The 72,089-nt window shown below is 37.4% G+C and overlaps 1 protein-coding gene across 1 annotated transcript; it reads left to right on the top strand.

Annotated features, from left to right (window-relative positions):
* Positions 1–12,618: 12,618 nt before the first annotated feature.
* LRRC2 (leucine rich repeat containing 2) lies at positions 12,619–64,862 on the top strand. Its single transcript, XM_037374220.1, has 8 exons — positions 12,619–12,743; positions 22,299–22,509; positions 30,097–30,253; positions 42,109–42,245; positions 60,859–61,004; positions 62,201–62,356; positions 63,205–63,341; positions 64,813–64,862. Exons 1-8 carry the CDS (start codon positions 12,619–12,621, stop codon positions 64,860–64,862), a joined length of 1,119 nt encoding a protein of 372 aa, XP_037230117.1.
* The last annotated feature ends 7,227 nt before the right edge of the window (positions 64,863–72,089 follow it).

Below are 72,089 nucleotides of genomic sequence, written 5' to 3'. Positions count from 1 at the left end.
GAATGGCTGATCTATGCCTCCTTGGCTAAGGCAAGGAAAGTAACTGAAAGGTCAGTTTTCTGCTGCTGAGACACATCTGAGTATTTCAAAATTTAAAGAGCACAAGACCTCTTACCTTCTATAGCCAAAGTCAACACCTGTACAGCAACTGGTGGATTGTGAAAAAGTAAGATGGAAATCACTTTTCTGTGGTACCCTTTCTTAGCATAAATTGCTATTTAAGAATTATTGCATGTTGTTGTGTTCTGAACAAAAATATAGGAACATGGTTTAGTGGTGGACTGGGCAGTGCTAGGTTAATAGTTGGGCTCAATGATCTTAAAAGTCTTTTCCAACCTAAATGATTCTATGATTCTTTGTTTTCCTAGGCAGTGTACAAGAAAACAGAAATATGGAGCATGATTTTGCTCACACAAGGGTGTACTTTCTCTGCTGCAGTGTGTTGTCTCCCTCACTGATTGCTTCATCAGCTCCTGCAACTTAAGTCTGAAATGCATCACTACTACAGGAAACCTATATAGCTATTTGGCAAAAATATGCATGTTGGTGGGCAGATGTATCAGAACATAAAAATATCTTAGGCAACTCAGATGTGATAGCAGTGATCAATTCACTTTTTATTACCAATGTTTATGAAGAATACGATGGCTGAACAGTAAGGACTTGTAATGCAAATCCTTCCGGCATGTCACCATACCTCAAAACACGCTGCACTGAAAAAGATCAAAATGAATCCTGATATTATTTCCTTCAAGCTTGAAGACAAAATTAAATGTTTAAATCCACAGTACATGGTTTTCTCTGATTTCCTCCTTCCATTGGCACCAATGTGATGTGATTGCAGTGAGGGCACTGAAAACACAGCAATGTAAAACTAGTATGTGAAGTTTGAGCCAAGCACAGCTGCTGTAATTAATGCTTATTATTACTGGCAGTGATGAATACAAACAGAGATGGTTGAAAAATGCCAGTTCTTTTTTTATCATAAAATTAAAAAAATATTTTAATTGAAAAGCTGAATTTAAAAAGAAATTACATCAAAAGCAGTTTTTGGAAAAGTTTCTGATGAAGAAGTTTATTTCTTGAAAACACCAGACTCAAAAACTTGCATTTAAAGTGCTCCCTTTCTTTCCCTGGTTAGATGCAAATCAGTTATTTTTTGACTAAGGACGATTTTCTAGTTAGGAATGAATAGGCTTATTTCATCAAAGGTGCAATCAGAAAATTTCAACCATTCATGCTGAATTGTCAGGGCTCTCAGGGCCCTGATGGGCCTTCCTGTCTCTGCCTACATCTCCCCACCACCCCCTCCACTCCGTCCTGACCCTGGGGCCTTCCCCATCTGCCCATGGATCAGGACTCCACATCAGCCCCCTGGGGCCATCTGTTCCTGCCCCAGCAATGCCAGTGCTGCAGCAGGGATGGGCTTCAGCTCCCCACAGCCCTGCCCTGCCAGGCCATGGGGCAACACTAACACTGAGCAGGAATACTGCCATCAACACTAAGCAATGGGCATAAAAACAGTGAGCCACCAACAGCAGGTAAAACCAGAATTTGTTGTAAATCAATCATTCATGGCAACTGCACAGTAAGTGTCTGCATGGTGTGTGTGTGTCTGTTTATCTCTTGCACTTGCATGGGTGTGGGGAGGAAGAGCTAGTCTGTATGAGAAGAATGCAGACTATGTTTATTGTTTTCGATTCTCCTTTCCTTTTACTGAGGAAAATACATAAGCATGAGTAACATCAGGTCTGTCACTTTCCTTGGTTCAAATGAGATGCTGCCCTAGTGCTGTTGTTTCTTGTCCTGTGTTGAGTCATGCAGTGTAGATACTTTATCCTGCCTGTGTCTCTGCTGTACGACCAGAGATCATGTTATCACTTTACAAATATAGCATATTAGTACATCTGGAAGGCTAGTCACGTTGTGGGGTTCAAACAGGTCTGGCTGGCCATGAGCTATGCTGCTGCTATAAACAACCTCAGTGTCCCAAATTGAGTAACCACAGAGCACGCTTGGGAGCTCAGAACACTCGTGTTCTTTAGTAGTAGGTAAGTGACAGTTCTGCTGATTATTGTGTTTCTTCAGATGTGTGGGGTCAAGGTGGGAAATGGCAAGGAAGGTGAGAAGTCATTATCAGATCTTCATTGTTGTTACCTGCTGTGGATTTTTAAATGCTAATGTATATGGGAACAATAGCTGAAACACAGGGTGTTAGTCTAAAGTGATGTGTTTGCTGGTTACCTTTAGAAATAGTAAGATTCACTCCATATATAGTTCCTCTAAGTAGATTACATCTGTGACAAATCCAAACTTTATAATTTAGGAAAGCTTTCAAGACTCACTCTGTGACTCAGTTGTAATAAACCCTTGCTATTACATCTCAAGGACATATGCTGGTGTGAGACCGATTTTCAATAAAAAAATGGTTGGAGAGGTTGGTCATTTATCTTTGTTGTCTGTCAAAATTTAGAGTGGAATTTAAAAAGAGTTATAGAACTTCAGTTTCTGAAGGCCACTTAGAGCTAATCTAACTGGTATAGGAAATCTAGCCTGCTAAATCTTTTGTGAATGAAGACTATCATTTAAAGTCAAATATTGCTGTTATTTTTGCTGTTGTCACTGCCATAAGTATTTATGTGCTGTCTATCACTGACATGTTACTTTCTGTAGTCTAAAAGGTACTGACCAGCTCTCTTCCTTTCAACAGTAGTTAACTGAGCACCATTTCAAGGATCAGTGATGGATGATAATGCTCATTAGCTGAAGAGGTAAATCCTACCAAAGCGTTTCATCCACTTTGCTCTGCTCAGACAGAAGGTGAAGGCAGGGAATTATTCCAAGGAGGTATGTCTAGCTGTCCATGCCATCTGTGTCTCCTATCCACAGGCTGGGAAGGTTTGGTGGGAAAGGAACAGCTGTGGTGAGTGAAGAGAGCTGATAAAATACAGCTGCTACCTCATGACCTTGTGGTGGTGTTTGGACCATTTGATGTAAACTAACTTGGCTGCTGAAATAGCTGAAAACACCATCTTATCTTATCTAAATTGTCTGCCGTATCTTCTTAAATCACAGAATCTGACTGCTTAGGAACTGGCTATGAGCATTTTACTCACGATAAAAGTAATGATCTTGTATCTAACACTGGAAATCAGACTAAGAGGCTTGACACCTTAGGCCTGATGTAGATTTTTGTTCTTTAGCAGTAGAGGAAGATGCAGGTGATGGGATTGGATTCTTATATCAATGCATGGAAAATGGATTCCTGGGAGCAAAATTTTGACCGTCTTTGGCTAGTCCCAGTTAGGACAGGGAGCATAAAATAACATTTATGATACTGTCATCCACATAGATAACTGCAGAGGCTGGACGCTGTACCTGAAATGTAATAGTAGTAGCCTCACTTCCCGAGGATGGTCCAGCTCCATTAACCTTAAGACAAATGACAATAAGTCAATGAAATGTTGTGCTAAAAAAATAGATGGCATAAAACACGTCTGAGAAACCTGAGACTGTAATTTTATGCTTAATTAAGATAATCTAATTCTATATGAAAGCCTCCATGTTTTGTTCAGTGACATGGAGTTCAGTTTTATTTGCCATGGGTCTTTGCATGAGTAATTAAGTGGGGTCTCTCTAATAAATTCCTAGCACATGCTCTAGTTTTCCCAAGGCTCTGTTGTCTACTAGCTAAGACAATAGTTTTCACCTGCTGACTACAGCTACACTCATAGATTCAACATGTTTAAAAAGATATAATGCACTGTTCAGCTTACCGTTTTTCCTTTTACAAGAAACAGACTTAAAATACATGCCCGTTTCAAATACATCAGCCCTATCTCAGTCTTATGAGAATTAGACCTCTCTTCAGCAATGTCCAATCAAAAAAAAAAAAAAAGAATGGATTTATGTCACAGACTTCAGTCCACTGTTTCATTAGCTTTATTGTCAGTGGAAGAATCACTTTGAATAATTAGTCAGCTCACTGAAGTGCTCAGGGAATACATCTGTAATAAAACCCCTTGCATATGTAACATCTATCATGCTTGATGGCAAACATATTAGTGCTACAAGAGTTGAGGAAGTATAAGGAATATTGTAATTCAGTTGCTAATTAATCCATAATTAAAGACCTAATTAATGAATAACCCTGTGAAAAATGGTCTAAAAATCAAGATGTGAAGAATGCAATGATAAAGAGGAATCTTGTTTGCGAGACTGGTTAATTTACATCTAGAATAGGAACTGATTAATGAAAACTGTCAGTAAAACATGCTGCAGTACTGGACAAAGAGAAATGCACACATAAAAATGTGTGGAAACTAAGCTCAGCTTTTGCATATGTATATTCAAGTATCTTTTTATATTTTATGATATTCATAGTTATTTCTACCTGAAGTATAAGGACTAGAGTACTTTCTCTCTTAGCTGTGGTATGTAAGCAATGTGGAAGTTATTTATTTGTGTGTAAAAGAGGCTAATGTCAAATTCTGTTCTGAAATACCTCATTTATGAAACAGCTAAAGCAGTCAACTCAAAATCAGAGCATTCATGATTAAGCTCCATGATATGCAAAGACACTAATTTCTGAAATTAACTTCAGAGAAAGCTGGACTAATTAATAGCTTGAAAGTGTCACTGTCTGTGTTTGTTTATCTCGTAGCTGGCTGGCTGTGACTGTGCTCTTGAGAGAGCAGGAGGGAACGTTTTGAATTCCCAAAACATCTGGGCTTGCGTCCAGGTGTCAGGACTGCTTTCTTCAGCCGAGGACCAGTTTTTCCCTTTCCTTTGCTATTTATTCCATGGTGTAGCTGCATTAGCTGGATGTCTGCAGACCCAGGCCTTCAGGGGTGCACCTGCTGTGATCCATCGCATTGCCCTGCCCATCGTCCCCAGGACCCAGCCATCACATGAATGCATATGTGATCTGAAGCATGATCTAACTTGGATCCCTGACCCAAAACTCTGTCAAATCTGTACATTCAGCAAATCTAGTGACAGATAAATCAGGCAAACTAGCAGGAAGGATTATTCCTTGCTGCTGTAGAGCAAGAGATTGTTACTGGCTGCAAGACTAGGTAGGGAAGAGCAACTTCCTGTTTTGCAGTCCTCTCCCACTCTCCAAGTGTCATAGGGAAGAACTACCCACCTTACAAGCTGTGCACAGTTAGCACAATATAGTTGCGTACTATGAACATTGTCACCATTTTTCTTGCTCTTTCAATCACAGTGTGTTTCTGTAATTTAATCTTTCCTTGATAACACAAAAAATGTGTTCAGTTGCTATCCAAATGTCAGGTTTCCTTTGAATTATTTAAAGACTTGTGAGATAAATGACTTGATCATTCTGAAGCACAGTGTGTGCGAACTTATTTCCTAAGAAATTATTTGCAGGATTGGTAGCAAATATGTTCAACCACATTTTCCCCTATGTAATCCTGCCAGTAATATTCATACCATTGCAGCAGATCTCCCACAGTGACCATCTGAAAGAAAAAAGACCCAAGTGAATAAGGTCTTAAACAAATTGACAAAACCAAAACATCAATAATTTGGTAACGCATGTAAAACAGCAAAGGAAAGTACATCCAGTGCTGTTATTGAGGGCAACCAGGCCCCATGTGAACTCAGGAGGGCTGTAACAGAGACTAATATTGGCTGTATCTGTAGTATCAAAACTATGTTGGACACCTTCCAGACTCAAGAGAAGACACAGGTCTTGTTCTACAGAATGCACTGTGCACAGACCAGTTGGCCAGCATTAACACTGACGCCAGCTGTGTTCAGTGGAGGCTAGACTGTAGTATAATAAAGCCAATATAATTTTGGCTTATGACTAGCTGTATTCAGCTCACTCTAGAAAGGACAGTGATAATGTTGGTAAATCTCCCCAAAAAATGTTGGGAGTATCTGTAAAAGAGTTGGTACAGTTAGTCCTGGAAGGCCACACAGCCATCGTATCTAAGATGACTTTTCCCCTGTGCTTCTCCCCTTTCCTTTCCAAAGATCTTGTTGCCCTTATTTTTGGTAGTATGCTCTTCAGTGCAGCTCTACACTGATAGATATTAAATGCTGAGATGAGTGCAGAAGGGCTTCAAACTGTTCATGCAATGAAGCTGCTGGTTTGAAGAGCACTTCTGTCTGGAAATCAGTGTTCCTTTTAGCTTATGCATCCTTAAAGAGTTTGCTTCTCCAAGATCAGGAAGACCATGGCATCTTGTGACACAAGCACATGTAACGGAGATGAAACTCCTTCAACATTAAACAAAAGTAGCTGCCAAAGGGCTGTTCCATTTTAAAACCCAGTTGCCTGAGCGTTCCTCCACATCCCAAGTTTGTTACACTTCTAACCATATTGCAAGTCACAATTTCCCCCCTTTTTGTTAAGCCTAGAGGAAAAAAAAATAGTCAAATGCCTCCTTTCAGTTCAGAGGCCAAGTGGGAACACATACAAGTGATCATGCTGTCACTGACTACTGTCAAGGATGCCTGTGGAAACATCTAGCTGGTCTGTGGCAGAGTCCTAAGCAGGGGGTGGGCATATCAGTAGCTGAAGGCAGCAAGGGCATTCAAGCATACTAGACTGATCCAGTTTTACTGGTGGCCTGGAGGAAAAGGGCTTGGGGATGTTAGTGATTCTGGTGCCCCCAACATGAAAAGGGCATGGATATGTTGGAACAAGTCTAGAGGAGGGCCACGAAGATGACCAGAGGGCTAGGCCCCTCTCCTATGAAGACAGGCTGAGAGTGTTGGGGTTTTTGAGCCTGGAGTAGAGAAGGCTCTGGGCAGACCTTATTGCAGGCTTTCAGTACCTGAAAGGGGACCTACAAGAAAGCTGGAGAGGGATTTTTTACAAGGCCCTGTAGTGACAGGACAAGGGGGAATGGCTTTAAACTGAAAAAGGATAGATTTGAGTTAGATATAAGGAACACATTCTTTACTGTGAGGGTGGTGAGGCATTGGAACAGGTTGCCCAAAGAAGTTGTGGGTGCCCCATCCCTGGAAGTGTTCAAGGCCAGATCAGATGAGACTTTGAGCAACCTGGTCTAGTGGAAGGTGTCCCTCTTCATGGCACGGGCTTTGGAACTAGATGATGTTTAAAGATCTGTTCCAACCCAAACTACTCTATGATTCTGTGGTCTGAAGTACACATATCTTTGTAGCTACAGTATGAATAACAATAAATAAGGAGTAATAAAGATTATAAACACTACAAGGCAGATATCTTCTTCATTCTGTAGTTTTGCAGCACCTTACTGAATAGATTATGATCTAGAGCTCTTGGGTACTCTTTCATTTAAAGAAGAAAGTCTGAATGAATGACATACTAGAGAACTGTCTGTGTACCTTTAGGTGAATTTATACAATACAATAAAATAAATGATAAAATAAAAATAATCTATGCAGATATTTAAGCAGATTCTTTTCCTAGCAATAACATTTGGCATTGATATTGTATCATTTAAATGGAAACATGATGAGTATCATCATTAAGATTTTGTTGTTTTGCCACCTAATCCTCCAAATGCTTAAGGGTATTGGTATCCTTATACACATAAGGGCTGTTTAATTTTAAAAGGGTTGTTTATATATACAGTTAAATGATTAAAATGTTTGCAAGATCGTAAAAGAATGACATTGTCTTCTTTTTAAGTTCAGAAGTCTCACAAAAGTGTCCATAAAGGCATTTGTTCTGTCCCATGCATGCAGGGATAGCTCATGGCAATCAGAGACCTATACCCAAACATTGATAGCAAAAGAGTGCTCTTACGTAAGGAAATGCTTCTCACCTCTGCTGGTCTAGAGATATGGTAGATTATTAAATTCACTTGGAAAGAAGTAAAGATGGGTTTCATTGTTGAGATGGGGTCTATATCAGGGCAAGGTTGAGAGTTGCTTAGAAGATGGGGTCTATATCAGGGCAAGGTTGAGAGTTGCTTAGAAGAGTGGCTTAGTAAGGTGCTTTAGTGAAAGCATTTCTAGTATGGTGAAATAGAGAAAAATTTGTAGGTCACAGTATCTGGCACTGAAAGTACAGCCTTGAAGGGAGAAATAGGAATTTGTGGTTTAGAACGTAGAGAAGGGAAGTGCTAGTTATAAGGATTCTTGTAAGTCCCTTATTGATGAAAATTGAGACAAGTTTGCTGATGATCTAACCTCTAACCTGCTGGTTGAGGAAGAGAAGATGTGCAAAGGCAATGGTGTTCAAAAGGATTCCTCTCCCCCCCCCCGCCCCCCCCCCCCCCCCCCAGATAAGTGTTATTTTTTTCTTCTTCCTCTTCTTAAGAAAAGCATAAAAAGAAGGAAGGAGTGAAGCAAAGGGAAACGTCTTTCCTCTGCCATTAGTGCAAGTTTCTCTGGTTAGAAACTCTAGTGTCACTTTGCCAAGTAATGCAAATGTTTATTACAAAAATTATTCTTCTTAAATTTTAATTTAAATATATATGTTACTTACAATATTTCCTTAAATGTAATGTGTAGCTGATTATGAAGGGAAAATACTGCAATCATTAAAAGAAGAAATGTATCCTGTATGGCCAGCTTTGTTTCTGAGATAACCATCACAAGAAAGACAAGAAATCAGTCTGACTTCCCAGTATGTTGCCCTTTAAGAATATTGATTAAGTCCTTGTAGACTACCTCTTTGGACATGTAAATGGTTAGGGATAAGATTATTTCCTTCCACAGTCTTACACAGGGAACTGTTTTCTTCACAAATGATTCTTCTGTAAGTGACATCTTTGCCTTCTCTTTATGTTCCTGAATCCCTTTTCCCCTGGAAAGCACTGTGCTTTCGTTATCATGCATTACTGAGAGCCTTGCTTTGTGATCTATATCACTGATAACTCATAAGACTGAATGAACATTATAACAATGCATCATCTAAGAAAGGTGTGTTGATGATCTGCTGCATAATTTAGATGTATATGTCATGCAAGAAAGATGACATTAGGCAGCAAACTCAGTGCAGTTATGAAGTAGAGTCTTGCAATTGCAGGTGACAGTTACTTTTATGGTCAGGACTTGTCCTTAATAAAAGGAAGGTTGCCTGTTTCTTGGGTGAGAAATAACTTGAGTATGTTTTTTGTTTTTTTGCTTACTGCTGTGTTAGTGGGTTGGGTAACTCTCGTAAGTATGACCAAAGCTTGTCCTGAATGAACATGTGTAAATATGGGGTGTGAAAGGAGCAATGCTGGATTACACAAGGATGGGGAAATTGGAGAGGAAGGGAGCTGATGTATGTGTAGATTTGAGTGAACAACCATTTGACTGCTTTGAGGAGGGGTTGGACTAGGTGACCTCCAGAAGGCCTTTTCTAACCTCACTGGTTCTGTGATTTCCGACAATCAGTAAAATGCTTCCCAGTGATTACCTGTGAAGAGTCTGAGTATGGGAGTGAACACAGAGGTAGAATACCACTTGAAGGGAAGAAGCCTAAAATGAGGCATTTCTCTACTCAAATGTAACTTTCCACCTGTGAGTAACAGAGGATAGCTTTAGGTTTTCTTGTGCAGGCCTAACCCGGTGACTGGAAGAAAGCAATTGTTGTATGTGAACTTGAACAGGTACAGCCCTATGTATTTCTAGAAATGGAAATTATTATTGGTATTTGCTGCTTCTGTCACAAATTCATGCATTTGTGAGCAGGCACCCCAAAGAACCTACACTTAGGAACAGGTAAGTTTAGTTTCTGCCAGCTTGCCAGGTTATCTTTTTTGCGCAGCTTCTTATCATCAGGAAGATGGTGGTGTCTGCACTCTGGGAAACATACATTCTGCCATCACACTTGATTCCTCATGCCCATTGTTTGGACTAGGATATGGGGAAAAGCAACAACCCTGTGAAAGCTGTTGGGTGACCTTTTCAGAGTTGGAGATAGCATCAAAGTTTCACAATTGTCCTGTTGAATACTTCTAAAGCCTTAGGCACCCCGTGAAGTGGTCAGGATTTGTGGCTTTGCTCCTTCTGAAGAGGTTAGTCCTGAGGAGTTATGATGGACAGTGCTCACCTCCCACCCATGTTCCTCCTCTGCTTGGTTTTACCATTGAAGAAAAAGCCCAATGCACTGCATTGCAGCCTAATCCAATATGTGGATAAAAGCTGTATGAACTTTTCAGTGTGAGTGTCTAATAAATCAGTGTCTCAATAAAGAACAGGTGACAACCTGAGAGACAGGAATGTGGGGAGAAAGTCAAAGAAATAGAGTACTTTCACAGTTTATTCAGACTTTGTGTTGATTAAGGCCATCTAGTTCCAACAGAGGTCAAGTGTCCAGCTGCCACTTCACTGTCTCTCAGCAATTCAGCTCCTGCAGTAGCCCTCATACCAAAGCACACTGCTATGAATTGGTCTTTTAAAATGAATTAGATCCTGCAGAGTAGAGTGACTGCTGGTCTGCAGCTACAGTGAGGGGAAAGTCCTTGACACTGGGCTTCTTGATTTGGGCAGCAGAGGAGAATGTTTTATTTTATGCGGTAAATGTTTTCCTGTAAATTATTAGTGAATATGTTTTAGAAGGATGCAGCTGATTATAGATAAACCTTTCTGCTGAGAATAAGGTCACTGTTCTCATTACCCTGCTATTAATGGGGTTTTGACTTGGCTGTTGTCAGCAATTGGTTCCAGACAGGTTGGGAACTATTTTTGCCTCACTGTTAGTGCTTGAAAAGATAAACAAGCAATGGAAACAGCTTTATGAACAGCAAAGATGGCAGTTTATATAAACATCCTAAGATACAGAAGACTATGTCATAGAAAAATACTGGTCTCTGACCAGTCTCTGTGCCAGTACTTGGACATATTTGTAAGTGTGTTTCTTACGGAGATCACAGATAAGGTGAACAGGTAGAAACCTTTTATCTTGGTGTACCTATGCATAATCCTTTTTAGTCCATGCTGTGCATTTTCTAGAGGACCTGAGGGTTTTGCTGGCTCAGAAGAAATTATTCCTTTATGTGTTATGTCTTACGAAGAGATGTACAAGTGAAAGGAGGTGAAAAAGAAAGGGGAGAGTTACAAAGTTGCAAGAGGAAAAAGGCAGAGGGGAAAATCTTCCTCCTCAGTATTGAAGCAGAAAGACAGATAATAAATAGCCCCAGCTGAAGGATGTAGAGCTTGGAAAAAATGGTCACAGTAAGGTCTGAGGAAAAAGTAATAAATGAAAGCTTGAAAATACCCAGTAAAGGAAGGGGCAGATTGCTTTCTAAATGCTCAGTAGATGGTCCGCTGTTGTTTTCTTTTTTTTTCTCTCTCTCTTTTTTTTTTCTTTAGCTTATTAGTAGTATAATAAATGTGGTATCTAATGAAATCTCAATCAAATAAAAAAAACCCGAGATTTTTGTTTTCTCTGCTTTTTATCTCGGTAGAAGCAATTATTTTTAAAAGGCTTTGAACATCCATTTTATAAGATTTGTTTGCAAGTCCATATTATGAAGAATATTGCAAACCATATTATAAAGAAGTAAGCATGACAGAAGTGATCTGTAGACAGTCTAGCTGCATTTCATGAAAACCAGTGTATTGTGATGATTGTACCCTCACCAGTGCTTCAAGCAAGAGTGTATAGTTTTATCTATTTTATCAAGATTTGTATCTGTACTTGCATTAGTGATTTAGTAGGCGATTTGTTTTCTTTGTTGGTACTGATCCATTGCTACAGTTTAGTAAGGAATATCCTGTTGCCATTCCTGCTGTACTTCACAAGATGTAATATCTGAGGTCTTCATCTCTTGGGGTTGTTAAAGGTGTTACAGTGCATTTTTTTCCTCGAGTAAAAAGAAGGTAGCATTCATATTGGGTCATACTCAAGCATCATGCCTGTTAAAGGGAATGAGAGCCTGGTCGTGGACTTCAGTAGGGGAAGGGTTCATGCAAGAAGTTTCTGTGGCTCTAATTGAATATGGAAATCTTGGTGAGTTAGGTTCCAATTCAGCTCAGTTCATAACTGCATATGATACATTGATACCAAATCTCTGAATGTTGGAAGTTAATTCTATGCATACTAGTAGATGGGGAACTCTTTACCTTATCTCTGCCTTAGGTAAGTTTTCATTGCATGTTACAGAGCTGGTCTTTTAATGCCTTTCACAGATAATCATCTACCTGTGCAAACACTGGAAATTCCTACATTCCACTGGAACAGAATAGCTGGCGTGCATAAACATCAATACATGATGACCCAAGATTAATTGCTTTTTTGTGACTTACAATGAATAAATTCTTTATGACATTTCGTTTTAATTTTAGTTACATAAATTGTTAAAAATACAAAGTCTTCGAAGTTATTTTCATCAGTGTTACTTAATGAAATTAGTATTTCTTTGCAACTGTGCCTTTATTTTGGAAAGGGAAAAGAATACAAAAAGTCACCATTTAGCTGTTGCTATAGTTTTTATGTAGAAGACAATTGTATGGTGTATTGACTACTGCCAGCACAAAACCCCAAATGAATTGGGTAAGACGGAAAGCATACTATGTTAATGTTTCTTGTGACTTCAACTTTTTTTGCACAAATAATTTTAATTTTACATCATAATTTAGTTCCTTATTTTTCTCGTTATTCCTTTCCTGAGGTGTTCATGATGTTTGTTGTTGCAGGAGAATCTTAATGTTGACAGTATGGGGCATCAGGTGATAATATTTGACTTTTCTCTCATAAGAGGACTGTGGGAAACTCGAGTTAAGAAGAACAAAGAACGTCAGAGGAAAGAGAAAGAAAGATTAGAAAAAAGCTCATTGGAGAAGTAAGCCAACTTTTATGTTGTTAATTTTAATGGTATCCATTCTTATTATCCACTAACATTGCTATATACTAAGCATTGTCAGATGATTAATTTTTTTTTTTTTGGGGTGTGTGTGTGTGTTGATTTCAATGATTTCTCACCTCCTTTCTTCAGATGATTGTGGGAAATGCAGCACAAACTAAACTTGTATTTCATTAGTCCCTGCTCTTTCCTGTGTACATTGTGATTTAATAATGGTATATTTTATTGTCTACTGTGTAGACTTAATTTGAAGAGAAAAATAACACATTTTGTACCTTTCTATTCTTGTATGCTATATAAAAGTATGGCTTTTTGTTATGAAATTCATGAAACGTGCTCATAAAATTCAGTACGTGGAAATACTTTATGTCTCAGTTGACAGGAGGAACGAAAGGAATTAAATAAATGGACACATACAATTGCTTCTTAATAGGACAAAAAGGGTAGAATAAAAGAATTATCAGAGAATTTTTTTCTTGTTCAATTATTAAAGACAGCCTTTATTATAATGCTTGCACCCACTAATCCTGTTATTATTTTTATTTAATTTATGTTTTTTTTTTAAACAATATTTTGGTTTCTTTATGGTCATTCCCATTTGGAAACATATATATGACTTATCATTTTTCCACTCTGAGAAGAGAAGAAAGCAATAAAACCCACTTTCTGCATTAAACATAAAATGTACAGGGTTAAACAGTGCCCTTGTTTAAGAGCATAATTGCATTGGACCTTCATGTGGTGGTTTGGCCATCTCAGGAGACTCACAGATATTTCACTGCCAGTGCAGCTTCACTGACAACAGAGCAGCTGGGCTAGGAGGAGACCAGAGTAATACAAAGACTGATTGCCCTTTCTGTAAGACCTTTCTCTTCAAAGCATCCATATTTGCAGTCTTGGTTCTCCTATCTAAACCCAAAGCTTGCATTAAAAACTATAATCCTAACAAAAAAAAAAAATTAAAAAATGAAGGTCACCCTTCAGGTTAAATTCTCTAGCAAGGATAAGCTTGCTTTTTGCTATGAGCTGATGGACAGAAAAAATTTGCTTTGTGAGTTACGCTTACAGATAACTCTTGGGGTACTGCTGTGACCTTCTTCATAAAAAGAATATTATGACCAGGAATCCATACCTGTAGCTTCTAGTGGCACATGCACTCATCTTGAGAACTGATGAAAGGTCGGTCCCAATGGACCTAAATGTCAACATCCCCCTGTCATGTTTGGTTTAGGTTTTGGTTTTCTGTGGTGCAGAAGATAACTTCTGAGTTTAGTAACATAAAAGCAAAGCCAAACAAAGCCTAGTGCAAGAAGTGCCAAGCATGAGGAACTTCTACATGGAAAAGGGTAACCTTATGTGCTCTGAAGTAGCTAATTTCAGCTCCCATCTTTTTTGTCAGTAGCTTATGTTAAGCCTCGTTTCTTACTGTGACTTGTGTTTTCTGTAAAAATACATTCTCCCTGCTATTTCTGCCAGTGGTTATTTGTTTGTAGCCACCCCTCCAGCTGAAAGAGTGGAGCTTGACTGCTTGTTCTGATCTTTTCCACTAATGAGGTCCAAAGTCATTCTGTTGTCTTCCTGCATCAGCTGTAGATGAGAAACTTGGGATATGACACAGAGAAGTAAAAGTTTCCAAGTGTATTTTCAGCATTCACAAAGGATTTGTTTTTTTGTTTTCTTCCTTTAGCTTGCAATTTACATACAGTACTTTATCTTGATGCACTTTATCAGGAAAGCTCATGTTCATTCTTATGATGCAGGCCTCATAGAATGGATTAATCTGTAAAATAATGGTCAAAGTCATAAAAGTATTGGTAATAAAATGTAAAATTATGTTAAAATGAAAATACTTTTTGTTTTATGAAATGTGCAGTGACCACTGATCTTCAGGACCCAATAGTCAGATTGCAAGTTATTTCTTAGATGCTTTTCAGTGCTCCCGAAAATAGTTGGGCCAAAAATAGGACAGGATTTTGCTTGTTGTTAGTATATCAAAAGTATAAATATAATTGTCATTATTATAAATAAATGCTTAATAGAAATAATGTTTCCCTGTATATATAAATACATTTCATTATTTTAGGGAGTTTCATGACTGACAAAATTCTGATATTCTACTTGGAGATTAATATTTTATCACTGTCACGTAAAGCCACTGAAATCAATGCTGGTACTTACTGTCAAGTCACAGTAAGAAAGCATTTTGGGAAGGGTTATGACCCAAAACAGTAATTCCAAGGAGACATTCAAAGAAGGCAGTTTCTTGAACTGGGGACTGCATTCTAGCATTTAATATTCTAAATATTTATTTTTGCTAGCAGCTGGAGTGAATTCCCAAGTAGGGCTGAAATTAAGAGTTTCTCTGCAAATATACTTGTGTAACAGATGAGTTTGGAATCTGACCTGCTGAGGCTGCTTTGCTTTTATTTTTTTTTTTTAAAGTCCAATTTTTCTCAAAGAGGCTACAATTCACTAATGCCCTTGAGACTGTGCAGTTCTTTACCAGTTTAGCAGTGTTGCTATGTAGAAAGCTACCTGGTACTATGTTGTGAAATGTAGCATGTATTATTTGAGGAAAAACTCCCAACTAACCTCTAGGGAACTTTGCTTGCCTTGGGGCAAAGTAATTTAGTTCATGCAGGGTCAGTAAGCAGCCACATGTGAGATATTTCTAGTTTGTGATTGAAGATTTTCTAAGAGGAAAACCTCACAAATAAACACAGAGCTTGAACTTTGTTTGCCTTAATGGTACAGTCTTTAAAGATTCTGGGAACTTACAGGTTTAGAACATGTTTAAGCAGCTGGCCAGTGAAAGCTGATTCTGGAGAACAGTCTACTTAAGAGTATTGTGAGAGGCTCATATCAGGATCTCAGACACTGGTATCACATCACTTTAAGTAGAGTTTATTCAGTCCTCTGTTTCCCCTTTGGTTTTGTGGGACTGTGGAAGTATGGCAGTTTAAGGAACCACTGCTTCTGGGAGCACATATAAACCAGCAACTGAGTATAAAATAAAAAGAAAACCACTGCTTCTGGGAGCACATATAAACCAGCAACTGAGTATAAAATAAAAAGAAACAGTACCGTGTTGTGTAGGATTAATTTCATTTTACCTCATGTCCTTAATCCCATCAGACAAGCCCATTCTAAATCTCCCATACAATATGAAACATGAAATGTTACAAAAAATGCGTACTGTTCTGTGGTTATCTCCATGTTTATGAGAGTTTATATTATGGAAAGAAGCTTGTGTTTATATCATTGCTTTATATTTCATCTTCTAGATTGTGGTAGTAGTGAATGATTTTATATTGTATCCTGAAATCCTGAATGATGTCAGGCTAACTTGATGTGGTATGTTGATTTTCCCATTTAATTTTTCCTTTCTATTAGTTACTGTTTTGGAAAGGGAATAAGAGTGAAAGTTTACAGTTAGCTTGTTTTTTTTTTTTTTTTTTTTTTTGGTTTTTTTTTTTTAAGGATTGCTACATATTTGTCTTTTGTCTGAAAAGAGGTAAGGTAAAAATTGAAGGTCAACAAATTAAACATTGAAGTGGGGAAACAGCAGAGCTATTTACCAAGATTAGCTATCTAAATCTTAGCTGTGAAATGGCACAGCCTCCCCTCTCCACCAACCAAACATGCAGCAAAGATAACAGCTTGTTCAGCCACCTCTTCCAGTGTGTCTCTTCTCCAGAAATTTCCTTTCAAGGTCTGGCTAGCTAAATATGCACGTATTTCCTGAGCTACACACTTCCTGAATGTTAAATGTCAAAAGAAAACTTTCACTCTGCAGGCAGACAGTAACTTTTTTCCCTGACAGATTATGTGTTTGTTTAATAAAATAATTTGTCTTTATCTCTCTGCTAAACTTCAGTGTTATAACTGTTTGTACCTGAACTACGATTTTGTTTGTGATGTTTACCTTTATTCTCCTACTCAATAGCCAATTCAGTATTTTTTCTAAGCAAGCCTGAAACTCAGGCTTGTGAGTCCTTCGTCCCAAACAGAAACTATAGGCAACAAGCTGGGAGTAGATCTGCAGCACTTATAACCACTTAAGTTGTTTGCCTTTGTTCTTAGGTACTTGTGCATACACACCTTGCATCTAATATAATGCACACAAATGTGTTGAAAGATAAGAGCTGCTGTTCAGCCACAATCCTTTACAATCCATGGAAAAGCCTGGTAGAGGGACTGAAATTAAATCAATCCAATTGATTTTGAAGCAGATGTCCATCAGGAATATTAGTTTGGGCTAAGCTTCAGTTTAACTGTCATGCTTTTATAAAAATTCCATAGGTTTATTTAATGATCCTGAGTGGCTAGTGATTCTGATTTAAACATCACCCAGGAGTACTAAACTGGTGTCACCATGTAGTGTGCTGGCTATTTCTTCCATCCAGATTTAGACGTAACAGTGCCATCTAATGAAACTTCCATTCTTTGTCTAGAGTAACAGCTTTTCCTCAAGACCTCCTAACTGGATGTTGAGCAGTGGGTAATTGCAGAAGGAAGAACCACTCGAAGAAACCCAGCCGCTGTTCATTTACGGAGGTGGCTCTGGAATCCTTACTAATGCAGTCTTCTTGTTTTCCAAGCTGGTTGCTCCTTTGAAGGGTGTGATCACTGAATTTATTTTACAGTAATTGTTTGCATCAGGTTGATTAGAATTGTGATTTTGTTGGAGGATCTAAAATGCCAAGCAAGGGACTCCCATATCCTTGAAGGGAAATATTTATAATAATAATAAAAAAAATTATATGTTGTTAAATCTTTTTGCTGCAGACATACTCCAATAGTGAAGTAATATTTGGGGAATGATTACCTGAAGACAACTTCAGCACTAACCAGACTGGAACTACTTGATTATTCCATTTCTGTGTGGCTCCTGTTTCATATCTATACGCTATTAGTCCTGAAAGTTTACTGAGAAACAGCCATGTATTGGAAACAGCTTGCTAGAACTAACCTTTCCTCTACTGTTTGCAGTCTGCTTTAGTGACTAACCTTTCCTCTACCATTTAGTCTGCTTTAGGTGTGCTTTTGTGTTACAGATGATGGTATGACACATAACTTTTTTTTTTGTTTTGATAAATTTAAGCAGCATGCAATCAGCTTGTTTTAAAATTAGTTGGACTATTTGCATAATTCAAGTGGAAATACTGGAGTAGTTAGCTGAGTTGGAATCTTAGCTCTCATTGTCTTGTGTCCAGAAAAAATACTTATTTTTGTTCATACTCCCACCTAAATTAGGCTTGATTTGACTAACACCCACTTTTTGAATATTGAAAATGGTGGTTGTTTCTTTAATTTGATGGCAACTGTTTGATCAAGCTCTAGAGGCAGATCAAAATATTTTATTGCTGAACAGTAATAAAAAGACATAAACTTCAGGAGAGATGTGATTTAATAACCAACTCATTTTTTTGTCATATATGAAAATGTGTTCCTGGAATACCAGGAGCCTTTAAAGTGCCAAGACCAGAAATTAAATTTCTCTGAAAGTATATTAGTGCATTTAAAGGCTGATTTTATTTGTGTGGTCTTTTTTTTTTTTTTTTCCTGTTTGCCACACTTTCAGATGCCTTTCGTGTCTTTCCTGAAGATTCACATGGTAACCTCTAGATAGGACTAATGTGGTGGTAATCCTGTTTTATTTGAGGATTATCACCAAAGGAAGACTTAAAATGGTCTTTTATGAAAATACCTTGAAGAACTACCATCATTTCAATTTTTTGACAAAGACAGAGCTGAGTGACAACCATGTAACTGAACAGATCCCTTTGGTTTGATCTCAATTGTAACCTGCAGCTTACAGCTTTATAATCTTTGCTTAACGATACATACCAGTTTAATGTAAGTTGCACCTCCAGGCCAGGAAAGCTCATATTGATTCACTTGGTTAGTCCGTACCCCAAGGGTGCAAGCAGGGGTTGTAAAATATTAGAGCCTCTGCTCTTAGGATATATAATGTTTTCATTCTGAGATGTACTGTACAAAATTATGCATGTAAGTTGCTCTGCTTTAATTCACTTTCCATCTGTTCAAAATGTGTTTGTCAGTACTTAGCCTGGTGACCATAAGCAGACATTCTTTAAAAGATTAACAGTGCATGTTGCCATCATTTAATGTATAAGTAAAGAATAAATTTGACCCAGGATTTCCACATTAGTGCATGTTATTCATGTTGAATTCCTAAACAGGCTTAATTTTTAATGCCTGTCTTTTCTCTGAGGTCAATATTTCACTGACTGATCTGGTTAACAGCAGTTTATATTAAGTGGATTTTATTTTATTTTGCTAACAATGTGTCATGACCTCCTGAGATTTGTGTTTTGTACATGTTATCAATAAAGTGGCACAGGACAGTTTATTCTTTCATCTTTAATGTAGCTTCCTTCATGCTATTTTCAAATTCCTTGTGAGAGAGAAAATTTTTAGATCTGAGACCTCTGCTGTCATCTTCCTGGGGTCTACCTGTCAGCCAGCACTGAGATGCCTTACTTCTTATTGAGAGTTAGACTTCTTGACCTCTTCTTTCTGTTTGTTAAGCTTCTAATGTTCTTAGAATTTATACTGTGAGGAACAAGTCAGTCATTTTTTGTGCATGAATGAAAAGCAATCAATTAAAAAAAAAGCATCTTTGGGGCAAGCTTTTTCAGTGCATTGAATTATGCACTGAGATCAAATGTTGATTGCTTTGTAAGAAAATGAAGGAATTCCATGGAAATGAGAGGTCAGTAATGCAAAGTTTCACAGAGGGACAGAAAAGCTCTATGTGGAGGACTGGAAGGGGAAGTGAGAAGCAGCAGTGATAAGCAAAGCTAGAATCACTCAGAATATTTTAGAAAAAAAGAATGCCAGGGTTTTGGTCCTGAGAGACATATTTCAACTTTCATGTCTGTTGATATGAAACATTCCATCATCTGAGTGATTCCACAGTGCAGCTGGAGGGGATACCCTTCAGCAGGTCTGCCTTGCGCAATCAGGTACTCAGTTGTCTCTCCCTCTGTAACCAGAAATATCAGATGCAACATGTTGAAGGATCACAAAATGGGCTAAGGACCTGTGTCTGCTATAACCTTTTTCGTGTCTTTGTTATCTCAAGTACCTTCAGAAAAGATCTTGAGATGTTATGGGTTGGTGGTGAACTCTTCCATCACTGTACTAGCAGCTGTAGTACCTCGAGTGACTCCTTGAGCTGAAGATGCTGCTAGACATGTTTTCTGTCTGTCCAACCTTTCTCTTCCTAACTCATTTATATATCACAGCTTGCTGTGGTATAAAGCAGTCTACAATTAGACACTGAGAGAAACAGGGAGATTTACTTCAAATCTGTATATTTTTTATTCTCAGTCATCCTCTGTTGACACTTTAAATATCAGAAAGTCCTCCAGATGCCTACTTATAAAGAACATACTGATCTCTCTAATGAAAACTGAAGCCAAGGATAACTTTTCTGCAGCTCTCAATAACTTCCTTAACTATTCCTTCACTGCTCCTTTCATACCTTGATAAGTTATTGCTCCTACTGTCTCTCTGAGAGGCTTTCTGCTTCTGATATTCTAGAAATCCTTTTCCTATTCATTTGTATACCTGCAGTAAGTGGCTTCACTTGTTTTTTTGTGGTTTTACATTTAATTTACCAGAATTTGTTCTGCCTTCTAATTTCTTCATTTGAACATAAATGCCATTTTATCTTTTTTATTTTTCTGTTTTTGGAAATGAGAGGAGAAAGAGATCCTTACAGTGGTTTCATTAGAATGTACTTTGAGATTGTGCCGTCTTTGTGCAGTCTGCCAGCACTTTACCCAGTGAGCTGGATGTTCAACCAACTTCACTGTTATATGCAGCTCATCTTCTGAAATATTTGTAGATGTTTTTCCTTATTTTCTCTTTATAAAGATGTTTCATGGGAGTACACTGCTGTCATTATAGAGGGAGCTTTCTGTAGGTCTCTGATGACCTACGTACAGTGTGCTGCTCCTTGAAATGACATCAGGTCCTCCTGTGGTCTCTCAAGCTAGCTGGTTTGATAAACAGTATGAAAGTGTATATTGTCTGCAGTGCATTAATGTACTATGTGTATGCTGCTAGCTGAAGTCTCTTGCTGTTGCTGTGCTCTCTGCTTTAAATTCTCCCTAACATCCCTTAAGGTTTCAGTAAGTGCCACAATTCGTGCTGGGCAGTTTACAGCTGCCTCAGTAATACCTTGCCTTTTTAGGCACGCAGTTTTGATCCCTAAAGATTTATTTTGATAGCACTGAGTCAAATACAAATTTTAATCTATGCTATCATATTCCCATAAATATATTCTGCCCTGTAGTTTCTATCTCATACCTTGCTATGAGTGCCCCAAAAATACTTATTTTCACCAAGTTTGAAAGATGTTTCCTGTACCTGAGTTTATAACAGATTTCTTGTATGTGACTTAAAACCAGGCATTCTGTTTCATGTGCCATTTTTTTAACGTCTCAGCATTTCACTCAGAATCCCTTGCTTAACTGTGAATAGGTGTACAGGTTTTGTTAATTCCTGCTTGAACTTTACAAACTTACATGTGATTCTTTATAGGACATACCACTTTTGACTCTCTCTAGGGGGCACATTGTCCTGAACTTTATGTCCTTCTTCACATGTCAGTTTTCAAGTCTTTAGCTTAAAAAATTTGGCAGAGGGTGGAGATCACATAAATGAATCTCACAAAAATATAGCATTCAAAGCATGAGATCAGATTTATGAAGCAAGGTGCTCTGCACAGTCTTATTTTGGTATAAAGAAGTCTTGCTTCAGTTGATCAACCTCTTCCTTAATTGACTAAGCTGAAATAAATCCCTCTTAAATTAAAGCATGTGTTTTTGTTGTGTTTCATTATGTCAAATTCAGCTTGCACCTGAAGTTATATGGGTAAAAATTTGTCCTGGAGGTAAGCCTCAAGTAACACTGAAATTGAATCTGAAAGTACTTGATGTGGTAACTTTGACCTTTGCCTCTACCTGGTACAATGATATTGGAAGATAATGCGTAAAAAAATAAAAAAAGATCATTATACTTGAAGAAGAAAGGGCAAGGAAAAGGGAATTTTTCTAACTTCTTACTTTCTAAAATGACTTCATTCCAACTAAAAATTTGACATATATCACCAGGTCCTTGTTTTTGTTTACGCATAGAACTTGTTCTGTGAGAATATATTTCCTACCTTATTGAAATAACGGGCATCATTCATGCTGTTTTCTGTGACAGTGTGCTTAGTCTCTACTTTTCTGTTATTCCCTGAGTGTATCTGTTTTATAATCTGTAAATGAAATCCTGCTCATCTGAAATCTGTGTGTGAGTCTAGAAAATCTAAGCATGACTCCAGGAACACTGGGTATTTTCGTTTGTTTTATTTTGGTTTTTTAAAATGGTCAATACATGAAATACATATTTTTGTTTTCTTCAGTACTTGTGCAAACAAAGGTGAAGCTTTAAGGCTTATTTGCCATATTGTTTCCTCTGATTCACATAAACCATTTTTTGACACTATTTCAGGATAAAGCAGGAATGGAATTTCATACTAGAGTGCCGGAAGAAAGGCATTCCTCAATCAAAATACCTCAAGAATGGCTTTGTAAACACTGATGAAAAGATCTTGGACAATTACGGAAAGACTCCTCAGCTCCAGAAGAGGCGTGCTTTGTCAGATGAAGCAAATAAGGAAAAAAACAAGTTTATTTTTCAGCTTTCTGGAGAGCAGTGGATGGTAATTATAATGGAAAATATTTCTATTGTTAAAGAGTTTGGGTAGCCTAGCACTGCAACTTCCAATCCCAAAGCCCTTTTTTTTTTTTTTTTTTTTTTTTTTTGCCAATGCATATGAGATTGATGCTTTTTCACAGTATTAGAAGTGACAAAAGCACTTCCTATCTTACACTGAACTAGTGGCTTAGTTTTCAAATATGCTTATTTTAAATTCTCTACTGATACATGTAAATCAGCCTTCTCAAAAATTTTGGTGTAAGCAATCATATTGCAATAAGGTAACTTTCTCTGAAATTCCCCAGTAGGTGGAAAAAGATGCAAAAAACATTCAGCTTTGTTGGCTTGTTGATGTCTTCTACTACTCAAGACATCTGTCTTCTTGCTCTAATGGTGTGCTAATATTTTTGTCAAGCTCTGTTCAAATCAAAACTAATATTACCATCAATCCACAATGGCCTTGCTGAAAAAAGCATTTTTTATGTGCAGTTGTGTTTGATGTGAAACAGCTGTTTGGAAGTAAGCTCTGAATTAGTGCTGTTTCAAAATGCAGCAAAAGGCAGAATAGGGTTGGTCTGAAGGCTTCTAGATATGTTAAAACTTTGAAATGTATTTAGAGTACACACTATTAACATGAAAGTCTTTTGACGTCTTCATTATAAAAATGCAAGTTAAAAGTCAATTGATCAAATGGCTAAATTTTACTAAAACAGTTCTTTTGATATAACTTTACCCCAGATTTGATCTTGAATATGAAGATTTTTCTTTCTCAGCTTTCGTCTTTTTCTGGCCTCAGCTCTTTTCCAAATAAACACAAAATAGATGAAATTTTTGAAAAATAGAAAACCCTGCTTCCCCTCCAACTCTAGTAAGGAGGCTATTTCTTCAGTCAGTGCCAGCCATTCATGTGGTAGGACTGGTTGCGGGAGAGCTATCACATTTCATCTTTCAAGAGCCTTGGATTTTGGAAATGAAGTTAAAGTTGTGTAGTCTTATATTGCACACTTCCCTGTGCTGTAAACTTTGTACGTAAGTTAGAACAAAAAAACATATTACAGCTCCCTAGACACTGATATAGTAGGAATTGCAAATATTTTCAGTGCATCAGGGAGCAGAGAGCTGTATAACTAAACTTTTCTATTGCTTATTCTCTTTTTGGCAAACTGTTAACATTTTGCTTTGTCACCATAAACAAAGCCTCACTTTAGGAGGCAAAATCAAACACATATAATTTGCTCTGCTTTCCAGAGCATTTAATTTCAATTTGACACACTGAAAGATCACATTTAAGAGCTATCAGTGTACTGTTATGTACATAATGCTACCTTGAACAGTACACTCCTAATCACCCTGCACTTCTTTTCTGTCTACATATCCTGTGCTCTCTGTGGCCACATCACACAAACACTGTGCCTCATTGTCCAGCTCTAGCCTGGTTAAAGTGGGTTTTCTTTTTCACCAAGATACTGTGACATAGTTCAGGTGTTTGCAGACAAAGATAAAATCAAAGCTGCTTTATTAAAAATCAAAGAACATCACCAGTCTCTAACAGCAGAAAACGATTTAAAAAAATGTGAAAATTCTCTTGATAAAGTTCTGAAGGAAGTATATTTCACTTTATTGCAGAAATTTAGTAAAAATTACATTGGTTATACAAATCATGTCATTTGTTTTGTGTTCTTAAATCTCGACTGCTGCTTCTAAACCAAAGACAGAATCAGACATGACACTTTTTTCCCCTATTACTCTCTCACAAAAAAGTGCACTTAGGCAAAATGAATTTTCAGACTATACAACCAAAGCTGCACAGGCTGGTAATTTGCATGTGAAAAGGTCTGCGGACATGTGACAGTTTTCTCAGAGAAACCTGCGTGTTACATAGCTGGGACCTGTGGTATCAGTTGTGGTTTTGTTTTAATGTGTTTTGCACACAAATACACCTACGAGATGAAAGTTTGGATGATTAAGCATTCAGACGCTAGGAGAAGTCAGAGCTGGGATTGCCTGTGCAGTTTTACAGGCAGATAGCCAGCTCAGCTTGCTGTTGGCTGGCCACTTAGGGTTGGCAGCAGCAAACAGCACAGCCCTGTGAAGTGTCCATTTGGGAACTGGCTGCTCAATCCTCTATCTCACTTGCTTTTAGCTGATAAGTGTTTCCATTATGTTTCCCCTTTCCTCTCATCAGTGAAGCAGTAATATATCCTCCAGACAGTTGATAGCTAAATCTGAGTAGGTTGTTGGTATGACTTACAGATTTAATTTTGAGAACAGGGCTTGCTTCTGGGCTGTAGCAGTTCTCTTTCTGGATGCTGTGAAGTTAGGTCTTCAGGAGGAGTAATCCCCAGCACAGGGATTTTTCAAGATCAAAGCAAGTGGCTTTACCACATCCTTGCCATAGGTCTCAGTGGAAGGGTTCTCATTGGAAACTTCAGCAGCAAATGAGCTGAGTGCACAGATCAGCTAATGATGTTATTTGCCACGTTGCAGTCAGTTAGAATGGTAGCTTGTGTTGGGCACTAATCAGTGCCTAGGCTGTCTAGACGGTAAAAGTGTAGACATGTAGCAAAGATGCTATCGTCTCGTGCTCCACATCCATACAGCGTAACAGTGAATCTGGCCCACTGATTCTGCATTGTTGAGTGTCAGGTTAAAAATGGGTTTCATAAAACACCCCATCATATACTGGAATAGCTTGGAAAATTATTTTGAAAATCACCTGGATAGTGCTTTTTTGAAAAGATCTTGGATCTCCTCCTGAGAACCTTTGTAAGGGAGAAAATCAGAACAGATAACACATTTTGAAATCCTACTAAGATGTTCTTCCTTCCAGGACCCCTGTGCCACTTTTTTTTCCACCTGTCAAATGCCATTGAAATTTTAATGTATTTGCATTAGGGGGAGACCTAATAATAATTTTCCTAATAATTCCTTGTAATTACTTAAACATATCTGAGGAAAAATAAAGCTTATACAATGAATGTTAGGTTACAGAAATAGGCACAGACCACTAGCTAAAGAGAGTAGGGCTTGATTTTACAGCATATGAGTTCTGAGGAATTGTATTCTGTTTATGCAGATCCGTAATTCCTTGTGGATGATTAATTCTTACTAATTATCATTCATGTTTAGGCTAATTTTTTGAGATGTGCAGTTTAAGCCTCTAGACATTTCAAGTCACAAAGGTTTTCTAACAGCATGGTCACACGAACTTAAAAGGAAATCGAATAACGCTGTCAGTAGGGTTAATATCAAGCCTTCGTGCTTGAAGAGCATATACTCAGTGAGTCCCTTTGAATCTGAAAGTCCTCCTCTGACCTGGGTACTGGTTTGGCCATGTCTGTCCAGAGAGATTAGCTTCTACTGTGGACAGTGGTTGATAACTACAGCGATGAGATAGTTTTGTCTGTCAGAACTCCACCTGGAAGAGGCTGTGTGACAACATCCTTAAGGGTCAGTGGTCCTTGCCTACTCTTTTGCATACCAACCAAATATTTACAACTTGTGTCTGTTATCACTGGCATTTCTGCCAGCTGGGAACAGTAACGAATTAGGAAAGAAAAGGTCTTATAACCACAAAGGAACCAGTCTTATAACCTGATGTAAATGAAATCAGGCAGGCTTTTCACTTCTCTTTGTAAAAAATTAGGCAGAATCCAGTTGTATTGCCCCATGAGTGAGTCTTTTAAATCCTCTGGTGTTTGCAAAACCCATGGGATTGACAGCATGAGTATGGTGTACTGTGCCACAAGTAATCTGAGGTTCCGAAGGTATGTTTCAGAAAAACTTGTTATTTATCTGAGAGTTTTCCAGGCAAACCCACCACAAAAAGTTGCTGTGTAAGGACTCTGAACTCTTGAATTGTCTGTTTGAATCAGTCGCCTAGGAGAGAATGATGAAGAGTTGATGAAACCCTTCACTGAGATCCTTTGTACATGTAGACATGTATCTACAGGATTAAATTAGTTCTTCAGAGAAATAGCACTGCTACTAGAGCAGAATGAAAACTATGGCAAAATAATTCCATGAATATTCATATAATTTTTTCAGTGACTTCACTTTAACTGTTTTTCCCCTCTGAGTGTTTACTTTCTGCTCCTGACTAATGAATGTTGATTCTCCAGTGGGTCAGTGAATTTCAAATGATTTTCAAAAAATATTCAGGAAAAACAAATTTTTGAATTTGTGACATCAATATTGGGAAAGGAAAGGTGATGATATTCATCAAATGTGGAGCAGGACTGTTCTTGGCTGTGCTGCTTTACCTAAGCAGAGGATCTGGATGCATATGTACTTTAAACAAGTTCAGTGTTAAATGTGCATGACAAGTAAATGAATGAGTGATGGTAAAATCCTTTACTTGTAAATCATGACCTTGCATATCATTTTTTCACAGAAAAAGGCAGCAAATTAATTAATACCTTGGTATTTATTCTCACAGTTTTATCATCTAACTTAGTGTGTATTTTCACAGAGAACAGAGAATTTCCATTTGTTATTCCCAGCTGTTAGAGCAGTGAGGTATTTATTTGGCGCAAAGGGTCAAGTAGAATTGCTGCATTGAATGGACAGAGAAAATGTCTCTTGTGCTTGTTTAACTTCTAGAGGTCTTTTTTCCTCTGACGTGTAAAACAACCGACCCAGCCAGGTAATAAAGGTGTCCCTGAGACATATTAGTTTTGGAACTAACTCCTAACTTTCTCAAAGATAGGGAGATTTGGATCCAAGGAGTTGATTTGGCCCATGACAGATAAAACTACAGAGATAGAAAAGAAATTACATTGAAACTTCTCAGAACTTTGACCACCATTTTAGTTCAGGCTCATATCTAGCAGGTAAATTTTCTCCTGGTTAGAAATAACATAATCAGCAATGTTTATAGGTTTGCTATTTATTTCTTTTCAATAGTTGTTTTTTTCCCCTCTCCCAAAATTCAAAGGAGTTTGAGGTATTGTTTTGCTGTTAAAGGCAAAAAACTGGCTATCCTCCAAGTGTCAGTCTTCATGGAGCAATTTATCAGCAGGCTGCCAGCTTTAGCATGGCAGCAGAAGATTACAAAAGAACACAAGGGAATCAGAGAGTAAAGAAAATGTAAGGCTTGTGCAAATTTCAGTTCCCATCCCTATCTAGTTTGTAAATGAAGTAAAATATCACATCAGTTTATGTTTCAGTAACACAAAATATATTGTTAGGAGGAGAATGCTAAAACCCCCATATTATAGCAAAGTATTTGTAAGCTTACATTTGCAAATTGTAAATACGATTATACAATTTAAAGAAATAATATCAAGAAAAAAAAAGTAAGTCAGGGCAATTGGTAGAAGAATGGAACCTCCTTCCATTCTTTTGAAGTTATGCCTGATTTTATTTCAGTTACTGCACATACCCTCAATACAGAAGTAAAGATTAATTAAAAAAAATTTTTATTAATAAGAAAAATTTAAAAAAATGTTTTGGTTTAATTTTTCTAAAACAATGAAGGAGTTTGCTCTTAATCTGAGAGAGTGCTTTGTGTGCTGCACTGTTTTTAGTGTATCAAGGAGAAGTCTGTGGGATATTCCCTTCAGTCTGGGAGAACAGCAATTCTGTTGGCTTCACAGGAGTAAGCGTTCCCTTTTGTTCCCTGCTGTATGTGCCAGTAAGGAGCTGGAGATGGTCTGTTGTGACAAGGTACAGAAAACCAGTAGGTCAGTAGAAAGACAAAGACAGACCTGGACTGTGGAGAAAGAGAGTAGCAAATGTTATCTGTTACTGAGACATCTTTTTCAATCCAGTATGCCTACCCTGCATGTGCTTTCTCTGTGAATTGGGGTTCTTCCCTACAATGGCATCCATGACACTAGAGCTACACGCTATCCCCTATGAGCTGCATTTTCAATTCTGTACAGGTAGGAAAGACAACACTAATTGAATTTGCAGTTGACATTTATTCTTTTATTTGCTGCAGAACAATGTGCAACACTGAAGGTGGAGGAGTGGAAACCCACTCCAGAAAGTTGCAGAGATTTCTCATTACCAGCCCTGAGGCATTTCAGGCATTTTATTTTTTAACTGCCATAATTTGACAAATATGTAAGATGGATCACAATGAGATATACACCTAGTGAGAAAATGAAACAAGAAATGAAACAATCTGTATTAAATATGGAAAGGCAGGTAGCAAGGCAGAAATGTCTGCATGATTAAATTTGAAAAGGACTGAAATTAGAGCCAGCCACAACCAAAGGACACCTTATAATCAACAGTCCAGTATATTTATAATTACAGTTAGATGTTTTAGTTTAGCTAGGAGTTAAGTAGTACTATTCCTAGTTAAGAAGTTCAGAATTAATAAAAAACAACCAAAATGCATCACTCTTGTCAATGTCTTAGGGGATCTATAAAATCTAGAAAAAAAAAAAAGTGGGGTAATGTCCTCTGATAAAAACCAGTAATTCCTATTGTGTTGTATTCTTCATGCACAGGAAACAAATTTGGAAGTTATAAAGGAATTGCAGGCTGAAACTCTTATGTGACTTTTTAAAGAGCAAAGTTAGTGATAGGACCTCATACAGATTATTTATTTTAGATGTTACCAGTGGACAGTGTTATAAAATCCAGGACAACCTGGTAAATTATGGTGCTGCATTAGAAAGTGGAATTTAAATGATCTTACCTTCAACTTTATGAATTGATTTTTGTCTGTTTCAAGTTCCAGAAATTTTATGACATAACTGAAACAAAGATGTGTACATCTGAACTGAATATCAATTAATTAAAAAAATTGGAAGGATTAAAGGCTTTAAAACTTTTAGTTTCAGTAACTTTTATACATTGGAAATTTTGGACAAATAGAATAGTCTGAAAATTACTCAGAAGCAAATTTATTTGCTGTGTATATGGAACAATACTGGAATTCTTAAAAAGAAGAAGATTCTACATGTCTAAACAAGAATGAATTGTGATTGTGGACAGATTTAAAAATTGAATATTTCTATTCTACCTAAAGAAATCTAGTAAAAATTTTAAAACATTGTTGAAATAACTTAGGAAGTTAAGTCTCTTATTTGAAAAAAGGTTTTCAAAAGTTGTGTGTAACCTATTTGAAATGTTTCTGTTCCTTGGACTGTGCTCTATCTTGGTAAACTGGTAAACAAATTTTGAAACATTGGCAGGTATTAAGAATGTAGTGACACTTTTTTTTTTTTTTTTTTTTTTGGCAAATTCTGTTTAGATGTTCTCCACACACTCATTCTTCTCTTCCATGTTGCATTTTACTGCGTCTTGATGTGTGAACTGAAATGTGTTTTTAAAAAAATCCTCCAGCTGAAGAAAGGAGATAGTATGGGAGACATGAAACGAGTTGACTGCTTCAGATAGGTGTCAGTTTTAGAGCAAAATGATTGCATTAGCAGGTAAAAAATGAATATGTAGTGACAGCTGTAATGCTTTTCAAAAGCAAAGAGCTCCTATGAGAGTTTGGCAAATTGCTGTTCTATATCAAGATAGTTAAGGCAAAGTGTGGAGATTTGGCTGTGAAATTTTTCCCCCCTGCATGGTAGAACAAAATTCTAACTTTATGCTCTCTATTTACCTGTTCTTATTTCATTTACAGGAATTCCCAGATTCTCTGAAAGAACAGATCTATCTGAAAGAATGGCACGTGTACAGTACATTGATACAAACCATTCCAGCCTACATTGCATTATTTCAAGATTTGAGAGTACTGGAGCTGTCAAAAAATCAAATCAACCACCTCCCAGTGGAAATTGGTAAGTGGTTTCAAGATATTCAGCTGTTTATGCTTATGCCATTTTGCTGTATTACAGGGAAATGAACATCCGTGGATATCCTTATCAAATTAATGATAATTGTCTTCTTGCTTGTTTCCAGTGAACAGTCCCTTCTAAATTTTTACAGCTCTTTGGCTGTAATTATACTTGCTTAGTTGTATGCAATACCATGTGTATAGTATGGCTTACACATGGGAAAAATCTGACACTTTTGTTATCTGACTGTAAGTACTATAAGGCAGTTATTTGTGTTGAAGTAGATCAAAAGTTCTTTCTGAGAACAGGTGGTGTGTTATGTTCCTTACAGGTTAAGAAACACAGAAGTATTACAGAATTATAAACCTCAAACAAGATTAATTGAAACATAAGATTGTGATAAAAAGGAATCAAAAATATAATGTTGCATAAACCCCACCTTTTGAATTTTGTAGTGAGTTCAGTAATGATCCCCATTTAATAAAGTGGTATATCCATCATGTCATCAGGGTTTTTGGAGAAACACATTCTCAATGCATACATACTTCGGTCTTTGTTATTTTAAGCTACATAATAAGACTTCTAGTGTTTGGTTCTCCTGTGTTTTCTGATCGTACAATATTAAAAGCTTGTTTGAAAGACTGTAACGGTTTGAGAGGGATTTACTGGTCTTACAAGGAAGAGTGTTGCTGTAGCCAGTGGTATCTTTGAAAGCTGAGGAAACCGGGTCTGCTATGAGATCCCCATAGTCAAGTCCATGCACCCAGTGGTACTAATACATCAGCCCTTGTTTTTAAATGCAACAGTCCTAAACTTTCCCCATGATTGGTATTCCGTATATATGCTAAGAGCTAACAACTTAAAAAAATAAGATAAAAACTAAAACCTCCACCTCCATAGTTATCAGAGGTTTAAGTAAGAAAGACAAGGAGAGACCACCCTAAAACACAGAAATCAGCGCTAGACTCTTCTATACTTTTCTACTCTTTTTCTACTCTATTAATAGAGTAACACTCATGCTTTTGATTTATTTACTAACATTTTACACAGAAAATTTCCCACTGACATAGAGATATATTTCGTAGTTTCAACCTAGCAGCTAAATACACTAACAAATCATAAACAAGACACAAGCAGGAGATAACAGACATAAAATAAACTAACTGTTTTGTTAGCACTTTGACCGTGGAACTCCGATGGGTCAGTGAGTTTAATGGACAAACACCTTCCACTAGTTGGTCTTGAAGAAAGGGGAAAGGACATAATTTCTTTCCAGAGGCTACCCTAAACCACTAAACATAAGATTTTAAAGGGTCACTGCTTGACAGTTGAGGCAGGTAAAGGCTAAGAAAGTTTTTTCTTTCTTCTTGCAATATTGTGCATGGTTAAAGAAAATAATCCCCAAGAGAAAGTGATTATGAATGGTAGTAAAGTCTGTTTCCAGAATAAAATTTCCATCATTCTATCATAACCAATTCTTTGTGGAAGGTAATGTAGAGGCTGCATAAGACCCTTTTTAGGGAAACTGGGAAGAAAATTTCAAATGCTTCTAGAAGCAATAACTGTTCTTTCAATCACATTTAAATGATGATTTCTGCTTATCAGTAGCTTTCACGTTACTCCCATTTATTCACTTTCCCTCCTATATATGTTCATCCCTCTAGCTTATATTGAAGGTGTTGCTTTCTTCCTTTTAATGCTTTTGTTGCACTTTTATTATGTAAATGTTTAACTGGAAGGCCCAGTGAATGTTAGGAAACCTTTTGTTGTAAGTCCTGCCTCAGACATAAAGTTACAGCACTCACCATCCTTCTCTTAACAGTGAACTCTTGTTCAGAATTTTTTGTCAGGATTCATTATATGAGAGTGGGCATGATTGTACTAAACAACTCGCCTGGAGAAACCTGTTTTTGAACCTTTCCTTTTGAGACACTGCATAACCAAATTAACAAATCTGGTTAGCCATAGATGTTACTCATAAAATAATTCTACATCACAGCAGCAATTCTAGCCTATCCAGACAAAGACACAGATTTACCAATGTAGTTTAAAAAGAAACAATACAAAAAAGCCCATCTAGGACTGTGCAACTGAAGAGTTCCACATTTTTTTTGCCAAAACTGCCTAATGATTTTCAGTCTTAGTGAATGTCCTGTGTTGATAGACCACCTATTAGTAATACAGTGGAGATACCCTTGTTGTTATGGCATAAATTACAGAGGAGTTTTTATCTCAATTTGTATAATGCTCTCTTTGTGGACATGTAAGGTGGCATGCTTGCAAATAGCTGTATTTTTATTTCATGTACTATACGTGCATACAGACAAACACTACTATGTATTTTAAATGTTCATTATTTTAATAAGACATTATTATGAAAAGTCTTGGATATTTTGAAGTTTTTGGATGCTGCTTCAAAATGAAACCTTTCATACTTTATTTACCTAGCTGCTAAATTATCACAGGGAAAATAATCAATGTGGATTTGGTTTGGGAGCTCTAAGCAAGGAGTGAGGACTGGGTGCTAAATCAGAAGGTAAGGTCTCTGGAAAGGTTAAGTGCTAATGCATTCATCATCTTGTGTTCTGTTTACAAAACAGCAGCAAGTAGGTAAATATCACAGCTAAAACATACTTGAGAGTAATGACAGATGGTTAAATTTGGCAGTGACATGCATGCTGTTGAGTCTTTAATCTTCAGACAGAATTGAAGCCAAGTTTAGAGCAACAAATCATCCAGCAGAAACTATACTGGTAAGCCATGTTTGGTCTACTTTTGATTTTCACAAGAGGGCCTTAAAGGTGTGAGAGAACAGGAGATGCTAAGAATATTTACAGTAAAAAATGTATCACTGCATAGCAGTCTTTGGACTAAAATACCTGCAGGAACTGAAGTTCGTGTTCCTGTTTTACTTGATTTAGAAGGGAATGTTCTACTCTGAATCAGAAAGAAAGACTTGAATCCATTCTCAGATATTTCAAATCATACTCTTAGCTATAATCATCTATGCACTTGAACAGACCAAATTTGGGTCGGAAATCAGACAAGAATACTTTTGATTTGATTCTCTTTGTGGAATAGCAAATATTTCCATGGGAAGCAAGTAAACAGAAATGGAGAAAACTGTAAAATGGAGTAGTTGCTTGTCTCAAAGTTGTCAGGTCTGGTTTTCCGGGGAATAACAGAAAAAATGAACATGGGGGTAGCTGGGGGATTTTCTTTGGCAATCATTTCTAGGTGAGTTTGCAGTTCTGGCTCTGACTGCATGGCTGCAGTGCATCTGCTGAATATCAGTTAATACTAGTACATTAGTGGTTGCTGTACTCAAAAACATTCAGTAGAATGTGTTCCCACATTCACAGAGAAAGTAGTGAACTGCATTTTCACATGATCCCAAAGCTTTTGTGCTGGGATGGGATAGTGAGGGTGTATCAGGATTTTTTGTCCCAGAAATTACTCATGAAACATTTCAAAGAGCTGTTAATAAAATATTTGTTCATTTATGTTCTCTCACATTTTTGATATGCCAGATATTTCAGAGGAAAAATAACTGTGCTTTTGAGACATATTTTAATGAGAAATCACAGTAATTGTTTTGGTCTCCTCCCTATCTTACAGTATAGAATTTCATTTGTGCATGCCATTAATCCAATTTCCTAAAACTCAGAGGGGAAAACCGTGAGTAATACAGTTTTAATGATTTCTAGGTACCTAAAATAGCTTTTTCTATTAATAGATTCCTAGTGTGCTGATGTGTGAGTTTCCAAGAAGAAAATACGTATTCTCAGTTTAAATGCAGTCTACTTCTGAAAAGCTGCAGATTCATCTTTTACACTTGGCATTTATTCATTATTGAATATTACAGGTCCAACAGCTCAGTCTTGTATACAACTGAGGAAAATTTTCTTTATATTTCCCATTTGAAGGGAAAGTATTAAAACCCTCAGTCTCAAGTTGACTCTTTTTAGGAGGATGACAGCTGCTTTAAGGCAGTGATGGCTTGCTCCTATTTGAACAGCTAGTAAGCTCCTCAAAATTTAACCATTGGCTAGTACATCACAAAAGTACAAAATTGTTCTTTTAATTGAACTAACTAGAGAGGAAACAATCTTATTTATTCATCTGCTTAAGCTATCAAAAATGGGAATATTGTACTAAAATGTAATAGAAACATACTGCTTTAAAAATTTTGACATCACTGGATCTTGCAAAGGCCAATACTTTATTAAGCTAAATTTCTTGAATGGATTTTAAATAGTGCCATTGGGTGCTGAGATCAGACTGCCGTGGAAACTATTCATTACATTAATTATTTTTGCCAAAATATTCCTATCAATTGACTTTGTCATATTGCTTTATGTAACTATATTATGTATAACAATGTTAGGACACGTTCCTACACAGAGCAGGTTGGTATTAGCAAACTGATTTATTTCTCAGTATTCATTTGGGTCTTAGTGGGAATGTTGGAGGCTGTGCACACCATTTTGGTTATGATGGAAAAGTTTTATCCAAGAAGAAGCTTTTTCTGTTTCCAAGGTGATAAAGATGTATTGTTCTACCCTCCCAAACATTTTACTTCCTGTTTGTTTCTGATGCTGGGGAAGCTTTTCCCATCCTGGAGACTGAGTGTATAATACTCTGCTTTGCCCTTGGGAGTTATCCTCTTTTCTGGGGATCTCCAGGGAGATAAGAGTCCATGTTTCAGCTTAACTGCTCACATGAAAACAGGAAGTCACATACTTTTCTATAGAATTTCTGATTACCAAAGTATCTTCAATTCAGCTCACTGCATTTTTGTTGTAATTAATTTTCTTTTTAGACTTTTCAGTAGACCCTCACCCTATATTTTTTCCCCAAAGCTATCTCTCTCTACCATTCAGTCCACAAGAACTTCATGTTTTTCCACCTCTATTTTCCTACAAGAAAACCTTCTTCCTCCCCTGGCCCTTACATTGTACTAATACTCCTCTGCGCACAGATCAAATTCCCCAAATTTATCCTTTTTATTTTTGTTTGTATTAGTGACTTGCAATTTCTCTCAGCATGTTTAAATATTTTTAATTGAACACATGAAGGTTGGTTAAAGAGTGAAATTCTACTAGCCCATGGTCAATCTGTTACAGTGCTATAGCTTTTATAAGTCTTAGTGCCAAAAAGAGGTTTTACAATTTTATTATGCAAAAGGATTTCAGGAAGTCTTCATCCCTACTTTGCTTGGATGTTTTGAGCAAAAGTAAAAAAAGAATAAATTGGTGTTTTAACTGTTACCTGTAAGCTTGAACATCAATATCTCCTTTCAGATAAATCAAAGGCAATGTCACCGATTCCACAGAGAAGACTGGAAATAGGAGACTATTTGTCTTGGCCCATAGAAAGCTGCTATCAGATCACTGCAGATCAATGCAAAAAATTGCTTTGTGTTTTACTCCAGTTTATACAAGTGGACTTGTGTTTGCATTGAATAGGATCCTTAAGTAATAAAGACTCTCTGTAACCTCATCTGTACTTTGTCTCTGACACCGTATTGAGAACACTAATGTAGGCTTTTTAAAATGGTCAAGTTGCATTACTGTTATTACTGTGCTGCACTGTCCATCCAAAATTATAGTGTTTAATTACTGGTTTAATTTTTTAAAATAATGAAATAAAAATTTAACCTGGGAATAAACGCTATGTTAGGCAACAACTATAACATTGCAGCTCCAATTTAAAAATAAAATATTCTTAATGGTGAAATTGCCAGGGAAGACATGGATTTCATTACGCTTTTACTGCCTCTCTTGGAAAACACAGAGATGTTAGCTGTTTAACTCCCTAATTTGCATTTCTTACAGAAGTGAAAATTCAATGTCATTAAGCATAGCTAACAACAGCATTATAGCAGCAGTGATCTTATTATTACTACTTTTATTTGAAAAGTTGTGCTTGAGTATTATTTGAATATATGTGTGGCAGGTATGACAGTCTAATCCTGCCCTACATTTGTGCCTATGTGAAAGGGGTGTCACCCCTTCTGTCCCCTCCTAAGCTTGCCTCAATGGTTGCATTGTATGCTTATATATAGCCTGGGGGTGGCTAGGCACCACACCTAAGAGACTGGAGAACTGCACTAAGAAGGTATAAATAAGCTCCTAAATACAGATTACATGGTAGTGAAAGTCGTTCATACTGCCTTACTGTCCCTCTCACTCCCTCCTAATCCTCCAGCTGTTACTGCAATGAACCCCAAACGTGGATGAGAATGGCTGGAATTTTTCTGACAATGCTTATGACTTTTGAAGGTAATTTAGGGATTCATTGCTCCCCAAGTTTGCATTCCTTCAGCCAAGATATCTAGATTTGGGAATTTTGAATTGTGATGAATCTTGTCTTATAGTCATATATATGTGCTCCTTCTCTCACAAAAGTAGCCTAGCAGTCTTGTTTAACAGATTTAGGGGAAAAGAAGAGTGACAATCTTACTCCTTTTTTCTGAGAAAGGAAAAGGTCTCAGTCTGTAACCTAGATTACTGTTCAGGCAACTCATATAACCTAATTCTATCCCTGTGAAGATTGTTGCTTGTAAGACTTTAAACAGTTTTTTTAGAGGAGGGAGTAATTACAGATGTGGACCTGAATGGAAACTAGGTTGAAATTAAAAATTTATAAAGGAAAAGCAAGTTGTGCTCAACTGATTTGGTTTCAGTCTTTCTTTTGAGAAGATGGTTGATCTTTAAGTAGTATGTCTTGTCTATCTGATGTTCCATAAAGTACTTGATACAATGAACTATGGAAAATGAATGTTTGATCTAATAAAATGGATTTTGATACAACATTGTGAAAATGAGCAAAAGACTTGCTAAAGCAGAGGCCACAAGGCACTCATTTGGAAAGACAAGCTATCGATCAGGAAGAAGATCACTGGTGGAGTTTCTCAAGGATCAGTTTTGAATTTATTTCTTAATTAAGAAACTTTGAGGAACTAGGCTACTGAATTTTTCTGCGGACACAGTTTGGGTGTTATTGACATTGCACAAACAGAAGGAAATATGAAAGCCTGGATGAGCAGATGGGCTTCCAAGAAAGCAGGGAGATTAAATTAATGATTACAGAGTTCAAGGTCATGTACACAGCAGTTAATAATTTGTGCAGGAAGTCATGAGCTCATTAAATACAAGTAACTGAAGAAATAAAATCCCTAATCTAACATTCACAGAAAGACAGTCTAGTGTGATACATACATAAAGTTGTGGTCATCCAAATTCAAGAAAAGTTATTTCAGATGGGAACAGACACAAAAGAAGTCTATTAGGACTATTTGAGGAGAGGAATTTTTATTTTGTGAGAGGAGATTAGAAAAACTGGCTTAGTAAAATAATTTCTGATATGTCTGCTACCTGTGAAAACATCACAGAAGTAAACATCAGGGAAGGAAAAGAGCTATTTAAAGATAAAATTGGCAAAAGAATTAATGTTTATAAAACGTCTACAAATAAATTCAGACTGGCAATCTGAAAACCATTCCAAATCATGGAAAAGATGAAACTCTCTAACTTTGTTTTTCTGTAAGTACAGTGGATGTAAAAAACCAAACTACTTTTAATAAGGAATGAAATAAATAAAAAAATGAGATTATATGAAGTGATGGTGTAAGGATTTTATCCAGGAGGTCCCGGTGAGTGCTATGTATGTCTTATGGTCCTAGAAGAAGGGTTAATACTTGGCTACTGCTCAGCTGTCAGGTGGCATAACTTAAGCCACTGGAGAGCCTAGAGGTGAAAAAACAGCTGTAACACAGAATTGCGAGAGATTGCTCCCTGCAGGCAGATCTCAGTGAATTGTATCCCACTTAGCTATGATGTACTGAGTTTGTTATCAGAATTAAATTCAGTTGTAAGACTCGTGGTTTTTTCCAGTAATTTTCATAACGTTAGCTACAGCAATTACTGGCAATTGCCTGTAGATTCTGTAGTGCACTTCTGTCAGATTAGAAAGACATTATATATGACCAGAAAAAATGTGATGCATCTTCTATTTACTCACTTCCTTACACCTGCAAGCTGGGACAAACTATTGTGAACATTGACATACATATTAAAAACTGTGAAAGGAGAAACAAGCTTGAAAACTCATGGTTTCAGAAGGCAAGAAATTCAGAAAGGGAAGCGATGCTTGTCTCTGTCACTCTGCCCTGAAAGGTAGTTAGATGTTTGTGGGTTTTTTTTTGGTTGTTGTGTTTTTTTTTTTTTTTTTTTGTAAGCAATTCTACTCAGTGTCTCCTAGTTATGCACCAGAGGTACATCACCGCAACAGAGTCAGAGAAGACGATGACTAGGAGGCTGGTGGTGCTAGGTGACTTGTTCTCCAGCTACTAATGGAATTAAGAAGTAGAAATTTCGGTGGCTGAAAGTTAGCATATACCTCTGTTGTGGGTTAACAATCACAGGCAGCTAAGCCTCACACAGCTTGCTCAGCCTCCCACATCTGCTTGGTCAGTCAAAAGTGAGAAAACTTGTGCATCAGGATGAAGACAATTTAATAGGTGAAGAAAAACAAACAAGCAAACATACAAGTGATGAAAAAGTATCACTCACCACCAGCTCACCAATGCCTAACCAGTCCCTGAGCAATAGCCACCTTGGAAAACTTCTCCCCACGTTCCTTCTCCACCCCCAGATTTCACTGCTGAATGTGATGTTATATGCTGTAGTATGGCCAATGGGGGTCCAGTGTCTTGGACTTCTCCCCTCCCAGACTCTTACCCACCCCTAGCTGACTCACTGGGCCAGCAGAGTGAGAAAGAGAAAACTTTCATGCTGTGTAAGCACTGTTCAACAATAGTGAAAATGTTGGTGTGTTATCACCACTCTTTGGTCACAAATCCGAAACACAGACAGGGCTGCAATGAAGAAAATTAACTCCATTCCAGACAAGCCCAGTACAATATCCCAGCGCTAAAAGAAAAGACAAAACCTCTCGGTGTTAATAAGTAAGTAGTTCCTTTTTCATTCCAGTGGGATTTACTCTCCTTCACTGAGGGATTAATGGGATGAGGAATTTATTTGCGATTCTCTAGTGCTCCATTTTATGGCATTTCTGCTTCAGTGATTATTTTGTTGCAATGCAGTGGTTGTATATGCCACTTAGCATGTGATATAATACCTTCATTTGTCTACATCGTGATACTAAACCTGGTGAGGCTTCATCATGGATAGGCTAAACTTCTATTACTTCCATGTGCTTAAAAGTCTGGAAATAAGGCACTTCACATGTTTACACCATTAAGGTGCTTCTGCTACACTCTTGTACCAGCCCCAATGACCCTTGTGGGACACTAATGCACTGCCATAACAATACCTGTTGTAGTCTTGCAGAAAAAATTGCTTCTGCTCTTTTAACTAAAACAGCACTTCATAGCAAATAGGAAAGACACGTTACCTTCCTAAAAGGACAGCTGAATTTTGAAATACTAGTTCAGTGTCTATTTCTGGCAGAGCTAAAACTGGGAGGAAGCTGAGTGGAAGCTCCTGTATTTTTCTCTGTTGCAACCTGTAGAAATTAATATAACAGAGTTCTTACCATATACGGCTTGTCTGCCACCTGTAAGAAAAAATATGCATAGCCCAGTTGTCATTTGAAGACAATGTTGTGTCTAAGAAAGACTCTGGGGTTTATGTAAAATGTTGTGTGATTTGGTGGCTGCTAGTATTAGCCATCAAACTGCATGCCTCTCCCTTTGAAAACAGCAATTTCTCAGGGAAAAAAAATGTGCAGCTTTCAATTCCTTATGTTTCTTCTCTGTCGTTGCCTGTGGAAGCACCATCTGGCCTCTGGTATGGTTTTCCACACATTGCAGAAGGTGATCAGCTCTAAAATAACTTTTGCTTTAGAGAGAGTTTAAGTAAGCATTAGTACCATAAGGATAAGCTCACTGTTATGACAGTTTTGAGTGCTTGAGATGTACCGTAGGGAGATTCTTTCCAGTGTCATCCAAATCTCATGAAACACCAGATTATTTTTAAAAATTTGTTTATAAATAGAAGACTGACATAATATGAAATTGTGACTCTCGTGTACGTCTTGTACTAGTTTGCCAACAGAAGATGTTATCTCCTGATTTCAACTGGTGAATTGCATGTAAGTTTCTTACTGCTGCTTTTGCTTGTGAATGCTGTACTTTGTCACTAGTTAGAGGCGATATCACAGGAATATCACTGAAGAGGGGAATATTGCAAATGATACAAAGCTAAGTGGCACAGTTGATACGCCAAGGGACTTTGGCTTGAGGAGTAGGTTCATGTGAACCTCTTGAGGTTCACCAAGGCTAAACGCAAGATCCTGCATCTGGGCTGAGGCAATTTCCAATACCAATACAGGCTGGGCAATGAAAGGATTGAGATCAGCCCCAAAAGGAAGGACTTGGGGATACTGGTGGATGAGAAATTGCACATGAATTGGCACTGTGTGCTTGCAGCCCTGAAAACCAACTATGTCCTTGGTTGCATTAAAAGAAGCATGGTCAGCAGATCAAAGAAAGTGATTTTCCCCTTATACTGCACATTTGTGAGACCCAATTTGGAGTGCTGCATCCAGTTCTGGAGTTCCCAGTGCAAGAAAGACATGACCTGTTAGAGTGGGACCAGAGGAGGGACATGAAAATGGTCAGGGGGCTGGAGCACCTCTCCTGTGAAGAAAGACTGAGAAAGTTGGGTTTTTTCAGCCTGGAGAAGGCTCCATGGAGACCTTATTGCAGCTTTTCAATATATAAAGCAGGCTTATGAGAAAGATGGAGAAAGACTTTTTACCTGGGCCTGTAGTTACAGGACAAGGGAGAATGGTTTTAAGCTGAAAGAGGGCAGATTTAGATTGGCTGTGAGAAAGAATTTTTTTACAATGAGGGTGGTGAGACACTGGGATAGGTTTCCTAGAGAAGATGTGGATGCCTCATCATGGGAGAAGTGTTCAAAGTCAGTTTGGACTGGACTTTGGACTAGAAGGTCTTTGAAGGTCCCCTCCAACTGAAACCATTTAATGATTCTGTGATTCTATGATCATTTGTGTAATCAATAACACAGCTGTCTGTTGAATGTTCTCATTTTGTTATGTATGTATTTAAGGATCCTGTTGCTAACACATCAGCTATTTGATACATTCAACTTCTTTACTTCCTTCCCTTTTGACTATGTCACGGTATAATTTGCATTTTTTCAGTATAATACATTTTGCTTTTTAATGATGTTTCTAAACCTGTTTTTACTGGAGAATATGTAATGCTATTAATTAAAGAAACAGAAAGTATATGTGACTAAACGTAGCCTAGAATATTGTAATGGTCTGAATTAAGCTGACAAGGATGATAAATTGCAATGAAGAAAACAGTGAAACAAACACACTTGTCCATTATCTTTTATAATCAAAAGTATGAAACGCTGGATAAAAAATACAGAATTCTTGATGTAGTAATTTTAGTAGGATTGATTGTTCCCAATTAAGAGGTTCCATAAAAAATAGTAAGATACTTTTCAGTTAGCAGGCAAGTTTTCTAAAGTGGCCAAACCAAGAGCCAGCTTCTGTAGTTTCAGATAAGATCAGTAAGTATCTCATCCCTGGTAGAATCAAGATCTTTGCAAGTCTTTGCCGCTTCCTTTCAAATTCTCACCCAAATCCTTGCTGATTAAGGGAAGTCCGCATGAATGCAACACAACATTGTTGCCTGCCCCCCACCCACCCATTAGTGACCGCTGCTGAAAATATTTATTAATCTTTTATTCATCAGCACTTTTTTTTTAAGGAGCTTTTTCTTTGGTAAACTGGCTATGCCTTTTATTTTTACTTTACCTCTGTCTCTTTTGATTTTAATTATCTTTCTCTCACAGGCTGCTTAAAAAACCTCAAAGTGCTCAATGTCAGTTTCAATAATTTGAAGTCGGTCCCTCCAGAACTGGGTGACTGTGAAAACTTGGAAAAACTGGATTTGTCTGGAAATATGGAAATAGCAGAGCTCCCATTTGAAGTAAGAAAATAAACTATGTTTCTTCCACCTTTTATATTAGGCTTATAAGTACTTTATTACAGTCTTAAAATGTTTTCTTAACAGATAAAATCACATTCCTTGCAGTTTTTAGCAGTAATGTTTAAATAGTAGTATCAGTGAAAATACCTTAGCAGCAGTTAAGTGGGACCAAGCTTCTTTGTTTTGATTTTCAAATGACTAAATTTTGCTTGTATTTATTCTGATATATGAAGGAGGACATGGTCCCAAAGGGGATTTGGCCAGCGGTGATGAGGAGCAGGTTGTGAATAGCTGTTTTCTGTGAAAGTGAACTGCATTTTGACAGCTAAATTCACATACCAACCTTCATTTGTTCCCAGTACTGGTTTTCCTTTAAAAAGAGCATGGAGAGTTCTATAAACAACACTGCATGTTGATATGAGAATAAATATGTCTGAAAGGGATATTACGTGTGAGGCATGGTATGAATATATAACAAAGACTGAGAAAAGGACTCCCAGGCATGCACCAACATTGTTTCTTGTGTTAGATGCATAACTGCCCTCTGCCACTGCTGCTCTGCGACTTATTGTTCACAGAGAAATGAAACCATTGGCTGGTACCTAACCGCAGTTTCAGATGTCATCTCTATTTCTCAGATTCTTAATGTCCTAATTCCTGGGGCTTGAGTGGGGGGAGCTTTAGGGAGAAGTGTCAGGCTTTTTGCTGAATCCTACTTTTTCTCCAAACGTCTGTTACTGGTGATTTACAGGCAATGTTGGAGTGGACTAAGCTTATGTGAGATCTGGTTTGGCCATGTTTATGTTCTGTTCTGAGGAAATGCAAATGGTAATTAACTTTTCCCTCTGACTTTTCACTGTAAGTTAATGTGAAAAGAATAGTTAAAAAATGATGTGAAGGAAACAGAAATAAAGGGCAAACAGCTTCACATCATAAGTGGACACGGCATAGAAATGCTAGCTAGCAACAGCGCAAACAGTGCAGGTCTCCTTTCTCCTTCCTCTCCTCCTCCTTCAGGTAGCAAAGATAGGGGACCAACCAGGTAAAACTTAAGTGGTAAAAAGGAGCCATAATGGAATCAGAAAAACATATCCTGAACAGGCAGAGGAATTAAATATAAGCATCTAGGAAAAGTGAGTATATTCAAACCTGTGGACTAGAATGGTGAATTTAGCCCCAATCACTACTGTGTTAAAATCAGTGAGTATTTTTCTGGTTGCTTCTAAAGGCCTTGTAGTGCAAAGGCTTACTTATGTCTATGCACATAAACCTGACTGTGCTTGCAAGTCTTTCAAGGGCTGAGTCCTAAGAGACCAGCGTCTCTCTTGGAAAGGTCAAAAACATTGTTCCCTTCTGGCAGTCTCCAACGCAATGGGATTGAACGCCACTAGAACTGAGTGTAGGCAACTGGGTAAGGGTTCACTTACAATCTATGCAAAAATTTTGGAGCTGTGCAAATAACTATATAACAGCAAAAACTGGAAACAATATAATGCCTGCATGGTCTAAAAGGTCAAGAAGAAAAATAGTAGTGTTGTCCATTGTGTTTCTACATTTGTCTGAAGGCCAGCACTTAATATATACTTGCAGTGACCCCTGGGAAGTACACTACACAAACTCTTCTGATTTAGTTTATAAAATTAGTTTCCCGTTAACATTTACAAGGCAGCTTTGGAAGCCAAACAGACAATTAGAGGAACACTTTTGTCACATGATTTATAATGCTGCAAAGTGTTTGGCCTTTGGTGTACTCAATATGGCTGATGTTATTCATAGCAATTGCATCAGTGTCCTTGATAATGTAATAGGTGTCTGATGTTTGATTCTCAGATGGGCCACAAGTGTTAGTCGCTGGCAGGTAACTATTTAATTAATTAAAATATTTAATTGATCTTAACAGTCTAAAAAGGGAAAACAGAAAGACACTATAAATGTTGTGATGGGCTAACCTTGGCTACTAGCCAAACACCCACCCAGCTGCTCGCTCACTCCCTCTCCCTCCTCAGCACAACATTGGGAGAAAATGGGATAAGAAAGCTCATGGGCTGAGATAAAAGGCAGGGAGATTGTTTACTGTTTATTATTGTGAGCAAAAAAGACTGTACTTGGGGAAGATTAATATTTGCCAATATATATTTGGATACTGAGAAACAAAGACATTAAATGGCATCTTTCCTCACCCTTCTCCCAAGGTCGACTCCACCTCTTCACTCCAGATTCCTCTCCCAGCCCTGAGTGGTTGGGGAGGTGAGGAGAGTTATAGTCACTACACAGTGGTTTCTGGCTGCTTCTCCTTCCTCCTCACACTTTTCCTCTCCTCCAGTATGGGGTCTCCATGGGCTTCACTTTCTTCAGATACATTTGCAGCAGCATGGGTCTTATGTGAGCTGTGGTGTGGAGGTCTGCTTCACCATGGAGGACCTCCTTCTGCTCCTGCTCTGACCATGGTGTTCCCTCTGCTGTTTTTTACTCTTTTTGTTCTGCGACACCCCCCCCACCCCGCCCCCCCACCCCACCCCCAGTGTTTTTTCCTCTTTCTTAGATAAGTTTTTAGAGTGGCATCACACACTTGGCTGAGGAGCTCGGCTGTGTCCTATGATGGGTCCTTTGGTGCTGGCTGGAACTGTCTGTGTCCAGCTTGGGGAAGTCCCTGATCTCTTCCCACAGAGGACACCCTGCAGCCCCTATGCTGCCAGCATCTTGCCGTGGACACCCAATATAAAAATTTATGACCCCATGTTCAACAGGTTAGATCAATTATTACCCAATACAATTGTTCCTAATGTCTATTAATCCAGTGAAATGCTCATAAGAGTTGGTCACCATTCTCTTTTGTGGTGTGAGCACTGGGACCTAAAGAGTATAAATGAGCAAGTACATGCAAGCTTTGCTTTAGTAGGTGAATGTGTTACATTTACAACATTAGGAAAAAAAAGGAGAAAACTTGGGAACCGATACACAAAATAAGGTAGAGAATTGCTAAAATTGTTTCCTGTTCATCATCTTCTAGAAGTCCAATTTTTATTTGACTTTCGAATGCTTAAAAGTTTCTTCAGGGAAGGTTAAAGAAATGCAAGAGGACAGCAACAATATTCTTCGATGCAAAACTTCAAAAGAAATAAGAGCAAACTTCTGCCCAGCAGAAATGATCAAAGTCTAATTTTACCTTGGTTTTGTACATAGAATAATGTCCAGAGAGACACTGATAACATATGTGAAAATGGATTCAAAGAGATTGATAACATTCCTGTAATTCAGTCAAAAATTTTTGACAGACCCATGAAGTTTTATGAGATCATCAGAACGCTGAGGCTGAATTACATCTTCAGTAATAAGTTTCCCTGTACCCTTTCTATCCATTTTCTTTATGACAGGTGCAAAAAATAGAGAAGTCTTGAAGTTTTTAGTTTATTTGGTTGTTTTGTTTTTTGCTTTCTTAGGAAAAGTGTTTAGGTTTTGTTGTGGTTTTTTTTTTTTTTAATAGACAAAAAATATTACATGATGAGCTAATTTAAGGGGAAAAATATTTTAATGAGATGGATCATATAACGCATGACTGTAGTTGCTACCCAGAAGTGGTAGAAGGTGAGAATAGCTTATTACACAAAAGCATACAGTGTCACCAAATACCTATTTTGAATTGAAGTTCCTAATTTGTGAAGACAGCTACCATATATTTGTATAATTTTTTTGCTGGCATATCAGCTGTTTCTGTGCCTTAATTTGTCAGTCAGCCACATAAGAAATTCGTAGACTCTTATGAAGTCTGTTAAGTCTGTTATTTGTTTTGTAAACAGGGAAACTTCAGGAAAGACAAAATGCTAAACACCTTATATCATACAACTTTTCAGGTAAACTACAGTTGTTAAGGAGGTTTCCAGCATGACTGTACTTCTTGCCTTTTTAATCTATCACTTTCATTTTCAATGCAGCTGTTTTAAGCTTAAGTATGTAATGATTGAGATGCTCTAGCACAACTGAAATCTTGTGGATCTTTATTCTCTGTTAATAGATTCAATAGCTGGTAGTGGTACCTCCACATTTTTCAGTATGTGGGGACCCTCCCACCCCACCCCAAACCATAGCATTCTGTTGGCCTAATGCAACCTGTTTCAGGGAGTGGCTATATCAGCCTACTTACTAGGAACATTTATGTCCAATACCTGGACTTCTGTCAGAATTTCTATTTGAGTGTGCTTTGGAGTAATGCCTTGAGAGACATGCCTTATGCCATAGCATCAGGAGGCAAATGCACTGCTCACTTGTCTGTTCATTTCTTATAGAAATCTCTTTCCCTGTTTTTAAAGGCCACTTCCAGCACTCTGTAAGTATTCTCACTGAATCTTAAAATGAGGTAATCTGGTGCTCCATTAAAAAATATTGAATGTGTATGCTCTCATCTTTTATTTTCTTAGGGTTTTATACCATTCCATACTATGACTAAGGAAGAACTAGCTGGTTTAAAGTCTACTATTCCATTTTTTTTTCTCTCTTCTACTGTTGGATGTAAAAATTTTTAAATTTTATAAAGTTTTACTTAAGTTCAATATTAGATTAATATTAATTGCAAAGTAAGTACTTTAGCAGAAAAGGTTTATGTATCTGCAGCTGAATTCAAATCTCTTTTGGCTACATTTGTAAATTATGAATGCCTTTCTCTGAACATGGATGAAAATATAAATTTAAATCAAATGTAAATTTTAGAAAAGGCAATATGTGACATTGCATTTATGTAGCCAATTTATAACAGATATTTCTACGCTTCAGTAACCAGGCTCAGCAGAGGAAGGTGCACTATGAAGTTTAGGGCACAATCTTCCCTGAGATAGCACATAGCTGATAAGACTCCTCTGTAGAGTTGAATTTGTTCCTCTAGCTAAGATCCTTAGGAGATGCATGCCCTCTATGTTATTCAGTCCCTCCCCTAGCATAGTAGGGTTACACTGGGTACCATACTCTGTAGGTGCAGAAGGAAGGGGAGGGGTAGATGGATTTGCTTCTAAATTTTTTTGTACCTTGTGTGTGTGAGTTTAAGGATTAGTATGATGCTAGTATTTGTATTTTAACTGTTGCATAGAGTTCCTATTGCTATTTTCATACACATGCAACTAATTTGCTTTTCTAGGAATAAAAGTGGTATTATAAATAACTTGTTTTCTGATATAGGTTTCTAGAAAAACTGCTTTGACCTTATTTTGAGGTGTGCTTCCTTCAGAAAGTATTGCTGTCTACAGTTGCATACTGAATCACCCAATTAACATTACCTGTGCACGGCAGAATACCTGCTTTGTGCTGATACTTCAAAGAGACAGCTTTGCTCTGTTGAAGGGCTAGTTCTTCCGTACTGTAAAATGCTAATAATGTTACATTAGCCAAACGTATCTATATATCTGTGACCCGAAGAAACTTTAGGGAGAAGAGAGGGAAGATAAAGAAATTCTTATTTCCTCCATCTTCACTATCTGGTGTGGCATATGCTGTCAGTCACAGGACAGGCAAGACAATCCATGCTACCAACAGCAAGACAGAAATGCTTACAGGTAGATGTTCTGATATTGAAAATAAATTGAAAAGGGGCTTTGCAAAGTTGTTCTGCTTTGAACAGTGTTCCATACCACGTCTGAGCAGTCCCAGCAAGCAATCTGAAATGTTTTTTGTATTCTCTGTGAGGTCTGGGTAGTACAAAGTGAAGGAATGAGACAGAGACTGTTACAGCATATGAATACTTTGTCAAAGAAGGAGCATATGTATGTAAGCCTGCTTTTCCATGTCAATCCTGTATAAACTGATCTTTGAAGTTCAGAGAAATGGCAAGGTTATGCTTTCTGGCTGTTTTAGCACACTGTGTTTTCAACAGATCAAATAAAATCTTGTATTTGTGATGCATAGAAGGTTTCAGCTAAGTCCTGATATAAGCAAGTACAGACTTTGGGAACTTTCAAAATCATAGAATCATAAAATACGTTAGATTGGAAGGAATCATTAGAGGTCAGCTAGTCCAACACCCCTGCAACAAGCAGGGACATCTTCACCTATATCATGTTGAATGCTTCCAGGGATGGGGCTGTCTGGGCAACCTGTTCCAGTGTTTCGCCACCCACATCATAAGAAATTTCTTCCTTATATCTAGTCTGAACCTACCTCTTTCAGTTGAAAATCATTATGCTTTGTCCTGTCGCTACAGACCCTACTAAAAAGTCTGTCCCCATCTTTCTTAGAAGCTTCCTTTAAGAACTGAAATTTAAGAACTGAGATTTAGCAGCTGGAAAGTTTTCAGGCTTTTTTGGTCTGATTCTGTTTTTCTGACCAGTCCTACTTAGCAAAGGAAAACATTTAGCAGGAAGAGCAGAGGCAGAAGTACTATGCAAGTGTGGGCACACTTCAAATACGTCCCCACTGGGCATTTCTATGTAATATGTCTTCATGATCTGTGAGTCATACCCTGGTTATGCAGGCAGGACACCAGCAGTCTCAATAGAAATGTAAAAAGACAGGTTGTTTTACCAGCCCGTTATTCTTTAAAGCTGTAAACTTCCAAACCTGTTTCTTTCCCTTGCCATTTTTTTTTAAATGTATGTAACAATTATAAAAATGAAAAATATACACATAAGGAGGTACAGGACATTAATTTCCCAGGGATTTCACTATTGAGTCTGGCACCAGACAAGCTCATCCTTAGCTCCTGCCTCTCATTCAATGGGATTATAAAGAACCTGCAAAATTTTCACATTTGTAGAAATTTTAGATATTTACAAAGGAGTCATGCATTTTATGTATTAAAACCCGAATTTTATTTGTGTAGGATTTTCAGGACCACAAAGCAGAGAAGAGTGGTATAATAAAGGGCTTAACTTGCTACTGTGAAGCCAACAGCATTAAGCCAACCTCTGGTGAAATTTTTCTTTTTAAATCACCGGCAAAAGTGCAGCTGATTTTAATCAGACCACCATTTCTGTGCATACGTTTTGCAGTCTCAGAATTGTTTTTCCAGTTGTTGGCTTGCATTTCTGTTAGACAGGATTTCACCTTGCCTTTCTTTGCTCATTGCTTGCATTCTCTTCAGATTTGTTCAGTGCTCCTGACGAGTTGCTTTCCGATACAGTTGGCCAAAGTGCTGTCAATCCATGCAAAGCAACAGCTGTTTTACGGAACTGGTATAAGATGTAATATCAAATGCTAGCAGGAGGGGTGTGAAACCCAAAAGAGCAGGTGCAAAGGTGTTAGGTGTCAGAGGAGATTCATGGACACCTTACTGCTGCAGGAGCTCTCACAAATGTTTTAATAGACAAGGGGCTAAAGAAGGGCATGGATCTATGTTAGGAAACAGGATTATGCACTTAGGCACAGGAAAGTGTGTCAGTTGATCCTGTTCTTGACACTGTGCTTCCAAAGTCTACCAATTAATATAGCATCACTCAAAACCACTCCACTATCAGAACAAGTCAGTAGCTAATAATAACATCCCACTTCATTGGAGAACCGACCCATGCCTACCTCCATGCTGTGGTGCCAGCGACCTCTCCTTTACCTTTCATATGAGTTCAATAAAAGTAACATCACCTTTCACAGTCTGAATTTTTTGTATAGTAGGGAATGACAGAGAAGTAGTTTTACAGTGTAAGGGAAGACTTAACAATGGGCAAAAGGGCACAATGTGAACACCACAACATGGCTATGTTGTTAGAAAAAGCATGAATCTAACTGTAAAAGAATTCAATGGTAGGAAAGAGTATTTGGTACTGTTCCAGTCCTGCTTTCTCTGAAAACAGTTCAAAATCTCATGAAGTCCAATAGCAAAATAGTTTTTTGAAATCCTGGTTATATAACCTCTGTTCACCAGTTACATAATGAGACAGTTTTTATATAACTACTTAATAAGAGAACAAATACATAACACTATCTCATTTGCATATTTTAACTTAAAGAAAAATATCTCTGGTGCCCACATACATGGATTGATGAGACTGAGAAGGGACTTGTAGGTGAAGGGAGAGAAAAATATGCTATTTTTTATTCCATAAAGTGCAACTAATGAGAGGTATGATTTATTCTGTAAGAAGAATAAAGTTGGAGAATCAAACTGAAGTTAAGGCATTTAATTTATTGCTGAATACATTCTTATCAGTTGTTAACTAATTATAGGTAGTTACATCATTGATCAAATTCTCACAGCTGTAAACAACACTTGGTAAGGCTGACTGTGATTTTTATTAACCATCATTGATCAGTGGCAAAGGCATAAAGACAAGAGTCAGCCCTATCAGCTAAAAGCAGATTTAATTGATTTTTTTTGTCCCATTTAGAGCTCAGTCAGTTAAGCTCTCTCCTTGACTAGTGCTGGGCAAAAGAGTGTAGATTAGACCCAACATGAAATGGAAATGATGCTGAATACACAAGGGAATCCAGTAGAGGATACGGCACAGTGGTTCCTGCTTTTCTTACTGAAGAGACAACCGGCTCACAAACCTGGGCCTCTGTCACGCTTCTGAACTGCAGTGTAAAGCACAATGAGTTTCAGGTTAAGAAACTAATGGCTGGGAAAGTCAGAACAAATATAGAAAAAGAGATGACTCTTCACCACCATTTAGATTATTTACCTAGTCCACTGTTGTGAGTTGTTATAAAGCTAGCTACTGCTGCTGGAGTTCAGAAGGATGTGGGTAGTTTTATGAACAATAAACCCACAAGTTATGAAGGTTATGGTCAAGTTAATGTAACTTCATGCTTCATGGTGTAAATGCAGCTTTGCATGAATGAGATTTTCAAGACTTCCCTTGTCTTTTGCTTTGAAAAATAGATCCTGGTATTTTTTTAGTTCCTATCTATTTTTAATTGACATATGCTTTGTTTCCTTCCACATCACTTATGTTATTCCAGCCACATCAGCCAATTGCTTTGTGGAGTAACCTGAGGTGATACTGTTAATCTGCCAAATTCCTTCACCCAAAACTTGAGACTCCACGCAGTAGTTTACATGGGCAGTGTGGATGCCAGGTGTATGTGGCCAGTGCCCACCTGTATGTAGATCTTGTGTGAAAAATATGTATGACTGTGACAGAACTTCCCCTGACTGTCTGGTTATAGGATACATGACTGGGGAGAGCATGCACTGCTAGACTGCTGCTGAGGGCTATGACGCCTAGCTTCAATCCTGTCAGGTGGCATACGCTGGCTGCCAAGCTGTCTGGAGACTGCTGTTTGTCTCATCTTGACATACAGAGCTGGTCAGTTAAAAGTTTTGTCTGACCTGTGTGATTGTGGTGGCAGAGGGACTGTAATGAATTAGAAGATACATGAGTCAGGATCACACATGGGCATCACCATTTCATGATTCACTGGTCTTTTTTCTGCATGTTACTAGTGGTTTCTTTTTGTTTGTTTGTCTTGGTTTGGTTTTTTTGTTAGTTTTGATTTAAATACTGTCCTTGCAAGGCAGGGAGATGGTTAAGAAGAGGCAAGGCTATCCCAAACTGCTTTAATAGACTTGAAATATTTTTCATTCTCAGAAGCTGGCTCCAAGACTTCAGGTTACTAATACAAAATGCTCTTTGAAATGCTTGGTTAGAGGCAATAAAATGGTTGACTAGACTTGAGGACATAATGTGATGCTTCAGAATTGTAGAATGCTGGAGTACATTTTTTTAAAAAGGGAAAGAAATTAGGAGGTTACAAAAAATATAGAGCACCTTAAATCCCCATTAATTTTATTACCATAATCAAAGAAAGTCTTGATAGGTGCCTGAGACTTTTCATAATACATACTTGGAGTGGTCCTTAGTATCTCAAGACTACAAATAAGAAAACCTGTGTTTACTTCCCCTGACTTTTTTTTTGACCTTGGTCTGTGACTTCTTGCCACTGTGTTTCTGTTTGCTTTTGCTCATTGGCTTGTCATGGCTGTTAATGGTGTTAAAGCTGCAAAGGAGAGATCTCTCAACATGGGTGTTTGTAGCACAGCATCACAGAGCTTTATTTGCAGTTCTACATGCTCTGGTAATAATGTTGTTAGTATTGTAATACACTGCTAAGTTGCAGATCTGCTTTCCAAAGGATTCAATTTTCAGTAGCTTTCACCTTTGAAATCTCAATAAGCAAGCTGAGTATAAAGTGTTCAGTATTATTCTGCTAGAAAATCAGTGTTTGTGCCATATTCTGAGGCTGAAAAAATCTGAACTGTGCTTATTTGAACTGTGACATTGAAATAGAGTTTTTCATTATTTGTGTAAATGTCAGCTTCCTCTGAATTCTGCAGAGTTCTAAACTGGAAAACCTTTTGTTGTTGCAAAACCTATACTCCAATTTTCTAGAAGTTTCATGTTATTGGGAAGTGCTATGCTTTTTGGTTATAGTGCTCTTGTATTTTGAAGGAAGAATGCACCAGGAATTTACCATTTCTTGCTCAACTGTTCCAATCTTTACAGTCTTTCCTAATCTTGATTTAGGCTTTTCAGAACTATCGCAAACCCAAAAATTAACAAAAATAAGTCTTTCCATTCCATTACTGTTCATTTCTGGATACCATCTGCTCTTGTGTTTTTCCTTGAGAAAAACTGTCAAGAACCATGGTGTTTTGTATGTAGGTGTACAATTGTTTTAGTTAGTGGCAAATAATTTAGGGTTTAATTATTGGTTATCACATTATATATATATATATGTCCTATCACATTATATATATATGTCTAACTATCCATTTGCTTTTTTGACCAGTAGTGCATACTGAACACAAGGCTTTCACTGAGTTATATACAGTTACTTTTTTCTTTTCATCTTTTCCCATGTTTCAGTCAAATAAATGTGTGTAGTTCACTGTTCTTCTATTAGCTTGCACCTCTCCGTATTAGATTTTATTTGCAGTTGTGAAAATCTTGACAGTTTTAGATGCGTGCTTCTAATAATAAATGTTACTTCTTCTAAGTATTTGTTCAGTAGTCATAGTTTCTTTTGTTATATTCCTGTTTTTATATGCTCAAAGCATTACATAGGTATTTGCAAAATGTCATGTTCAACAGAAAATATTATCTGGCATTGCACATGATATACACAAATATGCAGAAGTTTTTTGTTGTTTTTATTTTTGTTGTTATTAAAAAATTACTAGGGGAATATATGTGTCCAGCAGCAATGTGTATCTAAGTAAAAGATAAGTTGCTGGAACACAATCTGAAGGTGACTGGGTAATAAAACATTTGTTTGGAAGCTGCCTATATTAATACAGCACATAAAAGAAAAAGTGTAAAATGCATCTGAGTTTATACTGTTTCAGTACCATGAAACCTGATTCTATGCAATTTATCTTCTAAGTAAATATGCAGGGACAGGCCAAGTGACTGATTTTATTAGACATCTTTTTCCTGTTGTTTAAGAGACACAGGACAAAATTTAGAAATCCAATGGAGGATTATGGACCAAGCCTTCAGTTGTATTTGTGCCTACCTCTTTCTGAGGTACTCTGACTTGATGGAAGAGCTCCTGATGTAATTTAGACCTAGAAGCTTGCCTGAAATATAGAAGCTTCTTAGCTACTTTGAGGACCTGGTCAGATACCTTTCTATGCAGTCCATTTTTTTGTTTGTTTTGTTTTTTAAAAAAGATGATTTCAACAACTTCTTCATTAGTGTATAAGGAAAAAAAAAAGTAATGAAACTTTAAAGAATTTCCAGTAAAAAGCAGATGAGGTTTGTAGGCTTCCTATGATCTCATCCATGGGGCAGTACCAAAGATCATGTGGCTGGGTGGTGTTATTGGAGGGCTGCAATGTGTCCAGTGCCTGTGCCAGCTCTCTGAAAATTCCATGTCAGGGGAATTCTTCCCATAAAATCAATCTTGAAAACCCTTCAAGATTCCCTACAAGCTTCCCTACAAGGTTTCATAAGTAAGTATATGAATAAGTATTCAGTTATATTTTGATTAGAAGACACTTAATAAGGAAATAATAATTTAATACCTTAAATTACTTGGACACACCTAGGTTACTTGGACACAGCCTGGATGGAATAGTTCAAAATGGCAATGAAACACTAAAAACAACAAGAACTTATAGCCTCATGCCCTTATTTGCATCCACAAGTTCTTAGAAAGTAGTCAAATATCTATTTGTGCAAAAAACTCTCCCACAGTGTCTATAATGTGCCATTCCTCAGCTTTCCTCTCCAGGTCAGGAAAAGATCTCTCCCATATCTGAGTCTTTTACTAATATTAACTGTACTTCCAAGTTTTGCATGTTTGTATCACAGGAAGACATAAAGCCTCCTAGAAATATTGTTATAATATCGAAAGAAAATAATCCTTTGGGAAGAGATGAACTCAAAATTTTTCCTGTTAGGCTTGTCACCACCTGACAGAAAGCGTATAACACCCCCTCCCCCCACACCTCCCCCCCCCCCTCTGGCCCCAGCATGTATCTAACAACAGTATGAGAAAGAAAAGGAGAGGAGGGAGAGAAAATTTGCTATAATCCTGGCAAGCCACAAAGCTGTGAACTGTCGTGTTCAATTGTTGAAGATGTTCTCAATTGTACGTTTGTGTACTATCAGTGTCATGCACATGTAGTCTGTGGCAGTAAAAGAAAAATAATTTTGATGATAGACATTTTGCAACAGTTTGCTCAACTAGATAAGGTCTAATTCAAGACCAGATATGTCACAGGGTGCAAAACAGATTTGTCTCCATTGTGACTTTGCTGAATTTGAGGATTTTCTTTACGGAATTCCTGCTTCAGATGCAGATAAATCCAGTTTCAAGTTGCAGGGTTCTCCTGCTTGGTAGCCAATTATTAGTATTTGTCAAACTGCTCTGGTGCTCAGCACCACAGCAGGCAAGAATTTTGTGCATTTTAGTGAAGTTTCTCTGTGCCAAGACAAAAAGTTCTACCATTTCTGTTTTTAAAGCAAACAACCATGAAGATAGTTACTCCTGGCTTACTAGGAAGCAGTTCACAAATCACAAACTTTCTGACCTCTGCTGAAGTCAGAATGTCTTTTTACCCTTAAAATTGTGTCTTCCACTTACATTTATAAGCAAGCTGATTTCTGGCTGACATTCCACGCAAGTCTTGTTTCCAAGTTTATCAGGATATATCTATTCAATCAGTTGTAGAAATCTGTTCTCATTGCCTAGCATTAATATATATAAGGTGAAAAGATTTCATCACCAATTGTCAAAACGGTGCTACTGCAATAGGTTAGAGCCATTAGACCATATTCTTAGTTTCACTTGAATGTTTTTCTCATATAAATTTTCTTATTATTTGTTTTGTTTCTGTCCATATCGTGCCATTACCTGGTTCCCTTTTACTGATATTATCTCTTCAAATATCCTTGACATTTTTTTCCTTTCAAGTGAATAGTTACTAATTTATCAATGCAAAACAGTACCATCAACCAGTGTATTAAATTTTTTTGTTGTTGTTGTCAACTTTCTTTATAATATGTTTTCTGAGCAGCTACAAAATAAAATTACCTTCTTTTCTGGGTGTTTTCCCCTTGCCCCACTTTGGCAAATAGTAATTTACTCTGGGTTTCAGAATGGATTGAAATGATCATACTCAGTTTTTAAAATCAGAAAAGAAACTTCACAGACTACAGAGTATTGTCATGGCAAACCAGAATTGTTGTGTATGTTTAAATCATAAGGAAGATGGTACCACTTGAATAGTATCACTTTAATCACTATTGTATCTTGAAGCAGAAATGGAAAAGGTTTTTGGCTTTGTCTCTATTCCGTTGTGAAAGTGAGCAATTTTAGTCGTCTCTTGGTGGAAGAACAGAAAATATCTTAAAAGGGTCTTTGGATATATTCAAAGAACACTTCCTATCGAGACATTCTGGAGAGGTCAGTTAATGCCTGTATGCTATTGACGTTGCTGCTCTTCCTCTTCTAATGGTGTTAATAAAAACTTCTGAAAAGTATGTGCACAAGGTGAGCTACTGGATCCATTTAAGTTGATGAGAAACCTGTAACTGACTTTTGGTAGAGCCTAGCTTTCCATTCTAATGTGTGTCCTTTATTTACAAGTTTTGGAGATGTGAATATGAGATGACTTTATGATGGCAAAGTGTAGCAATATATGCAGACTGCATGTAGCTGCAGCAGCAATACTATGAAAATTTAATGTAACTACTCAACATAAATTTATTTTTTGAGACAGCAGACTTGTTTTGGATTCAGCCCAGAAAATCATTAATTGGGTACTTAATTTCATGCATGCAACATCCATTCACTTGGAACAACTCCTAAACTTAAACACATGACCCACATTCTTGGGGTTTTTTAACTGTATGAAGCTTCTTGTATTGCTGTCTGGTTCTTTAATCACCTGTGAATGCTCAAGACCTGACATTTTTGTGAATATTGCATATACAGTCAGTTTGCTCATTCTTTGCAGACCTGATGAAAGAATTGTGTATATAAAACCTGCTCTAATAAAAAGCAAAGTCCCTTTCTATGAACTTTTAATGCTTAGATCATCGTAGCTATAATTGGCTTTAAACATTAGGTGTTTGAATGATGGTAATGCTCTAAAGATGAAAGGGGATAAATGATAAACTTCCAAGTAAACAGTTTGCATCAGAATAGCAGTGTCTGATTGTGGATTAACTCTGCAAAAGATGTAAGATTTTAGCATTGCCATTTGCGTGAAGACTTGCATCCACATACATTTCTTGGATTTAGCTTATCATGGTACCACCAAATGAAGTGCTGTTTAAAGTCAAGCATTTTTATGCTTCAGTTGATTTTGTCATAAAATACATGAATGAATACCTTGTTATTAAGGGGTGGGGTTGACTGTTAAATGCCTTTGCCTCCAAAAATCCATTCTGGAAATCTGATGGTGAACTGGGCTACAGATACACAAGTATATCTCATGAAATATACCTTCTGCCTCTAAAGATGCTTGTATGTGTTTCTTTAACTGGTTCTTTTCTCCAGGAATGTCAATGACACTATAGAAGAGGTTACACTTACAACTCTGTGAAAGAAAGGCTGGGGATCTTGTTTGAATGCATGAGATCTGAGTGGGTGACTGCGCAGTTTGCACCGAGGGTGGTCCTTTCTCATATATACTGTACCGCTTTCAGCAAGCTAATGTGATGCTGAGTACTAATCTGTGTTTTGGGAGATAACATATCCTGATTCTACTGAAGTGGTACAAGTTTGTTTTTTTTTTTTTTAATTCACTGAATCTGAAATTTCTGGGCAAAAACCTTTTTGTAATGCATTGACAGACTTTTTTGGGTTAATACTTTTTATGTCTTGTCATATATTGATGTTGGTGGGATGCTGTTTCTGTCACAGAATGTTGACATGTAATTAGAAAATACAGTATTTTTGTGGTAAGGCTTGACCAGACTTTACATCTTTTCATTTTTTGGTGCTAATTAGTAGGCAACTTATGATAAACTTGCATGCAACCTTAGCAGTAAGTCCCTTTCATGGCAAAAAGCAGAAAAGAAATAAAACCACACTCGTTTATTAAATAATTTGTTCAGCCCAGGACATGGTGTCCTTTTCTTTCAACTGAAGGTTTAACTGTCAGAAGGAAAGAGAGGTAGTGGAGTTCTACAATGTTATCTGGATTATGTCTATGAACAAAATTATTAAGATAAGCAAAATGGGGCAGTTTGTCAAATAAAAATGACAACAGTGATTAAACGTAAAGACCACAATAAGTCAGTCCAGGTAGCTAGACTATCAAATATAGCTATTTTTCAAAATGGAACTTACATGAAGCCTTATACTGATTGATCCAAAGTCACATAATAGAGGAAAATAGCAAAAATCAACATCAAGCAAATATAAATTATAACGTAAAAAATGATAAGGGACCCATGCTTGTTTGAAAATGAAATGTTATAAAAGGTGCAAAAATACATCAGTCCTTCAAGAAGAAATAAAATACATGGGATTTTCTTTGAAAAATATAATACATAGCTGCCATAATTTCCAGAGCATCATATATCATAGATGTTTGTTGGTAACATATCAGACAGGTTAAATAAAAATTCCATTAGGTTTCAATATACTACAGAAAATTGAGAGGTTTTGTTAAATATTATGCTAAAAGAACAAGTACTGAGGGTTTACAGCTTACACGATATAATCACAGCTCCATATATTCTGTGGCAGGCTGAACCAAGCTTTATATCAAGAGTGTCCATGGGATTATATTTTGTTGGTACATATTTATGGAAATACAAACTCCTGGAAAATGTAGGTTTTCATTTAATGAAGTATTAATTTCAATACTATATGAAAAATGGCAGGAATAGCTCTGTTTATATATATAAAAATAATAGCGCTTGCTCTATTAATGCTATTAATGTAATTTTTAATGCAACCAAAAGTTTCCAGGAAAACATATAGAACTAGTTACTGCTGTTGAAGAAATATCATTTTACCACTTAGTGTTAATGTTACCAAGTTCTTTCAGAGTGACAGGTGACTGCATGTGAAAGCAAAGTGTTTAGGAACTTGGGTGAACATTGATGTCAGTTTATTTTAAAACGATCTGGTGGTTGGTGTTTAAAAGACTATGACTTATTTTGGGATGGTTTGAGAACATTTTGGGTGGCATTTAAGCCTGTGGGACATTGTTTTAATTCTGTGCCTGTTAAATTCCTTTTGCACAGAGTTTGTTGTAAGGAATGTCAGCAGTATTAACAAATCTTTCTGAGTGCAGAGAAACTTGAAATATTTGCTTGGGATTTGGAATTGTGACAATAATTTCAAACCACAAAGTAAATGCAGTGTAAAGATGGTGCCAATTTCTTCTGTATTCTGCCATTGCTACAATCTAGACAAGTCACTTTGCTTTCCTTGTTGAGAAGGAGGTTCTGCTTTGTTGGAAAAAAGATTCAGTATATGGGAAATTTACAGTACAGAAGTGAGTGTTTATTGCTAGTAGTCAGTCCTCAAAATGACAGAATAGTTTGGAAGTGAGAAGTGTCAGAATAAAATGTGTGCTTGCCTGATCTGAATCAGGAGCGAGACATTTCCATGGTAATGCATCACCAAGGCTTTTTTAATGCAGTGGTCAGATTTCAAAATTATATCTTTGAATTGAGAAACTCTGAACCTCTATTGTGTTTCTGAAAGGTAAACTTAATTGTGTAGCCATTTGTAGTATGATAACTTCAGTAAATCTCCCTGAAAAGATTTCCCCAAATTTTAAGCTCTGGCAGCACTATGAGGTTACCTCTAGAAAAAAACAAAACAAAAACCCACACTCCACAAGCAAACAAAAAAATCCACTAGAAATCCTAGTCTAAGCTGGCTCTGATAGCTCCAAGATGTGAATGTGAACATTTTAAGTGGCCATGGTCAAATTAAGAGGAATGTCTGGCAGTACTGCAGTAAGTTTGGCCATAAAATATAAGAAAACAGGACTTGATTCTAGCTAAATGATAATAAAAAAATCCTTCTCACAGGTTCAAAATTTAGTTTATTATTTTCTAATTTTTTTTCATACTTTATGCTGGTGATTGCATTTTGCTCACGTTGGAAGTGGAAAATATATTTGGTTTGGGGTTTTTGGTTCCTAATTGTTTTCTACATTCTAAAAAACCTTCAGGCAAAGACCAATGAAATTGTTTTGCTACTATATACTATATAGTGTATATATATACACTATAGTATATATGTAATATTGTATATAGTATATAATATTTTTATATATATTATTTAATATATATTATTATATTATATATAGTATATATTATAGTGTAGTTTTTCAGGAATTATAGAGATAGATTGTGATGGTGACATGTGATTAGAAGCGGAGAGACACAATTTCCATTTTAAAATACTTCTTTTGGTTAACATTCACAGTCCTTTGACATTCACTTTAGCTAGCTGCATGGTTTTATGAACACTGGTAGTGTGAATAATTGATTCAGTACAGAGAGCTTTATTTAACACATTTATTTCTTTAACAGATATATTTTACATTTGTAGTTAACTTTCATTGTGTTAAAGCTTTGTTTCTTAAAATATTAATTCCTTTGAAAAGTATGTAAATAAAAAGCTTTAGTGCACCTCATTATATATTTAGTTTTCAGTTTGGAAGATATATTTTTAAAGATCTTTGTAAAATATTGGACTAAATTTTCTGTTGGCTTAAATTGGAAGTTTCATTTTCCAAGGTTCTCCTAGCAATATACTCTCAGGGCATTACAGAGTTGTAACAAAGGAAATATATATATTTTTGGTGGGAGTTATAAAATCTCTGATTTTGGGAATGGTAACCTGGTATATATTAATTATCATAGCTGTGCATTGTCACTTCAGAGATTAGTTCGTATGTAACCTAAGAAGGAATCAAGCCATTGTCTGGTTCCAGCCTCGGTGTCATCTGAAACTGTATTTTTAGAATGAAAATTTCATTCAATACCCTGTCACTGTTAGAAAGGTGATGAACACTTTGGGAGGTGGTTGTTTCTGAAATCCTTTTTCCTATGAAATGATGACTAAGAGATAAGGCTGGCAAAAAGCTGAGTAAAAAACCCCATGCAATTCTTATTTTTCTAAGTGCTTTGGGAGAAATAAAGTGTTTGATTAATGAAATGTCTTTTGTATCTGCAAAATGTAACTAAAATAAAGCACCACTTCTTTCTAGCTAAGTAACCTGAAACAAGTCACTGTTGTGGACATATCAGCAAACAAGTTCCATTCTATTCCAATTTGTGTACTCCGGATGTCTAATTTGCAGTGGTTGGATATTAGCAGCAACAACCTGAAAGATCTCCCAGAAGACATAGACAGGTAGTTTATGTTTTAATTCATTGACAGGCTTGTGAGTTATAAGGCAAATCCAGAAAGTAACAGGTTTCCAAGGGACACCATTAATGAAAAATCACATGAAAAAATCACATTTGGAAATGCATCAGATAGTTTTGAATGTAAGCTTTACGATTATTATTGATAGAATAGGTTTATTTCGTACTGAGTTGCCAGTCTTGATACTAAACCATCATAATCAGGCACAGACATGGCAAAATAAGGTTTTCTTTGTTTGCTTTGGGTTTTGAATTTTGAGACTTAGGCTCATGTACATTCTGAAGACTCGAAAATGTCAGGATATCTTGCGCCCAGTAAACACATACTCTTATTCAGACTCAAAGTTTCAATGCCTGCATTGTCAAAGAATGTCAATAAGCTAACACGAATCCTGTGATTAAATTGACAAGTTGACAGTAAACTGAAACCTTACTTAATATCTTTCCCTGAATTCAAACAAACCAAATGGGCCTGATAAACAATAGCCTGCAACAGTGTTTTAGGAATGGACCCTTCTGGTCAAATGGTACAAACTTGTTTCATCGGTTTTCTATGTTTTTTGTCTTCTAAAAGCTCAGCCACAAATTACTATTGCTTTAAGAAAAGCCAAGGAAATAAAATAAAGGCAGCCCAATGCCTTTCTCTGGAAAACATTGACATTAAATTGATTTCAGTGGGATAACTTCAAAGAACCAAATGACCAGGAACTGGTCTTTCTTCTGCTCCCTACAGTACTAATTACTAGTGAAAAACCGTAGATGGGAATTTGCTGCCTAGCAGAGGTGTATCTAGTTCATAAAAACCAGCATATGGGCAAAGGTGTGAGCTGGTGACCCGTATTTTTCATTAGTTCTGCAGCACACATGGTGAGCCTTTATATCATGTTCTGTCAACATCTTCTGTATGAAGCACATTAATTTTTGTAACATTTTAACTTGAGCATGCTTTTGAGCACTTGTCAGAGGTATGCTATTAATATCTATAATATTGAACCATGACTGGAAATATCCATTAAAGTTGATGATGATTTGTGGAAGTGTGATATGAGTAATTTTTAAGCCAAAGATGGTACATGTAATTGTTCTCTTTTACACCAGATTAAGTCTGTATTACTATTTTGGATAGATATTCCTGTCTAAAATAAATATTCTAAGTTACCTTTATCTTTTACATTTTTACAGGTTAGATCAACTGCAGACGCTTCTCCTACAGAAAAACAAGTTGACTTATCTTCCACGAGCTCTGGTCAATATGCCAAAGCTCAGCTTGCTAGTTGTCAGTGGTGATGACCTGGTTGAGATACCCACAGCTGTCTGTGAGTCAACCACAGGCTTAAAGTAAGTAAAAGTGAAGAAGAAAGGAACGTGTTCTTCAGAAGATAAGGTAGATGCACCCAGAAAACATACCTTCACAAGCATCAGTTTCTACCACACCTGGTGGTCAAATTCTGACCAAATTTACATCAGAGTCTTTAAGGAGGCACTAGAGAAATTGGGAATTCCAGACAAGCCTCATCTTTCTGATTTTCATCTGCCAGTTCCCCACATAGTGCATCTGTATGTGTTTGTATTCCTGTGTAGACTTGGTCATAGTAGCTCTAATTGAAGCCACAAAGCTATGTCCCAGAGTGGGACCTGTAGTCTGGCAGTTAGCTGTTGATAAGCTCAGTGCTGTCAAAAGTGCTCTGTGGGGAGTGGGAACCATGGCTGGATAAAAGGCTAAATAGTGTTGTGGTTCATATATTGTTTGTTGTGAAACAGCACCTGGTTGCTGCATGCAGAGTAAGACTAAAAGGCCTTTTAATCTACAGTTACAATGATCTTACATTTCTGCAGGCAATGCTCATGTCTTTGATTATGAAGCCTTTTGAGACTCTAGACTGGTTCTTGCTGGGATGGAGTTAACTTTCCCCATGGCATCCCTTATAGTGCTGGGCTTTGTATTGGTAGCTAGAATAATCCTGATAACACAACAAGGTTTTTGATTGCTGTTGAGCAGTGCTCCAGCTGCATCAAAGCTGTCTCTTCAACCCTTCCCCACAAAGGCCAGTAGGCAGAGGATGAGCAAAGGGTTGGGAGGGTACATACCTGAGACTGCTGACTCAAATTGACCAAAGGGATATTATGTACCGCATGACATCATGCTCAGCATTGTTGCATATATTTTTGTGTTAATCTCTCTCTAGATTCATAAGTCTCAAGGACAGCCCAGTTGAAACTATTGTATGTGAAGACACTGAAGAAATTGTAGAAAGTGAACGTGAACGAGAGCAATTTGAGAAAGAGTTTATGAAAGCATACATTGAAGACCTAAAGGAAAGGGGTGTGTGTAACTTGCAGTAAACTTCCTGCTGTCTTGGATGTAAATGCAGAAATACATTTAGAGCATTAATTTTTAACATTACAAGCAATATCCTTAAACTCTAATTGTCTGTTACGGTATTAAATAAGACTAAAAGTGAGAATGTCCAATGTGTTTTATTAAAAGTTTGTGCCCTAACTAAAACACCTGTTATTGAACACATGTATATAAAATTAAGAGTGCATTTTTACATGCACTAACCTTAATTCAATAATAATATATGCAATGATTATCCTAATTCTCCAGATCTAATTACATTTTTTGGGATTAGCATTAGGGATTTTGAATTCCTGCAGAAAAAGTGATTTTGAATTCCGTCTCAAAAAGAAATACAATGTATATATGAAATGCTTTTTGCATTGATAGAATGTTTTTTATTTGTATCAATGCACTAATTGCTTAACCACTGTAAAATTATTGTAGCAAAAATCACTGCACAATCTTTAATGCACAGCATCGGGAAGTTTACATGTTATTTTATTTTGCTAGTCTGTCTTATACTTACCTTAATCAAGTAACTGTCAATCTCTGTAGTCTTGTTTAGTAAAACGTTTTAGGAAACAAAAGCAAAACTTCCTGTCAACCAAAATACCTGATAGATTCTGTTTCAAACTCTTTGGGATTTTGTGCACAGAAATGAATTTTGGTGGAATGAATCTTTTGGTATCTTTTCGTTCCTTGAATTTCATGTAAGTGGCCTGTGTAGTGGTCCTACAATACCTGGTAGAAGAGAAATGTAAAGGCAGGCCACAGGATGCGGCTGCAGCATACTTTTCATGTTCTGATACTAGACTTCTGTACTTTGATGTCCATAAACTGCAAATTTGAGTATTCAAGCTGTCTACTTCTAAAGTGAACTCTGCTATAAAAGTGCCAGATTCTGATAATGGTAGCAACAGTGGTTAAAAGGGAGAGAAGGAATGGAGGAAAAACTGAGATCATAATTTGGCTTTAGAGATACTTGTGAAATATGTTGTGATGGAGCTGTATCCATGTACTTGTGAAGAGTGGAGTTTAAGATAATGCCTACCAGGTTGCCTAAAACCTGCATTTGGCCCTGTCAGGCACAGGCCAGCTTTATACTTCTTTGAGGCAAAGCAGCTCAGGGATACACTTTTCTGCCTTCCTAGGCAAGACTTACCTCCATGCTTTTTATGATGAGGTTGGATCATGAATCAGTCTTGGATTTCCTACTGCTGAACTCTTGTGCTATAGATTATACCAATACTTGCTTTTGAAAAGCAGACTGGAGAAGGAATAGATTCTGTGTAATATGAGCCAGCTGAATTTCTGAAACATAGCACAGAGATGACTTGTAGCATACTTTTGAAATAAAACCAAACCTAGCTGTTTCTAGCTAAGGTCTCCAATTTATTTGTGCCAGATTACACAGCTGAAGTCTAAGATGTATTTCTTTTTTCTCTTTTCGCAGATTCTGTGCCTTCCTACACTACGAAAGTGTTACTTAGTCTTCAGCTCTGAACATCACTAGTGGATATCAGAATAACTCTGTTTTTATCCACCTGAATAGAAAACATTGGAAACCATAGATGGCCAGAAGCACTTCAAAATCATCATGAGTTTTTTTAATTTCTAGTTGTTCCTGGTAACTACAGATGAGACAAAGAGCAGTAGAGCTTTCATAAGATGCTGTTTCACATTTTAAATCAATGTATTTTCAAGTCCGCAGCAACAGCCACTAATTTAGGTATAGACCCTCTGAAAGTAAATATTCACTGTAATAAAGTATACACAGGCATAGATGCCTTCAGGATGAAGACATTATATGTTGTAGTTGAAACAGTGGGACATAAATCATCATCTTAAAAAGAGATTTCATTTTATAAGGGAGGGAAAGGATTAATTTAGAATATGAATGTGATCTGTCATATTCTTAAGACCATATAACACATTTAGCTCTTTACAGTATCTAAAGTGCAAACACATACATAGATGTTTGCATTTACTTTCTGTTCTTCAAGGAGATTGTCCTCCTCTGGATTTTCAGTTTAGATGAGTTTCAACAACTTTATATATAAAAACTGTAGCAATTCTGATGTTTTTTTCAAGCCTATTACAAGCTTTTACCTGTTCCCAAGTTCAGGTACCAATGTGACTGAAACTTCTGGGCTGAGCAGTCTTATAATGTAACTGTATTAAACCAGATTTTAAGGACTAAGAAGTATGACAAAATAATATCAACAAAATGATGATAAAGGCCTTCTACTAATGGTTTTAGATTACAGCATTTTGAGGACATTTATTGGAATTTTCCAAGTAGTCTAGGAATGAGTTTGCTGCATAGAAACTTATTTTGCTTGCAATTTAATAATCTGTTTATATATAATTATGTAAGTGTACATACTGTAGAGTTTTGGAAATCTAGTTTTACATATACTTTTTGTTTAAGAAATCAAAATTTTTAATCTAAAAAGAAGTGAGACTTTGAGAATTTAGATTCAAATTAGACAAATTAAAGAATTTAAATAGTCTTGAACTTATGAGTACAGCTACAGGAAATATTTACATCTTGCTTTTTTGTTAGAGATGAGCTATGTCTAGTTTTGTGCAGTAAAGTGCCACTTAAGTCAGTCATATTTAAAAAGCAAAGAAATGAAGCATGTAGTCTTCAAGACTTCCATATTAAAAAAAATAATGGTTTTGATGTTTTCTTCCCTTTTTATTTTTTAGCATTCATTCTTTGAAAGAAGAGAATTTGTAAATACTAGGTGTGTTATTTTTCCAGTCACAAACTTCTGCAGGGATATAACTACCCAAAACGAAACTCTCTTAAATTGATCTCTAGCTGTTAATACTGATTTTAAGCAAGTTCTAGAACAAACAGAGAGTTTTAAAAAGTCCCAAGAAAACTTGACATTGATCTGAAGGAATAATGGAAGATCAGAAACTTTTTTTATTTTATTGTGAAGATATTGAAATATGATAAAATAGTGGCAATCAAAGTGGGCTTATAGAAATCAGACCATCTGAAACTACGCTACCAAACTTTCTTTTAATGAAATTATAAATTTGGTTGATTAACTATTGATATTTCTGTAATAAACTTCTGTAAGACATCTGATTTGGCATTACTTGAAATTCTATTTCTAGATTTCTACTGTAGTCTAACATGATTCACTGAAAATCATAGGAACGCAGTGTCCCATCCACAACTTCTCTGGGAAACCTGTTCCAGTGTCTCATCATCTTCATCATAAAAAATTTCTTCCTTAGATCTGATCTAAATCCATCCTCTTTAAGTAAAAACTGTTACCCCTTGTCTGGTCACTACAGGCACTGGTAAGAAATCTTCCTCCATCTTTCTTATTAACCCCCTTTATATTTTAAAAAGCTGCAACAAGGTCTCCCTGGACTCTTCAGGCTGAAAACCCCCAACTGTCTCAGCCTTTTGTCATAGGAGAGGTGTTTCAGCCCTCTGACTTTTTTTGCAGCCTTTCTCTGGCACTGCTCTAATAGTGCCATGTCTGCCTTGTACTGGGGACACCAGATCTGGATGCAGTACTCCAGGTGCGTGTCTCATGAGAGCAGAGCAGAGGCAGAGAATCACTTTGCTTGACCTGCTGACCATGCTCCTTTTGATGTAGGATATGAGTGCCTTTATGGTGTGCAAGTACACATTGCTGGCTCATGTCCTATTTTTGCATCCACCAGTATCCTCAAGTACATTCCTCCAGGGCTGAGAGCTTTTGTTCCTAGGTCTTGTAGAACGTTACTTCCTAAAACCTTATTCAGCAAAAGAAAGGATTATTTTAGTCATAGAATTTGTCAAGTACCTCTGTTTAAGGGGAAGATGGCATATATGTGCAACTGTTTCCGTTACACCTAAGACATCCAGTGGGTAATGTCAGCTATAACTCAAAGTCCTAATTTTAACATAACTCCATTTGAGTTCTGCTTCTATGTCCTGTACAACAAAAACTGTGAGAACACACTTATCACATGTTGTTAAATATAATTTTAATAGTGTCATGCTTTGCAGTACAAAATCTGTGTGTCAGAAAACACCTAATTTTGTATTTAATCTAACTTTATTGGTTTTCTACAACTTGGTTTACTCATAGTTTCCTTTGAACTGTTATCTTTCTTTAAAAAACACTTACAGAGCCAAGCATTCTGCTATTGGCACATTGCATATTTTCTTTTTCTATTTCTGAAAGTGAGTATTTTTATGAATGAAATAAGTGTGTGCAGTAATGGCAATTTATGTTATTTTCAAGCCTCTGTTGCCAGATATTTAGATACCTGAAGGAAAGCAATGTGTTTTTTCTTCTGGGCTGCAATGTTGACATGCATGTGTTGTGTTCAGCATATTTATGAGTTGCGACTGGCTGCCAAATGCTGCCTTCTTCATACGCAATACTTTCCTTCTGCTTCACAAGTAGCTGCTATTCAAAAGCAGCAAGACTGGAGAAATTGGAATATGTATTAACTGGCTCAATGTGCAAAAGTAATCAGATAATTACTTTTCATTGTGTTTCTTTTCTCTGTTTTCCATTGGTTTTGTACATTATGTTTTTTGTCATTCTTTACAGAGCTCCAGACAAGTGGAGGTTGAGTCAGCCTTTGCCTCTGTGTATTATCTAATGATATAAAACAACATGTTTAGGAAAAGCAATGTATTACACTGTCGGGGTTTAAGCTGACAAATATATGTGGTGCTCCTCAAAGCTACTGAAGCTGATAGTACTTGTCAGATCTTTTGTGTGTACACTAGTTCTGATGTTGTGCACACAGGAACACCACAATATTTTTCTTTCAGATTTCCTACAGGTTTACGAATGGCACAAAACGTTATTCAGTGTTTCACTCTTATTCTGTGTTTGCTCGTTTAAAAACTGCAATGTTTGTCACCTGTAGTACCTGTATAGCTGCCTGTCAAGATACATATTTGGAAATACGTGGATCTCAAGTTTGTTGCGGTGCTGCCCTGGCCCCAGGGAGGTAGAGCTGTCTTATCTGAGTGTATTCAGAGAAGGTGAGTTCAGTGGTTAGATATTGGCAACTGCATAAACCACAAGTGGCAACACTTGAGACAACCAGGTAGCTAAAGGACCTTGAGATTTTAATGTTTTTAAAATGTAAACCTGGTTTTGTTTTTGCATTTTAAAAAGGTCCATATCACCAGGGTTCTTTTTTCTATAGCTATGGGAGCTGTACATCAAAACACATGTTGGCATTTTAAGGTAACACGTGATTTCAGGGATAAGGGTTTAAAGAATGTAATAGCATTTTAGTTGCAGTGAATTGACCATTGACTATACTAGGATATGGCTGGAAATGATTAGGATATATCTGCTTTTATGCTATAAGTAGGCTTTGCATATACTGGAAAGTCTTGCTATAGAAAAGTTTCTACCCAGATGTCCTGTAGTTCCTTTTCCTCTTATTTTGGACTTCTGTAAAGTTATACTGTACTAAGCCAAACTGCCTGAAGCTTTCAGGCTCAGGGTAAATGGGGAAAGACTTCAGGACTTTGTTTCACCTGTCTTTTCCTTTCCTGCTCTTTTCCTTTCACTCATTTATTTATCTGTCAAATAAAAAATCAGGAGTTCGTATTAGGTATCTCTCCTACAAATTTTTTTCAAAAAATTGGTATGTAGTTTTCAAGAGCTTTTTGGCAACTGACTATTGTACTGACAACTGCTAAACTGGGTTGTCCCTGAATTAGTCTCAGTAATTAGCATTTGGCATGTGCTATGTGTACAGCAGGTGTTGGCATGCTGGTTAGAAGTTCTTACAGAGAAATACTATATCCTGACTGATGGGAATAATTTATATCCCTTTTCTCTCCTACCTGTCTGCCACTTAATACTCTAGGAATGACACTAAATTAACATTCTGAAATTTAGTACTTTAGCATTACTTGGCTTGTTAAAAACTTGTTGTGTGTTTCATCCCAGGGCACACTACAAATTAGCAGGAAGGCTCCTGCTCCACATGAAGCCTTGCAGCTGTGGGACAGGTTTGCTATCCTCAAAGCTGAGGAGGACATGGGTGTGCTTTCAAGTGAAGCAACCAGGATGACCAAGTCTGAACACAAATGATGATCAGGAGGAAATGGTGGGTGACAGCGGCAGGCAGCTCTCTGCTGCAGAGGATTGAGGCACTCACCTGCCAACTTGACCTTTTGTCCAAAGAATTTTGCTGCATCCTGGGGATGTGGATCCAGGATGATATGGAGAAACTGCTAAAGCTTGTCCTATAATCTGTTACCCCCTACTCTTCTCCTGTGTGGATGTGAGTGATACTACCAAGGACAACCTCAAGAGTATTAAAAGCAACTACAGAGTTCTGGGGGTGATAATTATGGTTATGGAACCAGGTGGTGTTCCTCTCAATCTTGCTGGTCAGGCAAAAGGTTTAACTACATGTTAATAACTGTTTGCAGAGCTGATGTTGCTGGATGGGTTTGGCTTCTATGACCATGGGACCCTGTCTAAGGATCAATGTGTGCTTGGAGAGATGGGATCCAGCTAAGTAGGGCAAAGATATCTTTGCCAGAAGGATTGTTGGCCTGGTAAGAAGAGCTTTAAGCTGGGAATGATAGGAGAGGGAGAGAGTTACCAGCAGCCCTGTGGAGAAGTGATGGACAGCATTGACACACAAAAGACTGGAACACTGTAAGTGAAAGGGAACAAAATCTGCAAGACAGGGCTCAAGCATTTGCATACAAGCAAGACTACAAGATGCCACTGTGGGGAAACCTCCCAGACCATTTCTGGGGAGTCAGCATGCTGGAGGGCCTCTTTGAAGTGCCTGCACAGTAATGCACACAGCATGGGGAATAAACATGAGGAATTAGAGATCTGTGTGCAATTGCAGGGTTGTGGTCTTGTTGGGATCATGGGGATATGGTGGGACAACTTGTGTGACTGGACTACTGTGATGGAAGGATTCAGGTTCTTTAGGAAGGACAGCCTGAAAAAATAGAGAAGTGGAACTGCCCCTTATGTGATAGAATAGCTGGAATGCATGAAGATCTCCCTGGGGATGGATGAGGAGCCAACAGAGAATTTATGAATAAAGATAAACAAGTAGACTAGTATGGGTAAACCTAGTGGGTGTCTGCTATAGGCCATCTGATCAGGAAGAACAAGTGAATGAGGCCTTCTACAAACAGCTAGAAGCAGACTCAAGTTAGCAGGCTCTGGTCCTTCTGGAGGACTTCAGCCACCCTAATTTCTGCTAGATAGATAAGACATCAGGGCATAAGAAATCTAGGAGTTTCTGGAGAAAAATCAATGAAAACTTCCTGATGTAAATGATAGAGAAGCCAGTTAGGAAAGGTGCTCTGCTGGGCCTTATACTCACAAACAAGCAAGGGCTGGCTAGGGATGTGAAGATTGAAAGCAGCCTTGGCTGCAGTGACTACGAGATGGTGGTTTGGGTTCCTGAGAGTGAAGGGAGCAGAATGAAAAACAAGATCACAACTCTACTTCAGGAGAGCAGACTTTGGCCTCTTCAGGAATGTGCTTGAAAGCATCCCATGGGATAAAGCCTTAGAAGAAATAAGAAGCCAAGAAAGCTGGTTGATCTCCAAGCTCAGCTGCAGTTCACACCAGTGAGCGAGAAGTCAAATAAAAATGCCAGGAGACCTGTGTGGGTGAACAACGAGCTCCTGGCAAAATTCAAAGAGGAAAAAAGAGGTATACAGAAGTTGGAAACAGAGGCAGGTAACTTGGGACTGGAGAATGTCTCCTGTGAGGAAAGATTGAGAGACCTGAGACTGTTCAGCCTGGAAAAGAGAAGGCTCAAGGGGTTCTTTTAAATATATATAAGTATCTGAAAAGAGGGTGCAAAGAAGATGGGGGCAGGCTCTTTTCTGTGGTTCCCAGTGACAGGGCAAAAGGCAGTGGGCACAAACTGGAATGCAGTAGGTTCTCTCTGAACATCAGGAAACATTTACTATGACGGTTACTGAGCACTGGCACAGGTTGCCCAGGGGGGTGGTAGAGTTTCCATTCTTGGGAGATACTCAAAAGCTTTCTGGACATAGAGCTATCTATTCCAGATGAGTCTGCTTGAGCACCGGTGTTGGACCAGGTGGCACCTAAAGGTCCCTGCCACCTTCAACTTTTCTGCGACCCAGGGACAGGAGAGGTATCCTGAAAGCTGCTTCGCTTTATGTGGCGAATTCCAGCTGTAATGTTTCGGCACTACTGGAAGTTTATATGGCCTGGGTACACGTTCAGTGTGGTAGGTTTAATGGAATAGTGTTATCTGCTGTGTTGTCAACGCTGACACCCTGAGTACAAATCCTGACTGAATATTTCTATAATGCAGTAGTGTTCAGGAGAACTAGACTGAAATAATCTGAAGTCATGAGTGAATACTGCCTGACATTCATCAATGTTTGCAGCTAGTACAAGCTGCTTCAATAAAGAGCAATTTGTGCTGTCCTAGATCTGCTTCCCTCTATATCCGCTGAAACCAGCATTGTTGTACTGTGCATCAGACCTTTGGATTAACTCATGGGAGTATCGTAACGGAAATTCAACAGAAGTCTGCAATGATGATGTCGTTTTGCACCCTTGTGGGAATGTTTCAGGTCTTTATTGTGCTCCCCTTGGTGCTGCATGGTGACAAGGCCTGCATAGCCCTGGGTTTCCTCTTAAAGCATGACCTCTGGCCTACATCTTATTTATTATTAAGCTAGACTGGTGGAAACTGCACAGTAAATGGCCAGAT

This window comes from Falco rusticolus, chromosome Z (genome assembly GCF_015220075.1).
Source record: "Falco rusticolus isolate bFalRus1 chromosome Z, bFalRus1.pri, whole genome shotgun sequence".
Taxonomy (NCBI): Eukaryota; Metazoa; Chordata; class Aves; order Falconiformes; family Falconidae; genus Falco; species Falco rusticolus.
The sequence above is the reverse complement of the archived record's forward strand: the minus strand, read 5'-3'. Positions and strand labels throughout refer to the sequence as shown.

Coding starts and splice junctions, on each gene's coding strand:
- LRRC2 (XM_037374220.1), top strand. CDS start 12,619: ATGGGGCATCAGGTGATAATATTTGACTTTTCTCTCATAAGAGGACTG. Junction 12,744..22,298: donor GAAAAAAGCTCATTGGAGAA/GTAAGCCAACTT, acceptor ACACTATTTCAG/GATAAAGCAGGAATGGAATT. Junction 62,357..63,204: donor GAGTCAACCACAGGCTTAAA/GTAAGTAAAAGT, acceptor ATCTCTCTCTAG/ATTCATAAGTCTCAAGGACA.